General features: G+C 43.2%; 2 protein-coding genes across 2 annotated transcripts; one reads left to right on the top strand and one right to left on the bottom strand.

Annotated features, from left to right (window-relative positions):
- Positions 1–1,523: 1,523 nt before the first annotated feature.
- On the bottom strand, positions 1,524–2,233 carry LOC103629878 (uncharacterized). The gene is made up of 2 exons (XM_020539248.1): positions 2,052–2,233; positions 1,524–1,975 (listed from the first exon to the last, which is right to left on the bottom strand). The coding sequence occupies exons 1-2, from the start codon at positions 2,226–2,228 to the stop codon at positions 1,766–1,768; spliced, it is 387 nt and encodes a 128-aa protein (XP_020394837.1). The 5' UTR covers positions 2,229–2,233; the 3' UTR covers positions 1,524–1,765.
- Positions 2,234–35,751: 33,518 nt separating this feature from the next.
- On the top strand, positions 35,752–44,242 carry LOC103629877 (epidermal growth factor receptor substrate 15). Its single transcript, XM_008650981.4, has 13 exons — positions 35,752–36,332; positions 37,181–38,324; positions 38,998–39,216; positions 39,448–39,674; positions 40,023–40,097; positions 40,472–40,543; positions 41,256–41,354; positions 41,447–41,518; positions 41,607–41,721; positions 41,986–42,054; positions 42,156–42,477; positions 42,682–42,796; positions 42,885–44,242. Exons 1-13 carry the CDS (start codon positions 36,210–36,212, stop codon positions 43,845–43,847), a joined length of 3,615 nt encoding a protein of 1,204 aa, XP_008649203.1. The 5' UTR covers positions 35,752–36,209; the 3' UTR covers positions 43,848–44,242.
- Positions 44,243–72,089: the final 27,847 nt, after the last annotated feature.

Raw genomic sequence — 72,089 nt, 5'->3', positions numbered from 1 at the left:
TTCAACCCCTTGTGGAAAAAATCAATAAAAGGCTAGCTGGGTGGAAAGGCAGACTTCTGACAAAGGCATGTAGAGAAACCCTGGTTAAATCTGTGTTAACTGCCCATCCTATTTATCACCTGACGGTTTTCCGACTCAAAAATGGTTATTGCAAAAAATTGATAAGATAAGAAGAAACTTTCTCTGGAAAGGAAGCAACCTAGAATCAGGCAACGGAGGTCACTTCTTGATCAACTAGTCTACAACTCGTTTGCCAAAGAACAAGGGGATCTGGGTATTCTAGGCCTAGAGCATTTTACAAGGGAATTAAGAATCAGATGGTTGTGGATGCAGTGGAAGGACAGAGCTAAGGCATGGGCTGCTATGCAATTGCCATGTGACAAAGCCGACGAAGATCTTTTCAATGCATCCACATTAGTGAATGTCGGTAATGGAAGAACAACCAATTTCTTGAAATCGAGTTGGATACACGACCAAGCACCGAAGAATATCGCACCAAGTCTCTTCAAGAAAGCAAAGAAGAAGAACATTTTGGGTTTTCAAGCTCTTAGAAACAATAGCTGGACCCAGCTATGCCTCACATGCATAAGAGAAGAGGAAATAAAAGATTTTGTATCCCTTTGGCAGGCCATCGGTACCATGCAAGAGCTCAACAATTTGGAAGATACCATCTCATGGAGATGGACGACAGATGGTCAGTATAGTGCAAGTCGTGCCTATAAAATTCAGTTCTCAACAAATTTCTGCAAAATAAAAATATGTCCCATTTGAAAAGCAAAAACTGAACCAGAATGCCGCTTTTTCCCTTGGACTCTTTTACATAACAGAGTGTTGACGACGGACAATCTTCGGAAAAGGGGATGGCCTTGCAATCCTATTTGTTGTCTTCACAACTCGACATCTGAAATAGCAATTCACTTATGCAAGAATTGTCCCTTCAGCGGGGAGATGTGGGGCAAAATCCGCTCATGGGCCAACCTTTCGTTCCTAAATGGGAACTATGGTTCCGAGTCGTATGGTTGGTGGAGGATTTTAAGAAGGCTTTGCAGGAGGCAATCGTGGAGAATTTTTTACGGTCTTCTGATTTATTTTTGGTAGAGCTTATGGTTGGAAAGAAACAATAAAATCTTTTACAGGAAACAGAGGTTTGCAGAGCAGGTTGCTTTTGTGGTGAAGGAGCTCTATGTTCAGTAGGTTTTATTTCATCGTTTTGTTCTTCTCTTTTGCTTCTATCGTGTCTTCTGTAAACTTATTTCTCTTATAATATATTGGAGCGGCAAGTCTTTTGTCATTCCCTTTCAAAAAAAATCTGTACTTTAGGTGCGATTTAGTGATGATTTATTACGTTCCACGTTGAATCTATCTATGTGCTGAAATATTGTAATATGGGTTTGGTGTTCTATGCAATTAGTGACGTTTAATGGATTAGAGAAGATTTCAAGCAAAAATTGTGTAAAAAAATTCAAAAAAAATTTAATTTGACCCGATATTTATGATATATCCAATTTATAGACCTCCGGGTTTTTTTTTCGTATGCCAATAATGAAAACCTTGCGGCCATGGCGGAGGCGCGCACCGCGGCGTGTTCTTCTGTTGGGCACGAGCTCATCAGTTCAGAGTTCAGACCACCTCCCTGCAGGTTGGACACGTAGAGCTCACGCCGCCTTCGATCCATTTGCGGATGCAGACGGCGTGAAATCTGTGGCTGCAGGGAAGGAGGCCTACTCTATCACGGTCAGCGTACGGGTCCAGGCAGATGGAGCAGTCATCTCCAGGCTCGTCGTCGCTGTGAAACCTCACTACCGTGATCTTCCTCGCTGCCTGCCCTCGGTGTTGATGACGGTCCCTTCCACGCCATCGCTCGTACAGGAGAATCGCCACTAAGGGAAGCCATACTTAAGCTAGCGATGGCGACAACGAGAACAATGGGCAGAATGCTCTTCTTCTTGTCTTCATCGGCTGCATCATATTCCGTCTGCAGAAGCCAGAAGATGCATTCAAAGTTCATGACACAGAGTAAGCTAAGTAGGATTCTGCAATGAGATGACGACCTTAGATTTCGATGGCGCAGCGCCTCCGACTGGGAGTACCGGTGCAGCTGCAGCGGTGGGAAACTTGGAGGAGGGCACGGGGGCGGGCGCGGCGTTGTAGGAGTCATGGTCCGTCGCCGCTGCGGGCGGCACGAGCAGAGAGATAATGGCCACGATGGCCAGAATGGTTTTGGCCATCGCCACATTGTTCTTCACGAGGAACCCGAACGACGACGGCGACGGCGGAAGAACAGCCTGAACAAGTGAAGATGCTGAAGCATCAAGACCTGAAGCTGCATTGGGTACGTACGCACCTGATGAGAAGTTGGGTGTTGTCGACGGCCTCGTACCTGGCCGGCAAGGCCGGGGTACTGGAACACCTTGCCGCGCTCGGAGAAGACGCCGACGCCGACATCCACATCGCACAGCACGGCGAGGTTGAGCAGGCCCTTGCGGCGCTTGGAGAAGAAGGTCACATGTCGGCTCACCCGGTTCTCGATCCTCTTCGACTCCACCTTTGCACGCCCCATTGTCCTCAAACAGCCTGAACCCGATCGTCTGGCCATCAAAAACCCCAATTGATGAAAGAACGGAGGACGCCGGCGGCCAAGGGCTTTTCAAAAAGCGACCGAAAAGAGAGCGAGAGAGCAGAGCTGTTCTGTTCCTGGGAAGTCTGTTTGTTGAACTTGAAGAAGAGAACAATGACAAGAAGTTAACTGAACATCGTTCAAAAAAAATATGCAACTTCGATTTTGGTATTAAATACGGTATCACACGCCATCCAAAAATATACAACACATAGTAGAGCTAAATTTGTATACACGGAATTAGGTGATTGGATGCTACGGCACCTAATTAACCTGACCCACGTACACAGATGAAACGCCACACGCACACCTGATCACCACCATTTGGTTCAGGGCACTCGCCTCATGTTGCAGTGCACAGTGACCTTGGAGGATACCATCACGCAGAAGCTGCACACCGGATGTAGCTGTTGCCTGTTGGTGGAATTGCTGGTAGACAATCTGCTGCTGAGCACACATTTGGGATGTAAACCTGGCAGGTGCAACTGCGGAAGCAAAGGCTACTTTTGCCCTCATCAGGCACATAGGAAGGGGCCGGCAGGATACACCATCAGCAGCAACACGCATAGCAGCTTCAAGTTAAGAGGATCGTCGGTTGTTTGTCCTATGTTATGATCTCTATCCTTCGTTACATAAACTGCTCCAAGGCAACGGTGATACCTAAATTAGAACCCAATGCACCCGCCATTAGACATGACCAAGACATCACAAAACTATGGCCACATGAACATTAGATGTCCTAGTAATGAAACATTTAGCTAGGCCCTATGTATTGTATAGGTAAGCACGTGTAAATGGCAGTCGTAATGTTGTAACTAATATTTTGTTTTAAAGGATAACTTTATAATGTTAAGTTATGACAATCGATATGAAATAAGACCTCTCAATTGCAGGTAAAATATGAGGCAAGAACTTGAATATGAAGATAAAGGGAACTTTCTAGAACCAAGTGTCATAAGAAGATGAAGGACACTTATGGGGTGTTTGGTTTGAGCAATGAGGTGATCCATCTTCTTCCCGCTTCTCACTTTTTTGTTTGGTTTGTTAAATAAAATGAGTTGATTCATCACCACTTCATTCCTCATAAGTTAATAATTAGTATATACATGACGGATTGGTTGATTTCACTAAAATTTATGGAATGAGCTTATGATATATCACCTTATGAAGTATAGGTTGGCTCTTCAAACCAAACACTAATGTATAAGTTTTATAGTTCTTTAACCATACTAAGAGTGGTACTTGGACTGGAATATCCGATCGCATATCAAACCCTTCATCATCGGAGTATGGCCGGATGAATTCACCCAAGTTCTCACAGAGACGATGCAGAACGCTATGGATGCATAGGATCCGAATATCTGACCATGAATTGGATCAAACGATCCGCTCATCAACTAGTCGTTGAGCTCTTGGTGTCCAGGGCGCGTGATATGTCTTATTTGAATCTTCAAAGATTTGAAGCAACCATTGAGCAGCTGAATGTTGGGTATGTCATCTACAGCTGGTCATTAGTGACTGAATTGGGCTAAACCCAACTATACATCTCCTTAATTGGGTCCTTGATTGGGAGGACCCACGCTGACCTCGACGCTGTAAATATAGGACTAAGGGGTCGTAGGAAAAACTAACGCTACTACCTCGTCCCAAAACTCTAATCCCCATAGGCTCCCATCGCCTAAGCGTCTGAGTGTCTAGAAGCGCGACAACCCACAACGGCTCGGATCCCGATGCCTGCTGCTCCACTGTAGGGCAAACGGAATTACAACGACAACAGTGACAACTCTCCAACAACAACAACGAAGGTGTATTTCCCTATTCCTCTGAGTAGAACAGATCTACTCGTCATCGAGGTGTTCCAGTTTACGGATTGGTATTCTAGGGGCTTAGGGATCGATCCTAGGCACCATAGAATCTAACAATGGTATCAAAGCCATCCTAAGTACCCCTAGATCTCTTAATCCGTATTCGGTTTTGATATCACAGAAAGGTCTCAGATCAATGTGATTAAACTCATTTTTTAATCATCGTTCATCACCCAAGAACAGACATATTAGATCAAGAAAGAATAGGTAGAAAGAGGTCGTTGCTCTCGGTTAGGGTTTACCTAACCCTATGATTTAGGTTTGGTCATTGTAAGAGACACAGTGTGTCTCGGCCTCAAACCAGTGAGCACACATTCAATGAACTAGGGTTAGGGTTTTATGACCTAACCCTAATCGATTTTATCCGTCAACCGAGACGGCGCAACAAGGGCTCAGGATCTTGCATCCTCGGCCAAAGATTAAGAAAGAACGGAGAGTAAAGAACGCAAGAAAAGTGATTGGGCTTGGGAAATCGTAACGGACAGATCATATTAGGGTTAGAAAACCAAAACTTTCCCCAATCGCGATCGGAACAATTGCACAGGCACTGTCCAAAGAGCGCACAGGACGTATTTTGGATTGAATTCATCAAACAGAAAAACACACAGAGCTCGGGTTCATCAAATCCGAGGCTCGATCTGTGCGCTTGTATAAAAAGCATCAAAAGTCAATAGAAAAATGTGCAAGAGGTCTAGATCCACGCTTGTCAACTCCAAACTCGATCCCAAAATTTACATCAGATAAGATTTCATACATTCATTCATCACAAAGAGAGGGATTGAGTTAAAGAGGCATGATCTAGGCGTGCATAGTTCACAGGGCTAGAAAAGTGGCATTCGGTTTTCACATACATGCCAATCCGAGCAGGGAGCACCACTGACTAGGGATGAAAACGGTCGGAAACGGTCGGTAAACACTAAAATCATTACCGTTTTCATATTTTTATCGGAAACAAAATCGGAAACGATAACTCCAGAAACGGAAACGATATCGGTATTTCGGAAACATCGGAAACAAAGGTTTGGTGCGGAAAATACACCGGTAACGGTCAAAATCTAAAATACGGTCGGTAAACATATCAAACTTTATAATACAACAAAGTTGATAAAAGATCACAAAGACCACAAGTTAACAATTCATGATATAACAAGTTCACAATATAATAAGTCCACAAGGATCACAAATTTATAATATAAAAAGTTTACAAAAACCACAAGTTCACAATATAACAAGTTCACAGTATAACAAGTTCATAAAGATCACAAGTTCATAGAGTCAAAGTTCACAATTCACAATATCCACTCGATCTAGCTGACATGTCATGCTTACTTATGAAATATTTTTTCCTCACATAAAAAGTTTTTCACAACCTCACAGGAAAACCCTAAAACCTAGTGTGTGGAAAAGACCAAATCGTTAATCTCAACTGCCTTCCAACACCATCTATCCCAAAAAAAATCTTAAGGTGTCCAAAAAAAGACAAAAATAAGTAATCCTTATCTAGAGACGTACAGGCGATGCGAAAAATCACATGCTGGAAAATTCCAAAAAATTCCGAGACACAATTCCGGAAAATTCCGAGACGCAAATCCGGTAATTTCCGACAAAAACCGGTAACCGAAGGAAACGGTCGGTAAAACACCACGCCGATTTCGATACCGATTGCGATAGAAAATTCCGAAAACCGATTCCGTTTTCAAAAAATACCGTTACCGATGAATCCGATCGAAAAATTTCAAAATCGGTTTCCGGAATACCGAAAAATTCCGAAACCGTTTTCATCCCTACCGCTGACGGCTGGGAACCCACTCGGTTCTTACCTTGCCGACCATAGAGCCGACAGTGGTGCCCCGACCGATGGCGGCGCGCCCTCCCATGGGGACGCGCTCATCGGCAATAAGAGCTCGCGCGACTGGTCGACTTCGCTTGAACAGTGCACCAGCCATTACACAGATGGTGGCCGGAGCTAGAGAAGAGACAAGAGCAGAAAAGAAGAGAGAGGGAACCAGAGAAAAGGTGGGAGCCGACCACGGTCGGCTGCAACTGAGGAAGAGCCGTCGACCAGAGCGTCATCGGCCAGTGCGCTAGTGGCCAAAAACCGGAGCTAGCAGAGAGAAGCGTCGTCGGCCTGGTGATGCAGCTGATGGAGTTGAAATGAGTTAGGGTTTCAGCTTCTCCCGGTTTTCTCGCCTTAAATAGAGCCGCTACAGTACTAGGGGGTCTCGGCAGTCATTGGATTAGATCCTACGGTGATCGATAAGGTGGAGGGGGCTCCATCCGGCCACCTGAGTCGAATGAGAGGCCTAGGCCCAGGTTGCGGCCTAGGCACGTGACGCCTAAGTGGGCCGGTTCGGTCTGGGCCGCCAAACACTCCCTCCCCCTCCGTCCATGGACCACGCAAAGCTAGGTCGTAAGGCCAACTAGGCCATTTTGCCAATTTTAATTTACAGCGAATTAAGTTTTTTTATTCCTGGAAATAGTGAATAGTAAGGAAAATCAGTAAAATAGTATAGAAAATTCAAAAAATCATAGAAATATTTTTCTCAGTTGTAGAAAATTATAGAGAATTTTCGGACTATTTTATTCTGTTGCGTACTTTGGTACTTTTATTTATATTTTATGCAATTTTCAGTTGATTATGAAACCAACATGGATTAATTATTGTTTAAATTGTATAGAATTCAGAAAATTTGTAGTAATTGAATATTTTAACCAATGTTATATATTCTTACCACATTTTTAATAGAAGTATATATATTCTAGATCATCCAATGGTGGTTTAAAATTTTAGAACTAGATTATTATTTGTTTTTCTATGCATTACTATTTATTATAAAGCCTACGTAGATTAATTCTCATTAAGTGCATAGAAATTCAGAAATTTTTGTAGTGATTGAATATTTTTGACCAACGTTGAATATTGTTGCCACATTTTATACAAGAATTAAGTTTTCTAGATCATCCAACGATGGTTTAGAATTTTGTGACCAGAAATTTTCATAGATGTGGCATGGTTTTTATTTGACCAACATTGAATATTTAATTCATGTTCTATGATTCAGTATTTATTTTAGATGTCCTAAATATTTTCTATTTAAATTTTGCAAAGGTGCACATACTGCTATGCTGATTAGCTAGATTGCACAGATGAAACCACTAGATGGTAGTAATTACCATTCTTGGCGAGAGTATATTGACATGATAACCACAGTGGGTGAAATAAATTACTCACTGCGGTTTTAAAGACCAACAGAGCCCACAGTGGGCACTCCCAACTATGATCATAGGTGGATGCAATACAGCATCGACGAGGTCAAGTGGAAAAGGTCAAATGATAATTGTATGATTATTTTTAAGAGAAGCATCAAGGAGCCTCTTAAGAGTTCCATACTAGAGTGTCAGACTGCCAAGGAGTACCTTGAGAGGGTAGCCTCTCATCACAAAGGGTCCTCTAAGGCATATGCTTGCTCTCTAATGACCGAGTTTGTCAATGCGAAATACGATGGAAATGGTGTTAGACCATTTATCTAGAAAATGATATTCATCGTTGCTAAGATAAACAAATACCTCGGGTCTCCTTTACACGAGGAATTTGTAGTGTTTATGATAATGAAGTCTCTGCCTAAGGAGTTTGAGACTTCTCACATCCAGTATAACACTAGTGTCACTGATAAGTGGAACATAGATCAACTCTTGGCACAGTGTGTCCAGGAGGAAGAGAGGTTGAAGCAGACTGGACACTCTGTCAACTTCGTAAAAGATAATATCCCTAGACAGAACAAGAACTCAAAGAAGAGTGTTGGCACAGTATTGGCAGTGTAGGAAGAGCTCAACAACTTCATGAGAAATGAAGTATGGAGTTTTGTGCCACGTCCGAAGCAAAATGTTGTGGGAACCAAGTGAGTGTTCCGCAAAAAGCAAGATGAGCACGGTGTGGTGACAAGAAACAAGGCTCGACTTGTGGCAAAAGGTTATGCCCAAGTTGCAGGTTTGGATTTTGGGGAGACTTTTGCTCCTGTAGCTAGGCTCAAGTCAATTGGCATATTATTGGCCTATGCCGATCACCACTCTTTTAAGTTGTTTCAAATGGACGTGAAGAGTGCCTTTCTCAACGGACCAATCAAGGAGGAGGTGTATGTGGAACAACCCCCTGGCTTCGAGGATGACAGATATCCCGACCATGTTTATAATCTCTCTAAGGCGCTCTATGGACTTAAGCAAGCACCAAGAGCATGGTATGAATGCCTTAGAGATTTTCTCATTTCTAATTCTTTCAAGGTCGGGAAAGTGGATCCTACTCTATTTACTAAGACTTGTAATGGTGATTTGTTTGTGTGTCAAATATATGTCGATGACATAATATTTGGTTCTACTAATCAAAAGTCTTGTGAAGAGTTTAGCAGGGTAATGATGCAGAAATTCGAGATGTCGATGATGGGCGAGCTAAACTACTTCCTTGGATCTCAAGTAAAGAAAATCAAGGAAGGAACCTTTATCTCCCAAACAAAGTATACCCAAGACTTACTCAAAAGGTTTGGGATGAAGGACGCAAAACCCGCTAAGACGCCAATGGGGACTGACGAACACTTGGACCTCGACAAAGGAGGTAAGTCCATTGATCAAAAAGCATATCGGTCTATGATAGGTGCATTGCTTTATCTTTGTTCTAGTAGACCGGATATAATTCTTAGCGTATGCATGTGTGCTAGATTTCAATCCGACCCCAAGAAATGCCATCTTGTGGCCGTGAAGCGAATTCTTAGATATTTAGTTCATACGCCTTGCTTTGGGATCTGGTATCCAAAGGGGTCTACCTTTGACTTAATCGGATATTCAGATTCCTACTATGCCAGGTGCAAGGTTGATAGGAAGAGCACATCAGGGACTTTTCAATTTCTGGGATGGTCCCTGGTGTCTTGGAGCTCTAAGAAACAAACATTTGTTGCCCTATCCACCGGTGAGGCCGAGTATGTTATCATAGGACAGTGTTGCGTGCAACTACTTTAGATGAGGCAAACCCTCCAAAACTTTGGCTACGATCTGAGCAAGTCCCACTCCTATGTGATAATGAGAGTGCAATCCGCTTGGCGGATAATCCTGTTGAACACAACCGCACTAAGCACATAGACATCCAGCATCACCTTTTGAGAGACCACCAGCAAAGGGGACATATCGATATTTTCCACATTAGCACAGAGAACCAGCTAGATGATATCTTCACCAAGCCTTTAGATGAGAAAAGGTTTTGCAGGTTGCGTAGTGAGCTAAATGTCTTAGATTCGAGAAACTTGGATTGATCTATAGCATACATGTGTTTTATGTCTTTGATCAATGTTCTTTTAAGCATTTATGCCTTTACTTATTTTTGGTGCTCAAGTTGTACATGTCATCCCCGGACATCACAAGTCCTTATGCAAATGATGCACATGTTTAGGGGGAGGATATACTACAACTTGACCCTTTTAGACTAATGTGTTTGCTTGAGTGATTTGTGATATAGTCTCAAAGATGGATTGAAAGGGAAAAGATGGACTTGGACAAAGCAGAGGCTTCCACTGCATTCTGGTATCTATGTATCTTGGTCCAAGCCACTATCCGTGTTTTTCTCATTGCCTTTGGTTTACTTGCGACTTTTGTGAGGCAATGGGGTTTAACGGGCGAAATAGTTCTTCTGTTTTGGTGTTTAATGCCAAAGGGGGAGAATTTAAGGCCAAAGCAACTAGATCATCTAACCACTTGTTAATTTTTCAAAAGTTTTTGTGTAAGGATACTTTATTGCCACACTTGTGAATTTTTCAAAAGTTTTAGTGTAAGAATACTTTATTGCAAAAATCGCTCTCTTATGGGCCAGATATTTGATTATGGCAAAAAGGGGGAGTTTTTGGTATTTGATCAAAACTAGTCTTGAAAAATATTTTGATTTGCCAAAACAACTATTTTCGACATAGAGAAAGGAAAATGAATTTGCTTTGCGAAAATAAACCAAGTGGTGGCAAAAGTGATCCAAATATGCCAAATCTTAATGATCTTATTGGTTTTCAATTTGACATCAAATTGCTCTTCTTAGCTCTTTTGGATATGTTAGTTCAATTTGAGTTGCTTTTTGATGTGTTGGCATAAATCACCAAAAAGGGGGAGATTGAAAGGGAAATGTGCCCTTGGGCCATTTCTATATTGTTTTGGTGGTTAGATGCACAACACATTATGTTTGAACTAACATGATGTTGAGCAAAGGTATTTGAAGCAAATTGAGCTCGGAAGAGGACTTAGTGCAAATCTATATGGATCAAGCAAAAAGGTATGCTCTGGACACTTAGTCAATTGATTTGTGTGCTAATCATGTTTGTTTAAGTGGTAAAGACTTTGTAAAGTGAAGTCCAAAAAGAGCAAAAGAAAACAAAGGAAGATTAAGAGAAAGTGTACTGGACTGCAATGCACTGGACGGTCCGGTGCACGGTCCGGCCAACTGGGCACTCTCAAGAATTCTATCCTGCGTTGGCTATAATTCACTAGACCATCCACGCGAGGCGCTGGATAATCCGGTCTGCCAACTGCCAATCGCTAGCTGCCACGTCGGTCGGGGGCCAACGATCAAGTGGCGCACCGGACAGTCCTGTGCCCCCAGAACAGAAAATCAGCCAATCAGGGGATTCTCTACCGCGCCCAGCATGCACACTGTTCACTATTTGGTGTGCACCGAGCAGTCTGGTGCACCCACAGACAGAAGACAACCAGGGCCTTCCAAATGGAGCTCTAACATATCCTAGCTCCCTTGGGGCTATAAAAGGGACCCCTAGGCGCATGAAGTTCCACACCAAGCACCAATTGAACATTCTACAACACCGAGTCTTCACAAACATGCATTTGGTTCATTGTGATAGAGATTCGAGCACTTATTTGAGTTGTAACTCCGCTATGCTATTTCGTGTGCTCATTCTTGTCTTGTGTGTGTGTTGTTGCTGTAACTCTCGCTCTTGTGTGCATTTCTATTCCTCCCTTACTCCTGTTTTCATTTGAGATCACTTGTGTAAGGCGTGAGAGACTCCAACTTGTGGAGAGTCCTCACAACAGGATATTACCGAGAAAAGGAGAATCATGGTATTCAAGTTGATCTTTGGATCACTTGAAAGGGGTTGAGTGCAACCCTCATCCGCTGGGACGCCACAACGTGAAGTAGGCAAGTATTCTACTTGACCGAACCACGGGATAAAAATTGTTGTGTCACTTGTACTTATCTTACTACGATTTTCTCTCTACTCACTTCAGTTACCTTATTGCTCTAAGTTTAATACTCACTTAGTGTAGAGCAATTAAGTGAAGAAGTTTTACTCCGCTCATACTCCTTATTCGAACTTGGCTCTTGCTTCCACTAATTCAATATTAGCCCAAGTTTTTTTGTTGAGCTATTTTTTACAGGATCACCTAGAGACAGACAAAAAGGAGTATTAGAACTCTCACAAAAGTCATACATAGAGAAGTACTAAAGAAGTACAATATGCATTAGTGTAAGGCCACGCCTGCGCCAATAGTCAAGGGTGATAAGTTTGGCAATCATTAGTGTCCCCAGAATCAGTGTTAGAAAGATCAGATGAAGTCAGTACCATATGCTTCTACTATCGGAAGCATTATGTATGCTCAAATATATATTCGTCCTGACATAGAATTGACTACCGGGATGCTTGGGAGATATTAGATCAACCCAGGCATAGAACACTGTTAAGCAGTTAAGAAGGCTATAATGTACCTCCAAGGTAGTAAAATGGTCTCATGCTAACATACAGAAGATCTACTTCATGTTATGTATTTACACTCTCTAGGGGAGTTATTTCTTATAAGAGTTGCAAACAGACAGTGAGAGCATCATCGACAATGCACGCTGAGTTTGTAGCCATGCTGAGGCAAATGGGCAGGCAATATAGATGAATAAATTCGTACCCGGATTAAGATTGGTTGATAGCATAGTAAGACCACTAAGAATTTACTACGATAATTAGCCAGCGGTATTTTACTCCTGTAACAAGTCATGTGGCATACCAAGTTCATTGGCATTTAGTGTTATGTTGTTAAGGAGTAGATTCAAGATCAAACCATAACAGTTGAGCATAACAGAAGATAGCAGATGCTAGCGGATCCGCTCACAAAAAGGTCTTCCACCCAACGTGTTAAGACAACACATAGCTGACATAGGTTTAAGGGAGTGCCTATGATCTTGAATCACTGGGGCTACAGATTGCAACATAGTAATGTATCCTTTCGTTCTGAAGCAGGGGAGCATGTTGTAGTCAATGAGTGTGGTGATACTTAATCGGTCATTGTCACGCATTGGTCTCTATGTGCAAACTTGTCGAGGGATGGAATCTAGAAAAGTTGAGTAATATGGAATGTAGAGAACAAAGGGTCTATGTCCTCTATAGCTGGTCATCAGTGACCGGATTGGGCTAAACCCAACTATACATCTCCTTAATCGGTCCCTTGATTGGGAGGGCCCACGCTGACCTCGGTTGGAGCCCCCGGGCACACGACACTATAAATATAGGACTAAGGGGTCGCAGGAAAGACTAATGTTAGTACCTCGCCCCAAAACCCTAATCCCTAAAGGCCCCCATTGCCTAAGGGTTGGAGTGTCTGGAAACGCGACAACCCACAGCGGCTCAGATCCTGATGCCTGCTGCTGCCACTGTAGGGCAAATGGAATGACAACGACAATAGCGACAACTCTCCAACAACAACAACGAAGGTATGTTTCCCTATTCCTCTCAGTAGAACAGATCTACTCATCATCGAGGTTTTCCAGTTTACGGATTGGTATTCTAAGGGCTTAGGAATCGATCCTAGGCTGTGATACCCCAATTTTCTTAAAAGAAGTTAAATTTCTTTTTCTCTTTTCTTTCATGTTCTGTGGCATTGGGGTTTGGAGTTTCAGGAGGCATTCCTCAGGGAAACAGTAGATATTTTGGCATTTTTTTCGCTGGGGTCAGGAGCTCAGATGGGAGAGCGAGTTCGGGCCATTGATCTCGATCCGATGGATGGAAGCCCCCCTCTCCTCCCCAACCCTAGCCGACCCCCTCTCCCTCTCCTCAATTGTTGCAGCCGCCCCCTCCCTCTTCCTCTCCTCCCCATTTGCAGCCGCCCTCTACCCTCTCCACGACTTCCTCCTCCCTCTAGATCTCCCCCCACGCAGCAAAGATCGAGAAGAGGAGGAGCATGTTGAATTGAAGAGGAAGAGAGGATCAAGGAGATGTTCTACCCATCTCTTCTTACATTTTTTCTTGGGGAAACCCTAGGTAAGGATAAGATCCATGTTCCTCCCTGTAATTATGTGTTTTTGGAGGTTGTGAATCATGGGGATTGAAGGATTAGAGGTTGGATTAGATGGGGGGTTAGTTTTTGATCTCGAAATTAGTCTCTGCAGAATGGTAGATTCGACTGTTTCTGTTCGTACCAGTTTTCCATGCTCTTAGTGGCCTCAAAAAAATAAAAAGTCTATCTATGAGTCGTAGATAATTTGTAGATCTTTCTGTGGCTGCGAAGAACACCCCAATCGGACATCAGATCAGAAAGTTATTGCAGTTTGATTATAGCAGTTTTTCAGTCTCATAATTCTGTGCAGAATCTGTTCTCTTAAGGTTTAGGCAATTTTATCAACAGAATTAAACTTTAGGTTGGTAAAATAAGTTGTATATAATTTCATAAGGTTTTCATATTGTTAAAGAGTGCATTCATATGAATTTTGAAACTCCAGTTATGTTTTTTTACTGTGGTTGTTTCTGTTTGCCTGACAAAAATGAGTGGGTCTGTTCACTGGTAGGTTTCATCTAGTAAATGGCCGAATTGGCTCTTTCAACTATGGAGAATTTTGTATAGGGATAAAAGATCTTAATACCAGTAGAATTTCATAATTTTTGGTTGAGTATTTTGGGAGATAACGAATTTTGAATTTAACTATGCTGTTGTCTGAAACAGATTCAGTCGGTTATCTTGTCAGATGTTTTAGAACTTATAGATGACTGAATTTAATTATCCATTGAATACTGAAGTTGTAGAGTATTTCGTGTGGATACTCCTAGAGTATCTGTTTGATATCACCACTGTTATAATTTTAAAGATACAAAATTAACAAACAGCGCTGCTGCTGTATGGCATGTGGTTCAGGGTGGGAGTCTTTCCACCAGGTCTTGGTTTCCAGTGTAGGAGGGAATTGTTGATTGTTGGCAAATGTTTATGAAATATTTGTACTAAGTTTTATGCGCGCTAGCAGGTGGCTACACTCCAGATCATGCCCAGTACATTGAGTGATATTTGCAGGTATTGTTGACGCAGGGAAGTGTTATACAACCTATCGTGGTTGTTCGAGGAAATGAGATGATATTGGTTATATTGAGACTACTGAGTTCTATATCTACAAGTATTTCTGATCTTATTTGTGATTCTTTTAGAATGTTGATTAATTCAATTTGTGGTTTAAATATCTCGTCAAAACAATTTGCTTGCTGAGATGTTTCATCTCACTCTTGCATTACTCAATGCAGGTGTTTGTTACTCATCAAGGGGAGTGGGAAGTAGCAGCATATCCACCTTCACTCTCATAATAACGCTACCTAGGCGCAGTCATGATTTAATTAGAAACTTCTTGTCAAAGGATGTTTGTTTTTAACTAGTCGTGCGCACTGGTTAATTCAGTTCATGTCGTTATGGTTGTGTTCCCATTGCTACCAGATTATTAATGTCTGTTATGTTTTCTTATCATGATATCTATTTATACTTTTTTGCTTACCTGTTTATGCAATTTTCAAAGGAGATGCTGTCGAAATTTTATAAATGAATGTTAGATGTGTAGTTTAGTAGCATTCTAGGGTGTTTTTGGATCCCAGGGTGTTACAGTTGGTATCAAAGCATAGGCTTTAGATTCTTGGCAATTTGAAGATAAATTTGACACACTTGCACATATAGGAAGGGTATGGGTTCAAATATCTTTGATATATATTAATGCCTTTGAAGTGCAGATGACAATAATTTCACCCCTCCCTATTCCTTTATGGTGATGTGGTAAGTTGTTTATGACTTAATGCCTGATATAATTTATCTCTAAATCTTTATATTGTCTTATTAATGCGATTGATATCGCTGGTCTTTTGTGAGATTGAAGTTGTTATTATGCTTGTGATATACAAGTATGCTTATGTTGTTTTCACCATGTTTTTCATGGTTGAGTTTTATTACAACAATATTGTTATATATGCTTGATTGAGGATGTTTCTAAGAGGAGTGTGAATTGCGTGTTTTGGGTTACAAGGTAACCACCAATTTGAATTTAAGTTGTTGAGCGGTTGGTGGTTAGTTCCAACTATCTTTGCAAAGAATGATTGTTTATGTCGAGAAATCAGTTCTAAAAGAAATGAATATTGGTACTTTATATGGGTTTTTGGGGGAAGTCTTTACATAGCCAGAATGGCTTACATGTCTCACTTCTATTGTGTGTTTTAGTAGCCATAAAGCCTAGATGTGGTCTAAAGTGGTTGCCTGTTAGTCATGCTAATTGTAGAATAAATCTTTGATTTTCTTGATCCATTGATTATGTATTAATACGTTGAGGATCTGATGGTTCTCTCCCCGATGCATGCTTGTGGAGCCATTGTTGGACCACTTATCTATTGGTTTGAATGAAGTTATTGCCTAGTCTAGAGTTGGTTGTGTGTGGTTAGTCACCTATCCTAAATGATGTGGTTTTTACATCAGCTTGAGATGTTTGTCAAATGTGTGAAGGATTACGGGGTTATTATTGACCTTGCATGTCTGGTACTTTGAGTGTATCGTATGATAGAATGAAATGTAAGTTTCTGAACTACAGTAGATGAAGACTTATATTATGTGTAGGTTAACCTTACTAGTTTGGATATTTTTCTTAGTTGAGTTGTTGGATGAAGTATAGTGACATTGGTTAAGCAAGTATTGTGTTGTTGTTGTGTTGTCCATGCTCTTTGTGGAGTTTTTGGCATTTCTTCGATGAACTGTGCTGCGCAGAATGTTATTGGCTTCTTGTTGGCTTTATTGCTCCATTAGTTCTGTAGACTTACTCCCTTTTGCGCGGTGCAAAGAATGTGAGATTACATTATTATCTTTTCATGATGGCAAGAACAAGGTTTAGGAAGATTAGGAGTTTTGTTTTAGTAGAACTACTTGTTTTGGTGGTGCTTTGAGGTGAGGTGTTTGATCTTCTTATACATTCATCTGGTGTGGATGTTTCACTATTGAATTAAAATGAATTGTTGAAGCTGGTAAGGGTTGTGCTTAGTGCATATTACCCCTTCATAAAAGAGTGTTGTTTTAAGACATTGATGTTGATGTATAGTTGCATCCAAATTCGATGGTGTGAAATTGTAGTGTTGATTACATCTATGACTTGCTTTGAGCTTCATTGCATGTTGTTTCATGCTTGATATCAGGTTGTGTAGTTTCCATAGACAATTAGTCCGAGGTAGAGGTTCTTGTGTTAATTAAGACCAATAATGGACCCATGTTTTGAATGGTGGTGCTATATGGGGTACCTCGGATGCTTTGCTTGGAAGTGGTCGAATTCGAAGACGAATTCTTTTTAAGGGGGGGTAGAGTGTGATACCCCAATTTCTGAAAAGAACTTAAATTTCTTTTTCTCTTTTCTTTCATGTTCTGTGGCATTGGGGTTTGGAGTTTCAGGAGGCATTCCTCAGGGAAACAGTAGATCTTTTGGCATTTTTTCGCTGGGGTCAGGAGCTCAGATGGGAGAGCGAGTTTGGTCCATTGATCTCGATCCGATGGATGGAAGCCCCCCTCTCCTCCCCAACCCTAGCCGACCCCCTCTCCCTCTCCTCAATTGTTGCAGCCGCCCCCTCCCTCTTCCTCTCCTCCCCATTTGCAGCCGCCCTCTACCCTCTTCACGACTTCCTCCTCCCTCTAGATCTCCCCCCACGCAGCAAAGATCGAGAAGAGGAGGAGCACATTGAATTGAAGAGGAAGAGAGGATCAAGGAGATGTTCTACCCATCTCTTCTTGTAGTTTTTCTTGGGGAAACCCTAGGTAAGGATAAGATACATGTTCCTCCCTGTAATTATGTGTTTTTGGAGGTTGTGAATCATGGGTATTGAAGGATTAGAGGTTGGATTAGATGGGGGGTTAGTTTTTTATCTCGAAATTAGTTTCTGTAGAATGGCAGATTCGACTATTTATGTTCATACCAGTTTTCCGTGCTCTTAGTGGCCTCAAAAAAATAAAAAGTCTGTCTATGAGTCGTAGATAATCTGTAGATCTTTCTGTGGCCGTGAAGAACACCCCAATCGGACATCAGATTAGAAAGTTATTGCAGTTTGATTATAGCAGTTTTTCAGTCTCACAATTCTGTGCAGAATCTGTTCTCTTAAGGTTTAGGCGATTTTATCAATAAAATTAAAATTTAGGTTGGTAAAATAAGTTGTAGATAATTTCATAAGCTTTCCAGATTGTTAAAGAGTGCATTCATATGAATTTTAAAACTCCAGTTATGTTTGTTTTACTGTGACTGTTTCTGTTTGCCTGACAAAAATGAGCGGGTTTGTTCACTGGTAGGTTTCATCTAGTAAATGACCGAATTGGCTCTTTCAACTATAGAGAATGTTGTAGAGGGATAAAAGATCTTACTGCCAGCAGAATTCATAATTTTTGGTTGATTAGTTTGGGAGATAACAAATTTTTAAGTTAACTATGCTGCTGTCTGAAACAGATTCAGTCGGTTATCTTGTCAGATGTTTTAGAACTTATAGATGGCTAAATTTAATTATCCATTGAATACCGAAGTTGTAGAGTATTTTGTGTAGATACTCCTAGAGTATTTGTTTGATATCACCACTGTTATAATTTTAAAGATACAAAATTAACAAACAACGCTGCTGCTGTGTGGCATGTGGTTCAGGGTGGGAGTCTTTCCACCAGGTCTTGGTTTCCAGTGTAGGAGCGAATTGTTGATTGTTGGCAAATGTTTGTGAAATATTTGTACTAAGTTTTATGTGCGCTATCAGGTGGCTACACTCCAGATCATGCGTAGTATATTTTTCTTCTTCGATGAAGGCAAGTGAATGTAGCGATGGTTGCTACCGTTTTGACCTGTTACTTCTATCACCTACACTCTAATATTCAGAATTATTGGATTCTTTTATAATTGAACTATATGATGATGTTTTACTTGATTGTATTATATTGATGCTCTATCATATATTGATGATGATTAAGGTTCGAGTATGACCCATGAGATTAATTCACACCCCTGAAGGCAGGTGAAGCATTATTTGAGGTTGATATTGTGTCTGAAGGCAGATGAAGTATTTATTAAGGTTTGTATTGTAACTGAAGGAAGTGTAGTTTATTGATAAATGCAGCATGCCATATACATTGCATGACTCATTTGCATCTGAAGTTTTGTCGTGACCTATGGTCCGACCGTACCGGTACAACTTAGCATCGTACGTTGCCCGAGGAGGGGTACGATGCGGCTTCATATCCTTAGAGGTATGAAGGCAGAGGATATATGCATTGCATTCATATGAATTCATTGAAGTGATATTTGCAGATGATGTGGTTTTATACCCTCAGAGGTATGAAGACAGAGGACCTACAGATTGCATTCCTGTGCATACATTGAGTGATATTTGCAGGTATTGTTGACGCAGGGAAGTGTTATACAACCTATCGTGGTTGTTCGAGGAAATGAGATGATATTGGTTACATTGGGACTATTGAGTTCTATATCTACAAGTATTTCTGATCTTATTTGTGATTCTTTTAGAATGATATCTATTTCATGATATCTATTTATACTTTTTTGCTTACCCGTTTATGCAATTTTCAAAGGAGACGTTGTCAAAATTTTATAAATGAATGTTAGATGTGTAGTTTAGTAGCATTCTGGGGTGTTTTTGGATCCCGGGGTGTTACATAGGCAGCATAGAATCTAACACTGAAGAGCCAAAGATTTGAAGATTCAAGTTGGATTTCAACTTCTTAGTACTTTGAGAAAATAAGTGTGCATCATTCTCTTGATGAGACTTAATTACTGAGGTCAAGTGAGAGTGATATTGCTTGTTACTCTTGGTGTTTGACGGCACCTAGATAGTCTTGGTGACGTTGGAGTTCTTAGTGAGCTCTTAAAGATTGTGAGAACCCCATGAAAGACCTTTTGTAAATGGTGTGAAGCCCGCCATTTCGAAGATAGATTAGGGGTATTCTTAGTGAGCACTTGAGTCTATGTAAATTGAGGTGGTGCAAGACTCTTAGGTAGTGTTTGGTTCTGGAGTCAATTGGGATGGAACAGCTCCGTCCCCAAGAGTGGCTCCGTCCAAACAATTTTGGGGAGCCAAATGGTCAACATTTGAGCACAATTTTCTATTTTTGGAACCACTCCGTCCTCTATGGAATCAATCCAAACAAGAACAAATTGAGAGCGGAGCGGCTCCATCCTACCATACTCCTGTGTTATCCTAGCCCAAGGCTTAATAGAATTGATAGAATACTCATACCAACAAGGTGCATCTTCTTTTTCGGAAGTCTATCTTAAAAGAACCTCTGGGTTAAGCATGCTTGGCCCAGAGCAATCTTGGGATGGGTGACCGACCGAAAAGTCTTCTCAGGTGTGAACGAGTGAGGACAAAGTACGCACAAAAGACTCGTGTTGGTCTGTGGGGACGGTCTATGATCCTAGAGGGCTGCTAGGAGTAAGTATCATCGGTCCAAGACTGGACGGGGTGTTACAAATGGTATCAGAGCCGACCCTCATGGTTTCACGGGCATATGTGGGTTAGGGGTTCGGGCATATGGCGCATGTGGACCTGGAATGGTCACATGACATGGCATATAACGACACTAGACACACAAATGTGGCCAAAAGGGGGAGGTTCCTTGCTTGGGGTTGACCAACGAGGACGTCAATCTTCTAAGGGGGAGGATTGTGATATCCTGGCCCAAGGCTTAATAAAAATGATACTCAGCCATTAAGGCGTATCTTCTTTTTCAAAAGCATGTCTCAAAAGAAGCTCTGGGTTAAGTGTGCTTGGCGCAGAGCAATATTGGGATGGGTGACCGACCGGGAAGTCATCTTGGTGCGCATGAGTGAGAACAAAGTGCACACAAAAAACTCGTGTTGGTCTGTATGGATGGTCTATGATCCTAAAGGACTAACAAGAGTAAGTACCACCGGTTCGGGAATAGACGGGGTGTTACAACTCCAAAACCAAACACTACCTTAGTGAGTTCTCAAACGTGAATTAGGAGGGATGGGAAAAAATATGTTGTCTTCCTTGCCTTAACTTTGCTTCCCGCACTTATCTTGAGCATTTACTCTGTCTTCATCCTTCTTGTTCTTGTCTAGCTTTTGTTCCCTTCGATAGTGTGATCTGTTGGTCACTTGTTTTTTATTGCTGTGAACCAAGAAACAAGGCAACACATTTGTTAAATGTTAATGACCTTCGTCCTTCGAAGCATTATTCCCCTTTGGGTATAACGAATCTCGAACGAAGGTCATGAAGAATAGATCTTCATCATTCATAAATATAAAAACATAATTACAAATGTAATATCATGCCATTTATTCATTTTGTATTGAATGTACAAGCAATATCAAGATACACATTGCATTGATACCTTCGGCTTGTTTGAAGATAGAGGCGTGAATGAAATTACAATCCAGCGTCAACAGTACGGGGGTACTGTTCACCTATTTATAGGCAATCGTACAACTTTGTACGATATTACATTCATATCCTCGAAGATTACATACAAGGTTTACAAATGTCATAGGGACAATTTTGTCATTTGCACCTAGCAGTTTGAATCAAGACCTTCTTCCTACGTCACCTCCCCGCGTCATTGTAACGAAGCTTGCTTTGTCAGACTTCCATTGATTAAAACCGAAGCTTTTCTGGTACCAAAGCTCCTGTAACACTTAATAATATATAAAAAACAAGTAGTTAGCCGTGTTTTTGAGGACCTTCGAAAGACGAAGGCCCCCAACAGTAGCCCCTCACAGTATTAGTTTGTTTCTTTGTAACAAATTCAGACTGCGAAACGAACGAAGGCCTTTAGCCGAAGGTCTGAAAAAACACCTTTCCTTCGCTAGAATAGCGAAACCTTCTGTATCGTGGGGCCCATCGTGCAGTGGTGCTTTGCGTATATATATGAGGGTTGCAATGAAAATATTTTTCGTGCTATCAAGCTTGTGTTGATTTTTGTTGTTTAGCTTGCTGATTCTGTGACCACGATTTCTTTCGAGCTTTGGCTTTTTTCAACCAAGCTCGATATTTGGTTGTTATTTTTTCAACCAAGCTCGATATTTTTCAACAAAGGCAATTGGGAAGGAACAATATCATAACATATTTGGTTGTTATTCCTTCGTATACCGCTCTGATGGGAGACGCCCTGTCCGAACATTTCAGAAAAAGTGGCCAGGATCCTAGATGAGGCAATGGTTCTATGTTAAGAATGATTTGGTTGAGAGCGAGGATGTGAAAGATATAATTCAGCGCCCCATACAATCATGCTTTGGCATCAGAAGACCCTTGATCGTGAACAGTGATAAGGCTCAAGCATGCCTAGTGGCCTTCAACACTGTGTGCAGCTAGATTGGTACCAGAGACTTGATCCAGGAGCAGATAGCCTTCAAAGTGTGGCCCCTTGTTAATGATTGGGAAATGCCGAAGGAAACCACTAATAGTTCAAGCGAAGGTGGTCTAGTTTACTTGAAGTATACATACTGCTACATAAGTCAGTTCGGTGAGCCAGATGATGAATGGCTTGAGGCCATTGAGGCGACTAGTGACGATTTGCTGGGGGCTTATACGAAAGCTGAAGATGAAGCCATGAATATTGCCTTTGGTGCCCGTAGAAGGAAAAGGCTGAATAGAGTATTTGATGTTATTGGTTTTGTATATCCTGACTACAGCTTTCTGGCTCAGAAACAAGGGACAAAAAGGAAAATTGCATCAACGAACTCTTTTGTCGCGCCGAAGCCAAAGAGAACAAAAGTTGTAACTCACTGGCTGAAGTCGTATTTTTTAGAAAGGGCTATTATACTGCCTGCTGTAGGGGTTTCAAAGACAGAGGTTGTTGAATCTGCCAAAGATACCCTCTCAGCTTCGGAGGTAATGCCTTTTATTTTTCCTTGCTTTAAATCGAAGAAAATTTAATCTAATGCTGCTTTTAGAATTTTGAATAGATGATCAACATACCCGTTGCAGCAGTCGAAGTTCCCACTATTCAACTAGAGAAATAAAAAACAGAGAGTTCTAAGACCGAGCAGCAGCCGAAGCTGCAGAGTTCTCCGGTAGTGCTAGGGCTGTCAAGGATAACATCCGCTTCAGTAGCAACACCTAAGAAAGGGAGAAGGATGGCCAACGTTCTAGACGTTGTTCTGAGGCCTTCGAAAATGGCTACTCCTACTAAGATTTCCAAAGACAAAGGTGGAGAATTGGAAAAAGTTATCGATGTAAGTGCTGCTCCTGATTGCACTAAGGTTGAACCTTCAAAAGTTAGGCCAACAGAGCAAGTGAACGAGAGTCTGTTAGAGAAAATATCACTACGGATACCCAAAGCGGTATCGACCAGAGATCTTGAATTCATCACCGTCACGCTTCGAGAAAACAACTGACATAGAAGCAAATTGATGAAGCTCAGCATTATGCTAAGGATCTGGAGTATCCACGAGGATCCCTAGTGTACGAAGGTGATGAAGAAAATGATTTCCTATACTGCCTTCCTGATAGCAAGGAATTTGATGTCTGTCGAGAAATGATGGATAACATGGGTTACCCGAAGCTTGAGCTCGGGTTGTCCTTAATGCCGAGGACCATCTGGCAGACTGCTTGGCATACAATAGTTTGAAGGTTTGTGCTTACTCTTTCCCTCGATCTTTTGCTAATCATTTTGAATATATTATTTGCTTATTTTAATAAAAAAATCTTTTATTATTAGGGTCTTATTTTAAGTAAAGCTTTGAAGGCTCAAAAAGAATATGAGGATGAGAGCACTAAAATAGCCTTAGGGAATTTGCACACGGAGGTTATAACACTTCGGAATGAGGCCCTTGAGAAAGATGAAATTCTGCTTTCTTTAGTCAAAAAGTTAAAGACGAGCGAAGCTAATTTGGCCAGACTCTCTGAAGTGGACCAAAAGATTTCAAATTTTGAGAAGGAAAAAGAAGCGGATGCAAAACACATAGCTGACCTAGAATATGCTTTATCTATCCAAGTGGGATTGCACAAATCTGAAGTAGCAGGACTGTAAAAGAAACTTGATGAAGTTATTGAAAACTTCAATGTTGAGCAATTGAAGAGTGAGATATCCGACAATGAGCGGTCGAGGGTCCAAAATAATGTTGAAGAGCTTCGTCAAGCGAAGGAGGAATGCTACATCGTTGCTATGCATTGCTGTGACAAGCTAAAAAATGTTGTTACTAGTGTTGGTGCATTCTCGGCTGAGCGGATTTTTATTCGAGGTGATCCCAAGGGTGTGATCAAATGGATTAAGGGTGAAATCGAAGCATTTGACGAAATTCTAACTGGCAGGGGGATTTTTGTGCCTGCATAGGCGCTCGGGGGGGCTCGCTGCTTGAAAAAGCTGGCTGTGAACATGCGAAGGCTGTAATTCAACCAGAATTCTCAGTTTCAGTGAATGACATTAAAGAACCTTCAGTCGAAGCTACTGCCCTTGGTGGGAAATTTTATTCTAAAGTGTGAACGAACGACGGCGGAGAGATAGCAGACGAAGCTATCAGGCAAAGCGAAGACGAATCTCACCTTGCCTCATAAGAAGCGAGAAAAGCTGAAGAAGTTGCAGAGCGCAAAAGGCGTATAGGTATGTTTGTCATATTTTAGCTTCGTAAGTACTTTAGCTTCGTATCTGACAAAAACTTATATTTTGGTGTAGCTGAACTTTCTCCTCCTCCGGAGCCATACGATCCTGACACTGATCCAGCCCTAAAGGGTACCCTCGATGAAATCAGAATAGTGAATGCAACAATAGATGAAGTTGTAGAGAAACTTCTAAACGAAGCTGCTGAGAGAGTCCTGAAGGAGGATGATTAAACTATGTATAAAAAACATTTGCAAAATTTGTGTGTTGGCTTTATGTAAGAAACAATTGCAAACTATGTGATTCATTATGTAATATATTTTTTTATATAGCGTGAAAGTGTCATACATACCGTTTTTAAGCTGAAGACGAAAAACACATTCCCTTCTTTTTACGCTTCATAAAGAAAATCCCTTTTTTGCTGAAAGTGACAGTATTAGACCCGAGGTCTTGTCACAAGTCTTGTATAAGGAATACTGTTGCTGAAGTGACATTATTAGACCCGAAGGTCTTGCCGCAGGTCTTGTACAAGGAATTATGTATCGCTTAATAGCAACCGGTAGAGATGCAATATCCTTTCATAATTCCTTGACAAAAAACACACTTAGCTTCGTAGGTCAACCATATTTGTGGATGAAGGAGAAATTTCCCTTCTTTTCCCCTTTTTGAATGATGTGAAATGATGAATGATGCGATGTTATGATGCATAACGATGCGATGACATGATGCGAGAAATGTTAATAGAAAACACTTCATAATAATAAGACTCTGCATCCCCTTAGGAACGACTTTGAAGTCTCTTCACCTTTTACTTAGGTGGCATTTAAGCTCTGCATCCCCTTAGGAACGACTTTGGAGCTTCTTCGCCTTTTACTTAGGTGGTATTTTAGCTCTGCATCCCCGTAGGAACGATTTTGGAGCTAAGCTCTGTATCCCCTTGGGAACGACTTTGGAGCTTCTTCACCTTTTACTTAGGTGGCATTTTAGCTCTGCATCCCCGTAGGAACGACTCCAACTGTTTTACCTTTGATGTTACACTCGATGGTGTAACCACATATTTATTACAACACATCGAAGGTTGCACCTTCTCAAATTGTTTTTGAGGCAAGAACATGAAGCGAGAGAAATGAAAATTACAATAGGTGTATATGAAGTTCTTAGTTCAACCCCTCTATAGTTTCAGTAAATGTGCCTAGACTCTGGAATAGTATTGTTAACTATTCGAGCTTTAGACTCTTCTCTTGCATCGCGTTGCTGTTGAATTTGGCGCTGCCCTTCAGGCTGCTGGTTGTGGGACGAAGTTGGAGCCAGTACCGGTGGTTGTGGTAAGGCCCACTCAGATGGAGAGTGACTTGCCGAAGCCACTGAAACTGTAGGTTGTGAAAATGGGTGTTGATTGCCCACATACCCTGGAATGTATGGGGAATAACATGAAGTAGTATGTAGGACTTGCTTCGGTTGATTCTATCGTGCTTCGGCCTCAGCTATCTCCTTTTGCTTCTGTATTGTAACTTGGCAGGTTCTAGTTGTGTGCCCCTTATCCTCTCCACAGAACAAGCAAAATAACCTTCTTGGTTGTGAGTTGAATCTTCCTCCGAAGCTTCGTCTCCCTCTGCCTCTTAGGGCTGGCAGTCTGAAGGAGCTTTGTTGCGTCCCTGTGGACTGAGAACTGTGTTGGTGCCCTTGATTGTGATTGCCTCTATCTTCACTTTGACTGGGATTGTGTATTGTTCTGATAGGCCTTGGTGGAGCCTTCCTCCAAAGCCCCTAGTCATCTCAGAATGTCTGTAAGCTTCCTCCCTTCTTTGCCAGAAATCGTTGTCGGCTTTGATGTACTCATCCATCTTCTCTAGGGCTTGTGGGGGCTTTTTGGCAAAATATTGTGTTGTTGGTCCTGGACGAAGTCCCTTGATCATGGCTTCAATGACAATCTCATTTGGCACCGTTGGCGCCTAAGCTCTGAGACGTAGAAACCTTTGGACGTATGCCTGCAGATACTCCTCGTGGTCTTGTGTGCACTGAAATAAGGCTTGAGCGGTCACTGGCTTCGTCTGAAACCCCTAAAAGCTGGTGACTAACATATCCTTCAACTTCTGCTAGGATGTGATTGTTCCTGTCCTAAGAGAAGAATACCAGGTTTGAGCAACACTTCTGACTACCATGACGAAGGATTTTGCATGACAGCAGTGTTGCCACCATATGATGATATGGTTGCTTCGTAGCTCATAAGAAATTGCTTCGGGTCCGAGTGCCCATAATACATGGGAAGCTGGGGTGGTTTGTATGAAGGTGGCCATGGGGTATCCTGCAATTCCGTAGCTAGGGGGGAAGCATCATCAAAAGCAATGTTATCATGATGAAAGTCGTCATACCATATGTCATCATGGCTAGAGCTTTTCTGACGAAGCTCTCTCTGTTGTGGCTTATGCCCTTGTTCATTGTCTTGTGTGATGTGTCGCCTCTCTTCGGCTGCTTCATCAATCTTTTTCTATAGCTCAGCCAGCCGAAGCATCTTCTCCCTTCTTCTCTCCACTTGTTGACAAATAGCTTCTAGATCTCTGATCTCTTGATCCAACTCTTCGTCCTGTGGTGTTGGGCTAACAGCTTTCCACTTCTGGCTTCGGGCCTCCCTTAGAAGGAGCCCATCTTGATTGGTGTCCCAGGGAGCAAGGCAGCCCTTGGTGCCGCTATCTTCTTCGGCGGCATGACGAAGGTGGTCGTTCGAGTTCCTTGACGAAGATGGTCGTTTGAGTTCACCAGAGGTGGGCGCCAATGTTGGTCACTTGTTTTCGATTGTTGTGAACCAAAAACAAGACAACACATTTGTTAAACGTTAATGACATTTGTCCCTCGAAGCATTATTCCCCTTCGGGTATAACGAATCTCGGACGAAGGTCATGAAGAATAGATCTTCATCATTCACAAATATAAAAACATAATTACAAATGTAATATCATGTCATTTATTCATTTCGTATTGAATGTACAAACAATATCAAGATACACATTGCATTGATACTTTCGGCTTGCTTGAAGATAAAGGCGTGAATGCAATTACAATCCAGCGTGAATAGTACGGGGTACTGTTCACCTATTTATAGGCAATCGTACAGCTTTGTACAATATTACATTCATATCCTTGAAGATTACATACAAGGTTTACAAATGTCATAGGGACAATTTTGTCATTTGCACCTAGCGGTTTGAATCAACACCTTTCTACATCACCTTCCCGCGTCATCGTAACGAAGTTTGCTTCGTCGGACTTCCATTGATCAAAACCGAAGCTTTTCTGATACCAAAGCTCATGTAACACTTAATAATATATTAAAAACAAGTAGTCAGTCGTGTTTTTGAGAACCTTCGGAAGACGAAGGCCCCAACATGATCTTGACTAACGTTTATTGAAATGCTAGTGTAGTTTCCCTTCTAGTTTCGCCCTTTTAACTTCTTCCTTGAACTATAAGTTTGGGCAACACTAGATTCTAGGCTAATAAGATTGTTTTTATATTGATTTTGAAAATTGAAAAGCCACAATTCATCTGCCCACTTGCACCATGTATCCTGTACTAGCTAGCTACTTAGCCGAGATGTTTCCTTTCTCTAGTTTCCTCGTTTCAGAGGCCTACGACTATCGGGAAGAGGGACTGCCATCCCTGATCTCCGTCCGGTTAGTTGGCTATGGCTGAAACAGATAGATGGCCGTGGAGGCATGCCCATTTGTCCGGGAGAGGATGTTCCAAGCTTCAATAATTGAGATTCATGTGGGTGGGCGGTTGGCCTTTGTCCGGAGAATCGCCCCATGCATGCATGTGTGATCGCGCGCCAGACCTGCTGGGTCAGACCGTGGGTGTGGAAGCGGAGGACAGTTGCCGATGCTCTGCACGACAAACAGTGGATGTTGGAAATTAGATCGCTCACAGTAGAGGCCATCCGGCAGCATCTGCAACGGCGGTGGCCGGCCTGCCGCAGCAACCCTGGTGATCCTCATTGTAGTAACACAACTCATGTACCATTAGTAGAAGCTATTAAGAGCGTGTGTACATAGTTCATGGGACCATGGGCAAAAACGCTATTAAGAGCGTGTGAGACAGAGCTCCGGAGCGTACGATCACGGGAGGCTACGCCAGCGCAGATCAAAAATTTCAACTCCGTAAAAACAAGAATTGCTACTGTTATAGGTCACAGAATTACCATTAGACATGAAGATTCAACGGAATCGTCTCGATGTAGACAAACACGTCTAGCAATGATGTGCAGTTGCCAACACCCTTCACATCCTAGTACATCTTGTCAGATGCAGCACGAACGTCCTTGTGTCGTTCATCCCAGTGCTCCAGATGCAGCACCTGCAAGATATCCACATATATAGGGAGAAAGCGTCGCGCACCAGATTGCTAGGTCCACGAGTGCAACATGGCGAGAGCAAGGAGGGGTGCGGCGGCTGCAGGGCACGAATTAGGGTTATACAAGGTTGCGCCCCCTCTCCTTATTATATAGTCGTTCCTAATTGGTTACTGAATCCGAAGCTCATTAGAACTCCTATACCAGGTCTAATCAGAATCCTTATCCGACCTCGTCCAATTTGGATCCTTATCCAAGTTAGGCTTCTAGCCCCTTAAGTGTACGACTCTATAGGTTCACGTACACATAGACATGGCCCGAGTACTCATACTCGGCCCAATAGTTGACAACCGCCTCTAGCAAGACGTGTTAACTCCTATGCACGCGTAAAAATCATATCAGATGAACCGTCACGACATTATGTGCATGTTATTCCCTTTGTCTCGCGATATTTGGTCTAACTCTAAGTCGACCACTCTTTCTCGATGATGTGACTCAGAACCCTTTTATGGGTTAACACTTAACAATAGCACGACCATGCATTTCTTGATCCGATCACTCGAGGGGCCTAGAGATATCTCTCTCAAGTTGAGAGGGACAAATTCTATCTTGATTGACCATGCCTCACAGCATGCTTCCTGACAAACCCAAAATCATCTTTATGACTACCCAGTTACAGTAGCGTTTCCTAGTTCCAAAGTAGGTCAATTCACATCTTGAGCACATTCAACAATCTTAGGTATAAGGACATAGCATACATGTCGCAAGAGAGAACTATATTACAAAATCTCATGTTGGGTCAGTCCAGCCTCATGTCATACATGTGCCGACATTATTAGTTTGAAATCTCCATGTTCATGACTTATGAAACATAGTCATCAACTCTATCGACATCTTTTAAAATAAACATACAAGTAAAGAGTCTAACAAACAATTCACGTAATTGCCAATTAATACAAGATGCCTTTCATGGATATTCAATAAACAATATATTATGGATACAAAAAACATGGTCACCTCTATGCTTACCTCTAGGGCATATTTCTAACAGTCTCTCACTTGCACTAGAGTTAATCTAGAAGATATCTAATACCCATAGCTCTCGTGTGTGCCTCATGCTTAGGCTATGGAAGAGGTTCTGTCAAAGAATCGACAACATGCAAATCCTTATTTATCTTGCATATCTTGATCTCACCCCGTCTAACGAACTCTCGAATGAGGTGAAACTTCTGCAATACATGTTTGTTTTTCTGGTGATTTTGTTGCTCCTTTGCTTGTGCAATTGCCCCATTGTTGTCACAGTAGAGATTTAATGGGCTAAACGCATTTAGAAACACACCAAACTCAATGAGGAATTTCTTTATCCAAACACCTTCCTTCGCAGATTCAGAAGTTGCTATGTACTCGGCTTCTGTTATAGAGTCGAGCACAGTCTCTTGCTTGTAACTTTGAAATCCTAATTGCAATTTTGAATCGTCTAGATCAGTCTGGAAGCTAGCATTGGTGTAACCATTTACAACGAGCTCCTCCTCACCTCCATAGACTAGGAACATATATTTAGTCCTTCTAAAGTACTTAAGAACATTTTTCACCGTTGTCCAATGACTCTGACCTAAATCAGCTTGATGCCTGCTCATAGCACTTAGAGCGTATGAAACATCCGGGCGCGTACTTATCATAGCGTACATGATAGATCCAATTACCGAAGCATATGTTACCTTACTCATGCGCTCCCGCTCATCAGGTGTCAAAGGACACTGAGTCTTGCTGAGGTGTACACCATGTGATATAGGCAAGAACCCTTTTTTGGACTGCTCCATGTTGAACCGTTTCAACACCTTGTCAATGTAAGTATCTTGACTCAACCCTATAAGCCTCTTCGATCTATCTCTATAGATGCCCAGAATATATGTTGCTTTCCCTAAATTCTTCATAGAAAAACTGTTTTTCCAGTGAAGTCTTCACGGATTCCAGCAAACGAATGTCATTTCCAATCAATAATATGCCATCTACATACAAGATCAAAAAATAACAGCACTCCCACTTTCTTTCTTGTAAACACAAGCTTCTTCTTCATTACAAAGAAAATCAAACCTTTTGACTCATCAAAATGAATATTCCAACTCCGAGATCCTTGCTTCAACCCATAAATGGACTTATGAAGTTTCTAAACCTGAGGCCCATTAGAACTCCTATATCAGGTCTAATTCGGATCCTTATCTGACCTCGTCCAATTCGAATCCTTATCCAAGTTAGGTTTCCATCCCCCTAACTGTGCGACCCTATAGATTCACATTCACATAGACATGGCCTGAGTACTCCTACTCGGCCCAATAGTTGACAGCGGCCTCTAGCAAGACATGTTGATTTTTATGCACACGTAAATATCATATCAGACGAACCATCACAACATTATGTACATGTTATTCCCTTTGTCTCACGATATTTGGTCTAGCTCTAAGTTGACCTCTCTTTCTTGATGTTGTAATTCAGAATCCTTTTATGGGTTAACACTTAACCCTAGCACGACCATGCATTTCTTGATCCAATCACTCGAGGGGTCCAAAGATATCTCTCTCAAGTTGAGAGGGACAAATTCCATCTTGGCCGATCATGACTCGCAACATGCTTCCTGACAAACCTAGAACCATCTTTATGACTACCCAGTTACACAGTAGCGTTCAATAGTTCCAAAGTAGGTAAATTCACACCTTAACCGCATGCACTAATCTTAGGTCTAATAACATAGCATACATGTCGCAAGAGAGAACTATATAACAAAATCTCACGTTGGTCAGTCCAGCCTCATGTCATACATGCACCCACATTATTAGTTTGACATCTCCATGTCCATGACTTGTGAAACATAGTCATCAGCTAATACATGTGATAGTCATTGACTATGACTATGGAAATCTTTTAGAAAAAACATACAAGTAAATAGTCTCACAAATAATTCACGTAATTGTTAATTAATACAAGATGCCTATCATGGATATTCCATAAACAATATATTATGGATACAAAGAAATATGATCATCTCTATGATTATCTCTAGGGCATATTTTTAACACAAAGCACCTAAAACAACTTCACTTCACCAGCTCCACCAAATTTCATGCCAAACACATTCATTCCACCATCTCCATCTCCAGAAAAAAGTGGAGATGGGAGTCATCTCCATATTTTTGGAGTACCTCAAAATTTACTCTAAAACACTAATTTTGTATCTCCTCGGATGTGGGGTAATTAACCATCATGTCGCTGATTGCTGAGGTACCATTGTTTTATTTTTCTCTCATCTCCACTGACGCCCCATCCTCACTCTCTGTCATTGCTGGCCCACGCCCATGGCTGCCAGAGTCGCACCGGCGTGGCCGCGCAACCCCCAACCCTGTCCACTGCTGGCCCACGCCACAGCTAATGTAGTTGTGCAGCCACACCATCGCCGCCCCTGCCCGCAACCGGCCTAGGCTAATGACCACCGGTGCTGCGCCGTCGTGGCCTCGTCACCCCCACCACATCATCATTGGGTCCCCGGTGCGTGTCCGAGGCAGAGGGAAGGGCAGAAAGGATGGAGCATGCAGAGACATGGGAGGCTACTCGCCGATGCTCCATCCGCCATTGCTCCATCCCCTCCTGTAGATTTACGCAAATTGAGTTGCCCCTGTCCTCTATCCTCAGGTCACCGATAACGCCGTCTTGCTCCTCCTCTCTAGTAGGTGGCACAGGATTAGTGTTGGGAATTGGGCTAGGCATATGATTGGAAGATTAACAAATACGACAGGTCCTCAGACCCTGGCGTATGGTTGGAAGATTATCGTCTCGCATGTCGCATGGTGGGAATCAAAGACGACCACCTCATCATCCAATTCCTCTCCAACCATCTTGTGGAGGTTCTGAGGGGCTGGCTCAAGCATCTACCAACTGGCGGTACCATCCACGATTGGGTCGACCTCTGGAAGGCCTTCGTCGAAAACATCCAAGGCACCTACAAGCTCCCAGGAAGCTCTTGAGACCTCATAAGGTGCACCTAAAAGAGTGGAGAAGTCATTCGAGATTACATCTAGAGGTTTTCTCAAAAGAGAAACGAACTCCTCGATGCCACAGACGCTGACGTAGCAAGCGCCTTCACCTACGACACTACCAACGAGGCACTCGTCCACAAGCTTGGGCGAGGGAGACCAAGAACAACTGTCGACCTGCTCCACATAGCAACCAAGTTCACCGACGAGGAAGATGCAGTGGGGACAATTTTCTGCAATGGAAAAAACTTGCGTGACACCGGCAAGCCCAACGTTGAGAAGAGGGAGCATCAGAAGCACCCCAATAGGCACCGAAGGAACCATCGTCCTCGGCACGATGAAGAAGAAGTCACCACCGCAGATCGGCCACCCAGGCCACCTGTGAAAAATGGTAGCGACCATTTCTAGAAGTTGATGAACTCGTCGTGCCAGAATCACGGCTTCACCGTCTGCCACAAGCTCCGGGAGTGCGAACTCCTGAAGTGCTTCATTTCTAAGCCACCTGCCAAGAAGGCAAAACCGGAGGAGCCAGCAAAACCGGTGCAGCGGGAGACCCCCACCATGGATTTCCACAAAACAATGGGATGCCTCATGATCATCGGTGGGGCTGAAGTGTATGGCAACAAGCATCGCCTCAAGGTGGCCTGCCATGAGGTCCACGCAGTAGAACCCGTCGTCCCAAGATTCTCCGGTGGTCGAAGTTCTGCTGGTTAATCCGGCAGTGCCGGGGGCCAGCATTGTCGCGCACACGGGCGACAATGCTAGGTAGAGAAAACTGCCCAGAACAAGCTCAAAGTTTGCATATAGTTTCTGTGGGGGGAAAATATCCTTAGTTCAAGTAACAAACCGAGCAAATCAGAAAACAAAGCGCGGATCCAAAATCTCAAGAGTGGGTTTTGATGGGGTTTTCTCAAAACAAATTCTAAGGGGAAGCAACTCGAATCACGACTAAGAACTGCACCTTATGGGCATACACAGTGATCCAAAGAGTATATATTCTCACACATCAATCCCCAACAGCACCCATATCATAATAACTTGAAGGTTCTTCACAAATCCACAAGGGAAGGGAAGGGGAAAACTCAAGAACAAAAGACTTCAGAAAATCAGCAAGGGCACAAACTGAAATTGAAGCCAAGCAAAACCGGTGGGCTATACCAGCGACCCTTCCTCAGATTAAACTTTGCAGAGCAAGAACACTGTTGACGGTTACAAAATCATTGCGGATCCCTCGGCTCAAATGATGACTTCCTAGAGAGAAAACTAGGCGTTTTAAACAAGTGCTCTAAATAAAATGGCAGCCAAGAGATGCTGAACTAACCAGCCCTCCCCTCTATTTATAGATGGTTATTTATATCTCCTAAACTACACCTATTTAGAGTCTATCCACTTTGCGAGGGACAAAATAGAACAACTCTTAGGTTTTCGATCTGACGACCATGCGCTTCACATAAAGTTGCTTCGCCTTGATGCACCCTTCGCTGTGACACCACATGCCACCACCGGTTCCCTCTGGAACCGACGCCACTCTGCCATGTCCTCTCGCGAGTGCGTGTCCTAGGTGTCAGCCACCACGGCTGGTCACTAGGCTGCTCTGGTCCATCAACCAAGACCCATCATTGGACCTTCACCGCTTTCGGTCCATGAGCATGAGCCCGTATGACCTTCACCACAGCCATCGACCATCGTCCGTGTGCTCCACACTTGTACACCACAAGACGACCGACTACCCTAGAGTGCTACCAGTTGACAATCACTCATCATCAACCTAAACCATAAGGGACAAGTAAACCTTGTGTTCGCAAACATATAATATGAAGAAGCACTGAGAACATCTAAAGTCACATACATTTTCCCCTCTGGTCGAATCATCGGGCGTCGGTCACAACGTATCGATCGCTGGGGGAGACTCACGGGACCTCGCAAGTAAACTCGTGTCGAACCAAAGGCGCCAAAACTAGACGTGTCCCGCTACGCTGCATCGACGGTGGCTTGCTACGCCGCATCGTCCATCTGCTGGTGCACGTCCTCGTCTTGCTAGGGCATCTGTGCCTCCTCCTTCGTCCTACGGGTGGTCCTTCTCTCCCTCCTCAGCCTCGGCCTCATCACACCGTCCACAATCTTTGTCCAATCACCTGTAATTAAGAGTAAGCAAACAAACACACATAAAAATACGTATTTATGCAGAGAGCACCGCCGCCGGTTCTCAACACAGTGATTGACGTCCGGATCAACGCCACTGGTTATTTTATACTCACGTCTACCTTTCTCGTCTTCTCTGTGCCGCCATGGACAAGCAAAACAAGGATCGCCCGATCTCTGAAAAAACACCCACCGCCGGACGGGTGCCCCCGCGCCCTGTGCAGCTGTGCTGGCCAGAGACGCGCAGGTTGTCGAGCTGGCCCTCGCTGCGCCGTCCGACGAGCTGCGCGAGCAAGACAACTGCCCCCACTCCCCTAATCTCTTTCATCCGTTTGCTTGCTATGCGTCAGGAACAAAGATACTTTAGGCCCTGTTCGGTTTTTAGGGGTTGGAGCCCTGAATTGATTCCTAGCCGGATTACTTCTCTAATTTATATAGATTTTGATGAGCTGGAACGAATCATGGTTTATTCCTGTACAACCGAACGGACCCTTAATAGTTGCAGGTAGTTGGATTGCTGACGTTTTTGAAAGAGGTGGATCTTGCAGCTGAAGTTTCTGACCATGTTGCCCTACGAGGATTAGAAAGGAAACGTATATCTCAAAGGAAAACTTCACACAGCGAGTACGAGAGGAAGATGCGAAGTCATGGGACGCGGGGCTGCCTGCGTGTGACCGGAGAGCAAGTGGACGCGCCTTGCTGGGCGTGGCCGCGGCGGAAATACGTGACACAGGGTCACAGGGAAGCTTGACCGTGGTTCATGGCCGGTTCTCTCCAGTTCGACATGCAGTTCATGCTTCTTCGTTGCGTATAATTCTAGAAGAATAAATGTCTCCTTATTAGACATCAAATACATGAGAATACATTAGAAAAGGAAGAATATATGGTAAATGGCAGTACAATCAATTAGGTAATGTTTGTAGTCCTATTTTTATGGAAAAAATGTTATGAATACCATTATTACGAAGCACGATGTTTAGAGTCCTACATATGTAATTGTCTCCCCTTAATATGCTACTTCTCCTATGTTCCGCGCCGTGTACTTTGCTGGCGTATATGGTCCTCGGAATTTAACATTTCCAACCATCCCTTCTTCTTTTATGTTCTTTTCCAAAAGTAACCGCAAGTACTTAAACTCTAGCCAGAAATCTTAAGCCCCTTGATGTGATGAAAGTTTTTGTGTTGCACGGCTACTTTGCCCCCGGAGGATCCAGCGAAATGCAATGCAACTCATCTTCGTCGGGGCGGACAAACAGACGACACAAGGCGAAGGCACCGCCCGCACGCCGACACGCGCGGCTACACCTGCCACTCCTCCCGATCTCGCCGGCCGGCGACTGGTGCCTCCCGCCCCAGCCCTCCTCCGGGGGCGATGGAGGCGGCCTTCGACGCCTACTTCTGCGCCGCGGATCTGGACCGCGACGGCCGGATCAGCGGCCAGGAGGCCGTCGCCTTCTTCAAGGGCTCCGGCCTCCCGCAGCCCGTCCTAGCGCAGGTGAACCTTAGATCTCCCCTCCTCCGCGCCGCGCCGCGCGACTTGCTCCTCGATGATCTGCGACACTCGAGCCACCTTGCGGCTCCAATCGCGGGGGTGGCTGCTGTTGGCCGTTGCACCGCTCGGGATTCCGAGCTGTAGTGGGCTCGAGGCGCCGAGATTTGGAGCCTGCTCTGCTCTTCTTTGCTCACTGTGGATGTCGCTGTATTTTAGTCCTTTCCCACCGACCAAGCAGATCAACTTTAGTTGCTTTGTCAGTGCTTCATGCTTACAATTAGATGTGCGGTACTCCTGACTTATCTAGCTGCGTAATTTGATGCTCTAGCTCGCTCATTCTCTCTCTCTCTAGCGCTGTGAGCTCGCCAATTGAAGCTTGGAATACCATTTTAAGTTTCTGTGTTGTTCTCCCTAAAGTGTAGACAACTGAGGTTTAGGTCACGCATTGGGTTGGGGCTTTCCACTTGAGTCGGGCATCAACTTGTTATGCTGTTGGAATCCAAGTTGCGTACAAGACTACCTTAGCATGTGCCTTTGTAGTGTTCAGATTTGGATTCTGTACGAGAGAGTGACGGTTTTAGGAATGAACAACTTTTAGTGGAGTACTGCTTTGCCATTCCAAAATTTACCAACCTTTAGCTGTAAACATCTGCTGCATTTCAAGTTTTATTTGGAAGAAATACCCGTGCATCCCTTATTTGGAAGCACACCAAACTGCACATTGCACTCTCCAACCAATTGTAATATACTGGAATCTTGTTATTATTAGAAATTTAAACACAATTGAACTGCACATTGCAGTTAGATTTGCTTCTTTCTGATAGCTTTGTATTTCCTCTTCTGCGGTTCAGATTTGGACATATGCTGATAAAAATCGGACTGGTTTCCTTGGGCGCGAAGACTTCTGCAATTCGCTTAAACTTGTCACAGTAGCTCAGAGCGGTCGAGAATTGACACCTGATATTGTTAGGTCAGCATTATTTGGTCCAGCTGCTGCAAAGATACCTGCTCCTCGGATAAATGTTTCTACTGCTGGTCCTCAGACAAACAGTGTAGCTAGCCCCCCGAATGCCACTCGAGCACTAGGGTCTGGTCAACAGAATCCTGCTGTAAGAGGACCACAAGTGCTTCCTGGGGCATCATCAAATCCACAAGTGAGGCCGCCACAACCTCCAAATGCAAACACTGTGCCCCCTGTTCAGGGAGTTGCATCAAGGCCACCCGTGGGAGGTGGTCCTAGTGGGCTAAACCATACCAGCTCAACCACAACAAATCTCGCTACGGATTGGTTTAGTGGTAAGAGGAGTGCAAGTTCGTTGGGTGCAACTTCACAAGCTCCAACCAGAGGTATTTCTCCGCAGGGCAACCTTACTACTGCAGGAATTTCAGCACAGAATTCAACTCCTCTGCCAGTCTACAATTCTCATATGCCGGGTGCTACAACACCTGCCAATGCAAATTCAACAAACGTAAACATGATGCCTTCACAACCATCAGTTAGTGACTCCAAGACATTGGTACCCTTGGGTAATGGATTGCCATCTAACTCAACTTTTGGTGTTGACCCTTTTTCTGTGACTCTACAAGCGAAACAAGAGTCAGCTTTGACCCCCAATGTTCCAAATAATCTTCCCAGTTCTACAGCTCCTGCCTCAGCTGCTGGACCTCATCACCCTCCTAAGCCAATGCAGGCCGGTCCTTTGCAGGGTATATCGTCGCTTCCTTCTCATACTAGCCAGTTGCCACACAGTCAGCCAGCTCCTAGGCAACAACAATTTAATGCTATTCCAAGCACTCCAGGACCAGTGGGTGCAAATATTCCTGGTGGACAAATTCCTTCAAACCCATACCAATCTCAGGCCCCATGGCCAAAAATCACTCAAGTGGATGTCAGGAAATACATGATTGTATTTATCAAGGTAGACAGAGATCGTGATGGGAAGATCACCGGCGAAGAAGCAAGGAATCTATTTTTAAGTTGGAGGCTGCCAAGAGGTACATCAAATGCCTCTTTATGTTTACTCTGCTCTTTCTAGATCCTGTAATTTATAGCATTGTTTCTTTCTGCTATGATTCTACTAACTGCATTTTCAGTAATCCAAGTAAATAATTAGTTGATAACTATATGGACAGTATAACCTGCAGAGAACATCAATTTGCTGAGATGGCCATTTATATTTTATTGTCTGTAGTCTCCACCATACCGTTTTCCTTTTCCTTTTATTGCTATGGAACTTATATTTTAGGTGATTTATTAGATGTTTCCTTAGTTTTTGTGGTTACCAAGTTCATCCAGAAATCAGAACTAGTTGTGCATATATTTCGATACATCTCTTGCGTGTGTGCATACATTGGTGCTCAGTTATTTTTCAATTACTAGCTGCGCTGAATTCATATGTGCTTCTTCATGTCCTTGGAGCTGTGTTTTCTACTTGGGCTAGCATCATAATCATGGGAATTAAGTGTCCCAGTCCATTACCACAATGCTTTGATATTCCTTCAATTTACAATTTATTGCGTTATATCATTGTCAAAGGTGCATTGAAGAGTTCCTAATTTACTATCTTGTTTTCTTTCCATTGTGAATTACTTACGATGTACAAAGTTTCCTCTGAAATTGAGTTCCTATTCATATAAAGTTTCTAAAAATCTGCCCCTCCACCTACAGATATCTTAAGGAAGGTATGGGATTTGTCTGATCAGGATAAGGATGGGATGCTGTCTTTCAAGGAATTTTGTGTTGCCGTGTATTTAATGGAGAGACACCGAGAGCATCGTCCTCTTCCTGATGTACTACCAGATGGTATTTGGGCTGAGGGCACCTCGCTACCCTCTACCGGCCAGTTTGCAGGAAACCCTAGTGGACCGCCTTCTCATGCAAGTACAGGTATATATACAAAAGAAACTGCTAAGTTCATTTTTTCTATCACCGTCTTCTAAGGGCTTGTTTGGGAGCAAGTGGAATGAAGGGTATTGATAGGACTATAATCCCTTGCTATCTAAAATTGAATAGTGGAGGATTATATGCCCTCCAATCCACTCCATTACCTTTACTCCCAAACAAGCCCTAAGGGAATACATTGTCAATGATGCTGTTTTTACTGAACACTTGTTGAAGGATTCGCAAGTAGAGGAATGCAAGGACCACATCATGGGATGCTTCCCTCATCCATGAAGCCAACATCTCGAAGGCCTCTTCCTTTAGATGCTGACGATACTGTTAAGGCAGAGCAACAAAAGCCAAAGATCCCTGTATTGGAGGAACATCTAGTTGGCCAGTTGAGCAAGGAGGAACAAGGCACACTGGATGCAAAGTTTAAGGAAGCTTCAGATGCTGATAAGAAAGTATACTGTTCTGTTTCCTTATTTCAAGAGTCTTTGTCTTCATTTCGACAAAACAGAAGAAAACAAAATTATATTTTTGAAGTTATTTTTTCAGTACCTCTTTTGTTTGTTATTGTCAAAATGTGAAAAATATAAACAAGATCAAATTCTTTGGCACACAATTTAATGATTACAATATTGTTTCAGATGTTCCAATCATATTTCTTATGGTAATTTAAATGGCAGTGGCGCTTGATCTCTAGATAAATTATTTCCGTAAGCTAAACTCAAAATTGTGACTTCATTCAGTTCTACTCATTTAGGTTATCCTGATGTGTTATCATAACATTATTTTAATCCTCTGCGAAGGTCCAAGAATTGGAAAAGGAAATCCAGGATTCTAGAGAGAAGACCGAGTTTTATCGCACCAAGATGCAGGAGCTTGTAAGTATTCTGTAGCAACATGCCTTTCTGTAAATACAAACATGTATTTTGATTCAGGTTCTACTGCACTAGTTTCAATTGTCATGCTAGCATTTTCATTCAACCTCTAGTTACCCATCTAGCTGCATAACTATCTTCTGCTAACTTGGCATATCATCAACAACCCCCCAAATTCCCCAAAAGAACCTTGTGTCACAAATAAATTGGGGGATGTAGTATTGTAGCCCATAGATGAAACCCAACAAGAGCCACAGACAAAGATGATATAACATGTATATGAAGTGCTGAACAGTGAACAATACTACATAGTATAACATATTTGTGTGCTACTTTAATATATTCCTGTCTGACTTATTTTCATTGTATTGCCATAGATTCTTTACAAAAGTAGGTGTGAGAACAGGCTTAATGAAGTCTCAGAAAGTATGTCTGCCGATAAACGTGAGGTAATTTTCTCCACGATTCTATTTCCTGCCCTTTTGGGGCAAATGGTTGTAGAAATTGTTTGTGGGTTCTGAAGTGCAGCTGCTGTCTGGCTCTGAGGCATAAAGATTGATGAAAATCATATCTCCAGCATCTTACCCCTCACTTCATTTAACTCACGCAGAATGTTTGTTCAAGGTTCCTATTGTTACGTGCTCCCAAGATATTTACAAGCCTTAGATATCAAGAAGTTCAAGAGTTTTTAAACCTGTGGAATCATATCATATATTGCTTTAGAAGGAGCTAGGAATGTTTTGGGCATTATATTTTGTGCTACAATTTGATTATACCCTGTGGAGTCCCTTGTATGAGGACGTGTAAGAGTGGGCATTCTTTGTTCTAGTGATTTTTTTTTTCTTTTTCGAATTGAGGATTATCCCCATTTCCATTACATACGAAATGGAAATACTGGAATGTTTATGCTTAACAGCAGGAAGTAGCAGCGAATGAAGAACAAGGGGATAACTCCACAGGGACGCACACGGCCTGATTCAGGCTGTACATACCTCAGCTTACAGTCTTGTAGCACCCAGGGTTCCCAGGGCCAAACCAGACACCAAACTACTGCCTATATTTATCCCTACCCTTGGACCAAAAGATTTCATCCTGCGTAGTAAGCTAGTGATGTTCTAGTGATGTTTTGCACAAATCTCACAGTTATCAGTTCTATATCAGGTTCAATCCCTTGCAGCAAAATATGATGAAAGATGCAAGAAGGTTGGAGATGTGGCATCAAAATTAACAATGGATGAGGCCAGTTTCCGTGAGATCCAGGTATATTTCATTTTATCAATTTATTTAGAAAACCGTGAACATCATCCTTGAAATCCGGCTATGAGCATATTTTATTTTTCTTATGTTTTCAGGAGAAGAAACTTGAAATTTATAACGCCATAGTTAAGCTGCAAAAAGGGGATGAAAGTGATGAAAAGCTTCAGGTTTGTATTTTCGCTCTTCTAATATATTTTCTTGGTTACATTTATGCCATACATCTCTTTCCTGATCATATTTTTCCTCTGTTTATAGGAGCGGGCTAATAAGATACAGTCTGATCTTGAGGAGCTTGTGAAATCATTGAATGAACAATGCAAGAGATATGGGTTGAGAGCTAAGCCAACTACATTGGTGGAACTTCCTTTTGGTACTTGCTTCTATCCTGTCTCTTTATTAACTTCTATCCAGTATTGGCCTGTTCTGGTTTTATCTCTTGTTTAATGAAATACCATCCACTAATTTTCAGTTTATTAGGTATGAACTAATGCAAAATGAATCATAGATTATTTTATTGTGTATCATAACAATTCAAAATGCAGTATTCATTGCAAAATCTAATATGTTTCAGAGATTCATCTGATCCCACTTGCTAACAGGGATCATGCTCTTTGCTTTTATTTTTCTATTTTAGGTTGGCAAACTGGAATACAAGAGACAGCAGCTACATGGGATGAAGAATGGGACAGATTTGGAGATGAAGGTATGCCTTGAATCTTGATTCTGCCAGGATCTCAATTGTTTTTATGTGTTTTTGTTCAACATTGTATTTTAAACTATGTTGCTCCGCTTACACTTCCCCAGGATTCTCCATCATAAAGGAACTAACAGTTGAAGTAGAGCCTCCCGTTGTACCAAAGAGTCAACCTACTGTTGAAGATGTCAAAGTGTCTACAAATGGGGCATCAACAGAGAAAGAAGACAATAAGTTTGCTAAATCTACTGCTGCTGCTGCTGTGGAGCAGGCAGTTGAACCTGAAGCAATACCATCCAATAGCAAACTAGAGTCAACAAAAAGTCCTCCAGTTAGTCCTGTCAAGAACAGAGACGATGGTTCGACCGATGAGCTTGATACAAAGCAATCTGGACCAAATGACGTCTTACCACGTGCCACTGAGAGCGTCAGGTACATATTCTGTTTTTTTTTTTCATTTTACATGAAATATGCATATCTCTTGCTAGAAAAAAAGACCCTTCAATTGTTTGCAAATACATCTATTCTGAATACAACCATAAGCTCTTTGCCAATTTTCTTGGTGTTGACGACTCTCAATCATGTAGTATTTAATCAGTATTTGTTATCTTTTTATTGCACTGGTATATTTTACAGTAACCGTGGAATGGATTCCTCTGCCCATGGAGATAAAACTTATGATGGACATTCATGGGCCCCATCATTTGATCATGGCACTGACAATGACTCCCTATGGAACTTTGGTCATAAGGTTAGATTCCATTCACACTTTCTGACATCGTATCATGTTGTAGATATACTGCACTATCTGGTACTTACCTCCACGATCTGTTTCTCAGGATGGTGAGAATGGTGATTCAGATCTCTTCTTTGGGCCACAAGGTCTTCCACCGATAAGGACTGGAGGTTCCTCATCTAATAGTTTGTTTGTCAAGGAACAGAAACCATCTTTTGATTCTGTTCCTGGTACTCCAATGGAGAAACCTTTCTTTGATTCCATCCCAGGCACACCAGTTCAGAAGTCCGTCTTCGATTACTCCGTCCCTAGTACACCGATGCAAAACTCAGTCTTTGATTATTCCATCCCAAGCACACCGATGCAAAAGCCTCTCTTTGATTCCGTCCCTGGTACACCAGTGCAGAAATCAGTATTTGATTCTGTTCCGAGTACACCGATGCAGAAATCAGTATTTGATTCTGCTCCAAGTACGCCAACGCAGAAACCATTCTTTGACTCTTTTCCAAGCACCCCAATGCAGAGATCCATGTTTGATTCTGGCCCAAGCAGAGCAGAATCTCCTACTGCTGGCAGCGTGTACGGCAAAGAGCAAAAGGGATTCTTTGATTCTTCAGTTCCGAGTACACCAATGTACAACTCAAACCTCACGCCCAGATACAGTGAAGCAGGAGATGATTCATTTGACACAATGTCTCAATACAGCTCCTTCGGCATGCACGACAACAATTCTTTTGGACAGATAGACAGCTTCTCAAGATTTGATTCCTTCCGGAGCAATGCTGATAATGGCGGTAATGACGCCTTTGCGAGATTTGATTCTTTCCGCAGCACTTCAGATCAAGGCGGGGGCAACAGCTTCATGAGGTACGATTCCATGAACAGCAGCAGTGACCATGACAGAACGGATACATTTGCGAGGTTTGATTCCATGAAGAACAGTGACTTCAACAACCAGGGCTACTCATTTGATGATGACGACCCCTTTGGAACTGGGCCGTTCAAATCAACAGAGACATCGAACAGCCCGACGAGACATGGGACGGATGCGTGGAGTGCATTTTGACAGGTATTGTATTATAGAGGTCATGTTCTTGTGCACCTTACTGCAGATATACATACACGTACAAGGGCAAGACATTATTTTTTTTGCATGGGCCTCTGCTCCGCACCTTTTGGACGGGACGGGGCTTGCTTGTGTGTTTAATTTTGTACCTAGGCTGGGAACATGTGTTTGGAGGGATGGTGCTGCTTATAAACATTCTTTATACCTTGTATTGTACAAGTACACCTACAAGATGCTAGTCAACCCGTTGGGTTGAAGAACTCTCCGAGTGTTTTCTTCCATTGTGTAGGGTTTTTTTTCTCTCTCAGTTTCTTCTGTTTCTGCAAAAAGTTCTGAGCTCTGTACATACATTTTGGCTAAGTCAACCTAGTTATGAGGATATTGTGAGCAATTAAGTCGGTTCAGCGAGAAGCTAGGGATCAGTTTGTTCGTTGTTTTAACAAACCGTGAGGGTTGCCCTCCATAGGGGTGGTCATTCTAAGGCTGAAACTTGAACCCGAACTAAACTCGAATAGACCGAATTGTCGGTCTATTTGGGTTTTTTGGTTCAGGTTCGATTCTTATATGTGCTATATTTTGGGGTATGGGTTCTGTTGGGGGTCTGCTGCTCTGCTTCGTCGTCGAAGGTTCTTTAAAAAGAAATACCTTCGAAAGATCAGCGTATAATCAAGCACAATGTGAAGGTATACACGAAGCTGCTGTCTTCGAAAGATCAGTGTATAATCAAGCACGGTGCGAAGGTATACACGAAGCTGCTGTCTGAGGAGCTTCGGCATAATGATAGCTTGAGATGAAGGGCTGCACCGACTTAAAAAAGAAAAGACCGATCAGTCCATGATAATTTGTGTTAATTGTAACTAGTTATCAAGGTCATAAATGTAATTTTGACCGGGCTGCGTCCCGTGCCTATAAATAGGTGAACAGTACTCCCGTACTGTTCACGCTGACTGGTACTCACTCTTGCGTCACGCTTGGACTTTTGCTCTTTATCAAGCCGAAGGTACAAATGTAATTCAATATTATTTCTATTTATCCATTGTAATATAATAAAAATATATTAATAATGTCATGATTATTCATGTTGTCTCTTATATTTCATATGCTTCTTTCATTAACATATACTGTGACGATGAAGGTACATCCTTCACGACCTTTGTCTGAAGATCATTATATCCTAAGGGAGATAATACTTCGAAGGACGAAGGGTATTAACCTTTAACATCTTGTGTTGCCTTATTCTTAATTCATAGCATTGGAGAACAAGTCCCTAACATTGGCGTCTACCTCCGGTGAACTCACTTCCACTTTTGAGCTGATGGCTTCGTTCAACAACCAAGTCGTAGCACCTTCGGCTACGAAGCTGGTGCTCCCGATAATAGGCGGTTCAAGTTCAGAGCCGGCTAGCAAGAAACAGAAGAAAGAAACGCAGAGAAGGGTGCAACATTGTCACACCCGCTTTAAGGAACAAAGCCAGGTGCATCTCATACATGCGCTAAGAAGACAACATATATAATAACAGAGTGTATAGAGATAAATGTCATAATAATCAGAGTATTTATTACATAGCGGAAGTCTTATTACAAAATAAAATAATAAATATAAATTGAACTAAGGATCGTCGTTGGCGCCAATGTCAACCGAGAAACGCCACCTAGATCAGATCAAACTTCTCGCCTTGTGGCTCCTCCTGAATCACCTGCTCTTCTCCTATGAGGAGGGGGTGTGAGATAGCAAAGGTAAGCTCACACATGATCATAGCTCAACAAGTTGTGGGGAACCAGTGGACATAAACTCATAAAGGTGGGAGTTCATGTGATGTGTAAGACTAATCAATGACAGGGGTTAAAGCTGAGCATTGCTTTTAAGTAGTTGGTCAAAATTTTATTAGCAGTTACTAAGTGTAAGTGAATACCAAACCTTAAATAAAGTAATAGAACAAAATTAATAATAAACCATGCAATGCCAATGATAAATTGAATTTAAGTTCCATAATTTAATCATCAGAGAGTCCTGAGCTGCTCATGACTGTGAGCTCGGTTAGTATAGTTTTACACTCTGCAGAGGTTGTACCTTTTACCCACAAGTCATGTTACCCATCTGCCAAGGGATCGCGACTCCCATACACCTCTACCTAGGAGGCGAGGCAGGGCAACATTACGAGACCTTTACAAAGTTCTACTAGCTTCCGAAAACCCGCTACAGTTTATGGGAAGAGCACTTGCAAGAATCCCCCGTCTGACCGCCATCGCAGCTAAATCAAATCGAGAACCTCCTTGCATGCAACTCCCCTACTGCCCTTGCCCCTTTCAAGTAAGGTAGTCTTCCACTAGCTTTCCTAATTAGTCAGCCAAGGGGTCCCATTCCTCCCTTGTGGTGGCACGTGTTTCTCAAGTTAAGCTCTATGTTCCAATTAACATTAATGATCTTGACATGAACATAAATAAAATAACAAAAGAATTGGAACATAGATATAATAAGTGATTATCCCAAAACCATGTAAAGCAATAGCAAACTACCCAAGTGATTCAGGGGTAAACAAGGTAATGAGATAAACAATCTAGGGCGACCTATTGGGTCCCATCAAAATTAAACTATGCATGGATAAATGATATTAAAGAACATTATTGGGTAAAAAGTGGTCAAGGGAACAACTTGCCTTCAATGAGCTCCTGCTCAACTACTTCTATCTGCTGCTCACCAGGATCCTCAGTCACAGGCTCCTCTACTCGCCACAACACAAACAAGCATAGTATACAGAGAAAATTAACATCACACCAAACACGTAAACAAAATACACAGTAATAATCTACATATTAAAATAAAATCCTAGGAATAGGAATCATAATTTTTGGAGTTATAGATTTTAAGATATGAATTTTCCAAGTTTTATGTGCTTAAAATAGGATTAAATGAGAGATTATTTTTCTTACTGTTTTCATGACAAAAGAGAGGCTCTAAGTGATAGACAATAATATTACAAAATTTTAGAAACTGGAATGGATCAATTTGGACTTAATATGAATTTTCTATGAATTAAACAAGTTCTAGGAATTGTTTTTATATTAAAAATTCATTTTCTAAATGATTTTTGTCGGTTTTAACTGCGCATCAATTTCCGAAGAGTTCAGGGGCTGCTGTATAAAATTCCTAAGACTCAGAACTATCCCGCAGAGGACTGTGGGTTGGTTATTAAAAAGACCAGGGTCTCTTTAGTAAAATTCCAGAGCCGAACGGATATCATCTAATAGCATCCGTAGGATATAGATCTCGCGGCTCGGATTAAAATCATCCCGACACCAAACGGTTGTTACCTTCGGAGCCGTTGGATCCTCAATCCAACGTCGTGCACACGCCATGCCCCGCCCCGATCTACGGCTCACACCCATCGTCTTCCTCAGACAACAGTGAAGACGCCATGTTGGCCGCTACGACGGAGCAGCCACCAGACCAGCCATCGATGTGGAGCTTGGCTCACTTTTTTTCTCTCGGAAGGTAATATCCAAAGCGGAGAAAAGAAAAAAATAAGGGAAATGCCTGGCTGGAGGTTACCAGGATCCGTGTCGTCGTAGTCCTCAACCACGACACTCTAGGGACCCGCAGAGGTGCACGACTTTGGGGATGGAGCAATTTCCTTCGCTGATCTACTGACGCCGGTGGCCACCAGACACAGCACCAGAGGACCCCACGACTTCTGTCTTGGTTTGGCCTCAAACGCCCTCTCCCAAACACGATTTCTCACGACCAGCTCGATTTGGCAATGGCAGCAGTAGGGTGCGTTAGGGGACTAGAGGAGAGAGAAGGCGAGACAATTTATAGGCGACGACCAGATGGCGCCCAGCCGGAGTAGCTAAGAAGTAGGGCACGACGGTTACAGCCCAGGCACGATCGGCGCACAATCGCATTCTACGGCGAGGACGCAATTCTGTTTTGAGCTTTGGCAAGAAAAAAACTACTGGGAACCGGCCCCCACGGTCAGCGAGTGGAACAATACTGCAGGTGATGTCATTCCTAGCATCAGCGTGACATCATCCCGGCTAGAAATCATAAACAAATCTCACTATTCTGGCCACATCGTGCGTCGCAGGTGGAGTTTGTGGGCAGATTTCAGCAAGGGGAAGAATGGTTTTGGGCCAGCACCATGGGGGTTTAGGCCCATACGGCTTGCATTTTTCTTCTTTTTATTTTTTCTGTTTCCTATTTTATGTATTTATCATTTCTTTCCCATGTTTCAATTTTAATTTAAGTATCGTTTGACCACTAAATTAGGCGTGCAATCAAAGAATATCAGCATGAGAGGCATTTTTTCTGTATTTATTTATTTGTTATCTGACTAATTTATTTTCATTAATCGAATATGCAAAAATAAAAGGAAATAAATTAATCTCCAAAGGTTCTATAATTCTGAAACATCAACATATAAATATATATTTTTTCTCTTATACATTTTTTTGGGCTTTACAAACATGTTGGGGTGCACGGACCCTTCATCAAGTCCAAATGGTCTCACATCCCAATCACCTTCTCCTAGGAGGACCTTCAGCTTAAGGATTACCCTCACAATGATGCTATGATCATATCTTGTGTCATCAAGGGATTTCTGGTCCATAATGTTCTAGTTGACACAGACAGTGCAACCGATATCATATTTGCTAAGGACTTCAGACAGATGCAAGAGCCAGAAGACAAGATTCATGATGTTATACACCCTCTTTGTGGCTTCGGAGGAAGGCAGATTGTCGCACTTGGTAAAATCACAATGTCAGTTACCTTCGGCTATGTCCACAACACAAGGACTGAACAGGTTATCTTTAACATTGTTGACATGGAATACCCCTACAATGCAATCATTGATCGAGGGACACTTAATGCATTCGAAGCAATACTTCATCCAGCATATTTATGCATGAAGATACCTTCGGAACAAGGGCCTATTGCTGTCCATGGAAGTCAAGAAGCTGCCAGAAGGGTCGAAGGGAATTGGACAGATTCAAAGGCAATCCATAACATAGATGGAGCTAAAGCCTGTCAGCAGTATAAATACAAAAGAGAGAAGACTGCTTCAGTGGATCAACCGAAGCATATGCTTTTATGTCAAGACATAACAGAACAAAGGGTACTGCTGGGGTCTCAATTATCTGATGAGCAAGAGAAGACTTTGCTAAGATTTCTATTCAACAACAAAGATGTCTTTGCTTGGTCAGCCAATGATCTCTGTGGTGTCAACAGAGATGTTATTGAACATTCACTCAATGTGGATCCATCCTTTAGGCCAAGAAAACAAAGGCTTCGGAAGATGTCTGAAGACAAAGTTGAAGGTGCTCGGAACAAAGTAAAGAGACTTCTCAGTGCCGATGTCATCAGAGAGGTGAAATACCTAGAATGGCTAGCTAACACAATTATGGTAAAGAAGGCCAATGGTAAATGGAGAATGTGTATTGATTTCACAGATCTCAACAAGGCATGCCCAAAGGACGAGTTCCCATTGCCAAGAATAGAATCTCTAGTAGATGCAGCAACTTCTTCAGAGCTCATGAGTCTACTGGATTGTTACTCAGGCTATCATCAAATTTGGATGAAGAAGGAAGACGAGCTGAAGACTAGCTTCATAACTCCCAGTGGCACCTATTGCTACCTTCGGATGCAAGAGACATTTGCCAATTTCAAGCAAGCTGACCTGAAGTTAAATCTAGAAAAGTGTGTTTTTGGGGTGAAGAAGGGCAAGTTCCTTGGCTGTTTGGTATCAACGAAGGGAATTGAAGCCAACCCGAGCAAGATTGAAGCCATCCTTCGGATGGAGCCGCCAAACACAAAGAAGGGGGCCCAATGGCTGGCAGGAAGACTAGCTTCATTAAACAGATTCATATCCAGATCAGCAGAAAGAAATCTACCATTCTTTGAAATACTGAAGTCAGTCGAAGTTTTTCAATGGGGTCTGGCACAGCAAAAAGCTTTTGAAGAGCTGAAGCAGTACTTGATCGATCTAACAACACTAACTCCACCTTCGCCAGGGGCTCCATTACTCTTATATGTGGCAGCTTCGCACTTTGCAGTTAGTGCGGCTCTTGTACAGGAGAAGCTAGATGGCCAAATCAAAAAGCAGGCTCCAGTGTACTTCGTCTCTGAAGTTTTAAGTTTATCAAAGAAAAATTATACAGAACTAGAGAAGGTGTTGTATGCTGTGTTAATGGCCTTCAAGAAGCTTCGGCATTATTTTCAAGTATATCACATAATTGTTCCTTCGTCACAGCCTCTAAAGGACATAATGAGGAACAGAGAAGCTACTAGAAGGATTGGACAATGGGCTGCGGAGCTCAACGAGTTCAGTATTGATTATGTACATAGATCCTCAATTCAGTCACAGGCGTTAGCAGACTTCATTACTGATTGGACGCCAGGGGCTCAGGAAGAAGAAACCAATAAAGACGCCAAATCTTGGACAGTATTCTGCGATGGTTCATGGGGAACCTTCGACGCAGGAGCAACTGTGGTCCTAGTTGCGCCTTCCAAAATCAAAACATGTTATGCAACAAAGCTTGACTTCAGTTGTACAAATAATATTACTGAATACGAAGCACTTCTGTTGGGCCTTCGGAAGTTAAAGGCAATGGGTATAAAAAGGGCCATCCTTAAAACTGACCCTCAAGTCATTTCTGGTCATGTAGACAAAAGTAGTAAGGCGAGAGATCCGAAGCTCGAAAAATATCTGGATACAGTTCGAAGGTTGGAGGCTTCTTTTGAAGGTTTTTCTGTCAAGAATATTCCAAGAGGAGAAAATGAACATGCATATCTGTTGGCCAAATCAGCGACACAGGGGCTCCCTCTACCTTTGGAAGTATTCTTCGAAACTATAAAAGCACCTTCGGTTGAACTTATAGAGAGAGCAGTGCTTACAATTTCTCCTGTACATAGTGAAGATTGGAGAACTGAAATTATATCTTTTCTCCAAGGTAATTGTCTTTTGGATGACGAAGCTTATAATAAAAGAATGGAGGCAAGGACAAGACCGTATGTGATGATAGAAGGGGAATTATATAAGCATGGAGTCTGTTCTCCACTCCTCAAGTGTTTATCCAGAACCGAAGGTATAGAATTAATGAAGGAGATACATGTAGGTCTGTGTGGATCTCACATTGGTTCCAGGCCCTTGTTGGAAAAAGTGTTTAGACAAGGATTTTATTGGCCGAAGGCAGCTTCAGATGCAGCAGAGTTAGTTCAGAAGTGCGAGAATTGTCAAAAATGTGCAAGAGATCAGAAGCAACCTTCGTCTCTCACACAGCTGATACAGCCTACTTGGCCGTTGCAAAGATGGGGCCTAGATTTGTTAGGCCCACTTCCACCAGCGCAAGGTAATTTGAAATATGTTGTGGTGGCTGTAGAGTATTTTTCTAAGTGGATTGAAGCAAAGCCTTTGGCTACAATAACTTCGGTTACAGTCCAAAAATTCTTCTGGCAAAATATTGTTTGTCGCTTCGGCGTGCCAAAGGCTATAACTGTGGACAATGGAACACAGTTTGATGTTGAAACGTTCAAAGATTTCTATGACCAAATTGGCACGAAGATTCATTTTACATCAGTAAGGCACCCAGAATCAAATGAACTGGTAGAAAGAGCAAATGGCATTATAATGACAGGAATAATGAAGCTAATCTTCAATCAGCCCAGAGGAAAGTGTCAGATGAGTTGATCAAAGTGGTGTGGAGCCACAACATAACCATGCCAAGATCAACAGGTTTTACACCTTTCAAACTATTATTTGGCGACGAAGCTGTAACTCTAGAAGAAGCTAAAGCAGGATCAATAAGAACAGTAGCTTCGGCAGGAGACAAAGATGATTATCATGTAGCAAAAGATACTATGGAGGAGACCAGACTTCAGGCTGTAGAGAACATCAACAAATATCAAGCCGAAACAATAAAATGGAGTGACAGAAAAGTTCGGTTGAAAAATATTAAGCTAGGGCATTTGGTGCTTCAGAGAGTGGCTAATCCGGACACAGTAGGCAAATTGCAGCTGAAGTGGGAAGGACCTTTTCTGGTGGTATCTTCGTCGAGGCCCGGTTCTTACAGATTGAAGGATATGGACGACAACGACATACCCAGATCTTGGAATGCGGATGAGCTTCGGCGATATTATGTGTAATTTGATATAATCTTTTTTCATTTTTTCTATGACACCCTTTTCCTTTTCAAACGGGGAGAAAGGTTTTTAATGGGGCCATAGCTTGTAATTTTTCCTTTCTTATTTAGTTCCACGAGAGCCAAATCCCCCAAAAGGATGTAAAATGTAAAATCTGAGCATGCACCATCGAGTGCAGAGAGAGAGAAAAAAGAAGAAAAGCAGGGAGAAGCTCAAAAGTCGTCCCCAAGAGGATGCAGAGCATGACGAAGCTACAAAAAGTCATTCCTAAGGGAGCACAGCGTAAGTTTTCTACTCAAAAGTCGTTCCTAAAGGAATGCAGAGCCAAATACCGCCGAAATATAAGGCAAAGAAGTTCAAAAGTCGTTCCTAAGGGGATGCAGAACTTATACCGCCGAAATATAAGGCGAAGAAGTTCAAAAGACGTTCCTAAGGGGATGCAGAACTTATACCACCGAAATAAAAGGTGAAGAAGCTCAAAAGACGTTCCTAAGGGGATGCAGAGCTTAAGACTCAAAAGACGTTCCTAAAGGGATGCAGAGTCTGGGTGTGGCTTCGTTTGCGTGTGTTTGGACATTCATTTGCACATTACATCACATCATTCATTGTATTCATACACATTCATGTAGACATTCGTAGGATCATCATCTTCATAACATAGAGTACAAACAGATGCTTCGGATTTGATGACAATGCTTCGATAAGAAGCAAATATATGCTTCGTTGTGTACGAAAAGAAGGGAAGGTGTTTTTCGCCTTCGGCTCAAAAGATACAAGTTTCGTCCACATCAAAGCAATTCACACACGGATGAAAAGGTAAAAATATATTACAAGGTATGGACAAATTTATAGAGTAATGCTTGATTTCTAAAATACAAAATCTTTTACAAGGATAATTCAAATGTCTCTAAAGCTTTGTACAGCAACTTCATCAGTCTCCGTCAAGCTTCGATTTATTGACCTTCAGCATCGTCATCCTGTACACAACAAAGCGGTATAAGGTAAAAAGTAATCTCAGGGGAAGGTAAGAAACAGGTACAAGCTTAATACCGGCTTAAGATGACTTCGAGCGTCGTCACTAGCTAAATCCCGCCCACCCTTCGTCCAAATTTGTGTTATAAATCTATTTCCAATGCTTCGGGCTAGGTTGGGGATATCAGTCAAGTCCGCTGGTGATAAGCTGAAGTTTGGTCTGTTAACAATCTTTTCGTGCGTGCAACCAGCCTTCATAAAAGCTACAGCTGTGCCGTGAGAAGCTAGCAGGGCATAGAAGTCGTCGTGCCCAGTTATTACTTCGTCAAGCGCCTCAACTTCGCTCTCAATATGTTCGAAGGTGCTTGACAGGTCTTCAACCGAAGGTTCAAATTTTTTAGAGCTGGCTCCCACTGAGTTGAAGACCTGTTTTAGTCGCTGCACGCACCGGTTGCCGAAGTTCAAGCATATGTTCTGAAGCTCTTTTAAGGATTTTTGCATATTCAAACTTTTCTCGACTTCGGCTTCGAGCTTCGCATCGAAATTATTCTTTTCTTGCTCGAAGCTTTTCGATCTTCGGAGGAGTTCATCGTTTAATCTGACAACTTCGGCTTGAGCTTCAACCAATGAACCCTCCATTGTCTGAAGAAGGAAGTCTTTCCTTTCTAGAGAAGCTTCATGATCTTTGATTTTATTTTCCAAGCCCTCGATTATAACCTCATTCTTCTTATCTTCGAGGTCTTGTTGCATTCTCAAGGCTTTGCTTAGCAGCATGCTCTGTGCAAAATAATCTTCGTTAGAAATCTTTGCTTCATCACAAAACAATAAAAATTGAGGAAAAAAGATTCACCTTAAAGTTGGAGTAGAATAAGCTACCGATGATATGCTGTCGTCGGTAGCTGCTGATGTCAGCTTCAAGCTTTGGAAAACCAACACTCTTCGACAAAGTGTTGATAACCTTCGCACCGGTGCAGTCTTGAATGCATCCTAAGGCTTCTTCGTTGATTCCACCAAAGAGCATGGCTCCTAGTTGGTATCCACAGGATATAGCATACTCCTGTAGCTCCTCCTTCTCGGCCTTGGATAATTCTTGACCAATTAGATTTTGAAAGTTGAAGCTTTTTTCTTTCGAAGTATCTTCGGCAATTTCTTTCCCTTTTCTAGGCACTGTGGCTAGGGCTTCTTCTATAACCGCAGCAGTCTCCTCTGCAGCCAGGACTCCCTCTGTAGCCACGGTAGTCTCCTCCGCGACCAAATCAAAGAGCACTTTATCAATAGTAGATAATGTACTCTCCAAATTGGTAGCTTCGGCAGTCGCAACTTCGGTAGAAGTAGCAACTTCAGCAGCTGGTGTCATTTTTGATGCTGAGGCTGGCAGTGGAGTTTCCTCAATAGCTTGCATAACAGTAACAATTCTTCGCTTTTTTGGCCCAACCGCCTATTTCGCTGCCGGAGACTCGTCCTTCTTCTGTAAAAGCTTCATCAGATGTGGCCCCAGAGGACTTAGCAGCTTGATAGGTAAGGATTTGGTCATTACCTTTAAAATTTCTTCTACTTCGCCAGCAGAAGGCGTCGAATGAGCTTCCCCCTCTATCTCAACCATCTTCGGCTCTGGAGTTGTAGTTTTTCTCTTCTTCGAGGTCGCCACCTTCGGCTCAGGACTGGATTTTCTCTTTTTAGAGCTTTTTCATCCTCTTTCACCATCCTAGCAGCCTGTCTGCTCATAACACTGACAACCCTTTTTCTCTTTGGTCCTTCGACACCCTTGCTTAGTCGTTCATAGTCGGGTATTCAAAATTTAAAGTGTCCATTACCCGATTCAACCTTCGTTTTGGTCGGGTGCCGAAGGCTGCAGTCATCAGTTGATCTTCCTTTTTGGTATAATTGCCCAAAATTTCGTTGCACATAGCCTCAATCATCTCTAGCCACTCTTGGCAAGGCTCTTTAAATTGTTTCTCAAACTTAAAGCGATAGGGCAATCGAACAAGTTCACCCTTATTCTTTTTTCCTTTCAGCTTCGGCATACTCCATTCACTCAATGTTGGAGAGACCCTGTTCGCCAAGTATTTTTGTACTAGATCCCTGGTGCTGATATGTTCAGCCACCACTCTGAATTTTGCTACGGCTAGCTGGCATGGTAACCCTGGCTTCATGTTGCACAAGGGTCTGGTCATCCCGAAGCTTAGACTCAGTGGGCTCATGACCATCGTCTTCAACTTCTCCCTTTTCTTCTCATCGGCCTTGATATAAAACCACTCACTCTTCCAGCCAGTTGGCCACTTGGTGCAATAACTGAGGACTGGAGCCTTCGTATCCTTGCGATACGCGAAGTTATAACAACCAAAATTTTCATGCAGCCCGTCTTCTCTGGCCTTTGTTTGGTAATGCAGCTCATGCACTCGGCAGAAAGCTTCAGCATTTGAGTCCACTCCTTGCCTTCGGAGGGCCCAGATGAAGATGCTGAGCCTAACGATAGCGTTAGGGGTCAGCTGATGAAGATAGATTTCATAATTATCTAAAACTTTTCCAATCATCTCGTTCAGCGGAAACCGTAATCCTGCTCTGGAAAAGCTTTTAAAAACTACTACTTTGTCATCCTTCGGTGTTGGAGTGGTTTCTTCCCTGGCAAAGCGAATAAACTTCTTCTCAGCTTCTCCGAAGTAGCCCAGTTTTATCATCATGGGCATATCGGTTTCAGACATAGTAGATTTTTCAAAATCCAAGTGGCTGGGTTTTGATGGCATCAGAATGCTATAATCTTCTTCTTCTTCATCAGCATTTTCTTCCTCAACATCAGCTTGTTCAGTTTCGACAGCAGGTGCACCTTCTTCAATGGCTCCCTCTGTCACAACTAACCCCGATTGTCTCATGACTTCGGAAATCAGAGCTGTCTCGGTAGCCTCAGTCTCTTCTCCTTCACGGGTCACCCTCGCAGTTGAGCGTACTCTGGCCATCTGGTGGACCGTTTTGTAGTTTTTACGAAGCTGACGTTTTTTACAGTTTTGACGAAGCTAATTCAAAGTGACGGTTCGCTCGAGAATGCGGTGAAAAAGCTTCGGCTATGGTCAAATTTTTCAACAGCACAACAGTGCAATGACAATGAATGTTGTGGTAACTTCACACCCTACCCGTCTGTTTATATAGTGCTGCAGGTGGAAAGGTGAATCGCCAAGTCGCCCGCACCCGCCGAACAGTCACTCGGACCCGCTGAAAGGTGGACCACTACCCGCTGTGTGGTGGGCCACCTTGCGCCTTGAGTACTTTAATCGTTTCTAGGCAACAAGCTCAGGGAAGGTGTTTTTCGGACCTTCGGCATTCTAAAGTCTTGAAGATTTTTCACGGATCAAGCTCATTATGAAAAATGATCTAGCACCGCGAAGGGGCTACTGTTGGGGCCTGCTTCATCGCCGAAGGTCCTTTAAGAAGAAGTACCTTCGAAAGATCAGCGTATAATCAAGCACAGCGCGAAGGTACACACGAAGCTGCTGTCCGAGGAGCTTCGGCATAATTGTATGCCTTGTGACGAAGGGCTGCACCGACTTAAAGAAGAAAAGACCGATCAGTCCATGATAATTTGTGTCGTGATTGTAACTAGTTATCAAGGTCATAAATGTAATTTTGACCGAACTGTGTCCCGTGCCTATAAATAGGTGAACAGTACCCCGTACTGTTCACGCTGACTGGTACTCACTCATGCGTCACACTTGGACTTTTGCTCTTTATCAAGCCGAAGGTATAAATGTAATTCAATATTATTTCTGTTTATCCATTGTAATATAATAAAAATATATTAATAATGTCATGATTATTCATGTTGTCTCTTATATTTCATATGCTTCTTCTTTCATTAACATATACTGCGATGATGAAGGTACATCCTTCATGACCTTCGTCTGAAGATTATTATATCCTAAAGGAGATAATGTTTCGAAGGACGAAGGGCATTAACCTTTAACATCTTGTGTTGCCTTGTTCTTAATTCATAGCATTTGAGAACAAGTCCCCAACAGGTTCGGGTACGGTTCCTAACTTTTCAAACCCAAGTAGACCGAATAACCTGAAATATAAAAAGCTCTTAATATGTGATGGTATTAATATATGATTTATAAACTTATTAGCTAAACATTATGATATCATCTTAACGATAATATATATGTCTCTGTATGCTATTTTTTATAGTCATTTATTGTAAATAATAGTAATTACAATTAATTATTCATTGTACATATTTTAACAAAAGTTACTAGTCTTTCTAATATTCGGGTCTATTCGCCGAATAGACTAAACTGAAATTATGATTTATTCGGGTTCGGTTTCTAAAATTATTTAAAAAAATTTCGGTTCTATTTTTTAGAATCTGAAATTTTACAAACCTGAATAGATCGAACCGAATTACTCTAATAGCCGTATCCATGAGTTGAAGACCTGTGCTTATCAGAGCTTGCACTTGCGGTTATGATTCAGTTCATACGAAGCATGGCGGAGCAAGAATGGATTGCAGACTTGGGTATTCCCATATATATAAAAAAAAGAGGCGGTGAACAGTAAAAACGTTCAATATTGTTGTGCCCTCTGGTTCTGTTACCGGCTCCCTTGCTATCGCATTGCCTGTACAGTAGTACTACTTCGATTTTGATTCAAAACATTGTGACTTTCAGTTTTGACCGTCTCAACAGCATCTGCATTCGGAGCTTCGCTCTAGATTTTTAGCCAGTGATCCATTCACAGCGTAAATAGATGACGTTCTTTTCTGTTTGATGTCGCTCCCACACACCTCCATTCACAGCGTAAACATATTCCTGATATTCCTACTAGCGTCGCTCGGAGGACGTTCTCCACCTGCTGATGCTGCTGCTGGGGATGGACACACCTTCCTGCCTTGACCGAATGACCGCCGACCACCACTCTTTTAGTTCGGAGTCTAAATAGAGGAGGGGATTGGAGGACTAAAATCTCCTCCTTATTCAAAATTGAATAAAGAGGAGATTTTAGCCCTTCCAATCCCATCCGGTATTTAGACTCCCAAACTAACCCTTGTTGTAGCCTGTAGCTAGCCAAGGCCAAGCCATCCCAGCCTACCGGCCTGTGATGTAAACCATAATAATGCACGTCTTTAGGTAGTGTTTGATAGATAGACGAGAAAGGATAAAGAGGGATGTGATAGGATCATTCTAACTTGACCCACGTTTGGTTTGTAGGTCTAGAGTTAGAGTAAAATAATATTCTTCAAAAATGGTAGATAAGGTCATCCCTTAAAAAAATAAGGGACGGGGTCAGCCCAGGGTTGATCTGTCCCATCTCTCGTTGACAGCGAATAGGGTTGGACGAAATGCTCGTTGGCTCGCTCGGTTCATGGTTAGCTCGGCTCGGCTCGGATCGGCTCATTTGAATTTTTTCACGAGCTGAGCTGATATCCTAGCTCGGTTCGTTAACGAGCCAGCTCGCGAGCTAAACGAGCTACCACATTCCAGCAAAACGAAACTATATGTATATATTTACAGAATAATTGATGAACATGTTATATATATATATATGAGGTGTCTATGGCCTATGCGTTAAACTAATGATTAAGGAACTATGTCTATGTGTTAATTTGGTCTATGTAAATATAATTGTGGGTTAAACTGATGAACATGTATGTAAATTGTGAATTGATGTGATGAATTGTGCTAATTTGGTATTACATTCACGTGGTTTGTGAAACTATGAGTATAATTAATATTTTTATTGTTAAATTAGTTTGAAATTAACAAAAAATTATTATTATGTGTATATGAAATACACAATTTGTAATTTGTTAGAAATAATATAAATAGAGAAACAATTTCTCCTTATGTGAGTTTGACCTTTAGACATCATCACATGTGAACACCATATTCAAAAACAAATAATTAATAAAAAGATATACTATTAAATTGTGCATCATGTTGGATTTTAGTTGGTGTGCATTCTATGACAAAATAAAAATGATGTTACAAGAATTGGAATAAAGTCCAAAGTAGAATTGGACTATCTAAAAGAAACCCTAGAAAAGGAAAGAAAGAAAATTTTATGTGAGTAAAAATAATACAAAATAAATAAATAAAATATTATTTCTATACTATTATTTTAATGTGACACCTGACTCAAGGGAGAAACTCATATGCAAAATCAAATTTGGAGATTCAAATGAAAAAGGGAAAATTCAAATAGGAGTAAAAGAAAAGAAAAAAAGGGGAAATACCTCGGGTGGGCCAGCTACCTCACGCGAGCCCAACTCCTATCACACACGTCGGCCCACCCCGGCCCATTGGGATGCCGCGCGCCCTGGTCTTCCTTTGTTGAGTAGGACCCACTTTGTCAGCCATTCTCGCTACACACTGTCAGGTGGGGCCTGCACTGTCGGTTACCATAGCGCGTGCCTGGGTTCCTTTCCTATCGCTGCCCCGCGGCCCCACAGTGCAGTCGTCGTGCCCTGCTCGTCTTCTTCGCCAGATTGGGCGGGCGCGCACTGGCCGTCGCGGAATTCGCACGGGGACCGGGTCCCTCGCTCGCGTAACGGCTGCCCAAGCTCGTGGGCCTCGGTGTTAGCCTCCCCTTCGTCCTCCTCAAAGACCGACCGTTTTCCCTGCTCCCAGCGTAGCCGAGTCAACCGGAAGCAATCCTCACCGGCCGCTAAAATCGGGGGTGCGTGCATCATGTCTCTGGCCGTAAATACCTAGGTCGCGCCCGCATTTGCCCCTGCGTCCCAGCCAGGTTTGCCCACCCGTACTGATGCCGCGACCTCATTTGCCGCCGCAAAAGCGCCGACGCGATGGACCTTCGCGGGCATCGCCACTCAGCCTCGTTTTGGGTCTCAGCGGGCTGCCGGTCGGGTCACCTGCGCAGGTTGAAGTCTCCGGTACCGTTGATTGGGTGCGGGATCGATCGCTGGCTGAGCAATTTCTCACTGGACCCGCTACGCCGCCGTGTTTCCGCCTGATTTCGTGGGCAGAGCTCCTGCACGTGCGATTACCGATAAGTTTTCCCCCATCGTTTTGCTTTCACCTCTGCATAGTGTAGCGGCGTTCGCTTCGAGGATTGGATCGGCGGGTAAGGTACTGGTTGCGGGCCGGCCATGTCGCCGCCGCAGGGGCAGGCGCGCGGCTGTCTGGGAGCTTGCTGGGGGAAGAACGTAGGTGACCGTCGGATGTTGAGTGGACGGTCTGGATTAGAAGCCACCACACCGTTTCGCTGCGATTTGTCGCGGCCCTTGATCCGTGGATGGGCGCTTAGGATCTGGTGTATACGTGGCTAGATCTCGAGCGATGAACCCGGATCCAAGGGCCTGGGTTGCGTGCAGGTTTAGGCGCGGGCGGATCTAATCGTGACCGTAGGTTTTAATCCAACGGCCATGATCAGTCGATACCCTTCCGGTTGGCCCTTTTTACTAAAGAGACCCTGGAAAAACAACAAATCAACCCGCCATCCTATCTGACTGTGCACTGGGTCTTGTATCTCTTGCGCTGAGGCCCTTGTGCTTACCAGAAATGGAGGCCTAGTCCAGACAGCGAGAAAAACTTATAAAATAATTTAGAGAAGGGATTTTTAAGGTGAAAATAATTATTAAAACATGCTTAATCCCTAGAAAATTCATATGAAGTCCAAATTAGTTCATTCCAATTCCTATAATTCTATAATATTATTGTTTATCACATAGTACCATTGTTTTGACATGAATGTTGCAATAAAATGTATATCCTATTTAATCTTGTACAAAACACATAAAACCTTCAGAAATTCATAACTTAAAATAGATAACTCCAAATTGATTCATTCCAGTGGCATTTATTTTGTTTAAGTATTGTTTATCACCTGGTATCTTTCACTACAGGAAACGCCTAAATTTTCGTGGGCCGGACTATTTTCGTCGGCCGGCCCACAAAAATACAATGTTATTTTCGTCGGCCAGAGTGACCGACGAAAATGTGTCCTATTTTCGTGGGCCAGCGAATATTTTCGTCGGTAGGCCCACGAAAATACGAAAGGTATTTTCGTCGGCCTCGGGACCGACGAAACTGTGGGATATTTTCGTCGGCCGCAGCTAGGCCGACGAAAATAAGTGGGGTATTTTCGTCGGCCGCAGCCAGGCCGACGAAAATAAGTCATTAACCGGCCTCTATTTTCGTCGGCCTTAATGAGGCCGACGAAAATAGAGGCCCGTTAATCCTCCATCCGGCTTCAGCGCGCATCTTCTCTCTCGCTCGTCTCTAGAAGCGCCGCCGTCCGCCCGCCGTCGCCGCGCTCGCCCCGCCGTCACCACGCTCGCCTCGCCGCGCCGCGCCCGCCTTCCCTCGTCGCGCTCGCCTCGCCGCGCTCGCCGCGCCGCCTGAGCGCCCGCGCTCGCCGTGCCGCCTGAGCGCGCCCGCCCGCACGCCACCCGAGCGCGCCAGCCCGCCCTCGTCGAGCCGCCCGTGCCCCGCCTGCGCGCGCCCTTGCCCGAGCCGCCCGCCCGCCCTCGCCGAGCCGCCCGTGCCCCGCCTGAGCGCGCCTGCCCGCCCTCGCCGAGCCGCCCGCCCGCGAAGAAGGGAGCATGCCGCCGCACGCAGCCCGCGCGCCCTCGCCGCGCTCGCCGCGCCGCCCGCCCGCGAAGAAGGGAGCCCGTGGCCGCCGTCGCGAAGAAGGGAGTCTGCCGTCCGTCCATGCCGCGCTCGCCATCCGTCGACGCCGCCCTCGTTCCCCGCGGTGAGCCTCCCCGTCTCCCTTCTTAATTTGATGCACATGGCGGCCGTGGCGTGCCGTGCGCGCGGCCGTGGCGGTCGTGGCGGCCGTTAACCGTTATACAGATTGTTAAGGCGGTGGTGAATTGGTTTTGTATAGTGAAGAGTGCATGCTAGATCGGTGGTGATCAGTGATCATCAGTGATCAGTGCCTCATTATCCTCAATGTCTCATTCTATTATCTTAATTTTAGAGTTTAGTTTAATGTTTAGAGTTTAGTTTTAATCGTTAACCGTAGCGAACCGTATGCGTCACCCGTTCGGGAACGGCGAACGTCACATTGGCTTGTGAGGTTCGCCGTTCCAGAATTGTCCACGTATTTTGGACAGCCTGAGAGTGTAGGCCGATGCTTGTGATTTGTGACATGTGCCTTACGATTGACGCGGAATTTCGGTTGTGTAACCCAGTTGTTCTCCAACGCACCATGTTCAGGCGTGTGCTTGGAGAGCAGCGGGGTTATGCTGCCGAAATTTCGCGGCAATCGTAGGCTACACGTCACAAATCACAAGCATCGGCCTACACTCTTGGGTGGGTTTAGGGCCTTTACCTAATAGGGAGTTCACCTAAGCCACGGACGATCGTTGATGTTCTTTGTCTTTTGTTTAGCCTTTGAAATGGACGGTGATCGGAGGGTGATGTATGACGGGTGGAGAAAGGATGGGGCACATTTGAATGAATGGATGGGTGTAACAAAGGCTTTTCTTGAGCACGCTTTCAAAGATGCAACTGGTCGTCTAGTGAAGTGTCCTTGCAATCGCTGCGAGAACAAGTGGCCTCAGAAGATAGAAGAAATGGAGAAACACCTTTGCAAAAGTGGGTTTATGCCGAACTACCTTGTATGGTACCGGCATGGAGAGTCTATTAGACACGTTGACACGGAGGTGGAACTTGATGACGATCATGATAGGATGGATGACATGTTGCATGATCTTAGTAGGGATGTTGAAATGAACGCTGAGGAGCCGGGGCAGCTTCCACGCGATGCTCAGGAATTCTTCCGGCTACTCGCCGCAGGAGAAGAGAGACTGCACGAGCACACTCAGATGTCAGTTCTTGGGACTCTCACAAGACTAATGGCGATAAAGTCGAAGCACAACATTTCAAACAGTGCTTACAACGACATCGTCCAACTGATGGGCGAGGTTCTCCTGGAGAATCATAAGTTGCCAAAGAATATGTACTTCGCAAAGAAGATGTTGGCTGGTCTTGGGATGACATATGAGAAGATCGACGTGTGTCCCAACAGTTGCATGCTATTCTTTGAGGAGGATGACAAGCTGGACCGTTGTAAGCATTGCGAAGCTTCTAGATATGTCGAGGTGACAAATGATGAGGGTGAATTGGTAGTTACGAAGGTCGCAGCTAAGCAACTTCGTCAGTTGCCCATCATTCCTCGGCTTTCAAGGTTGTTCCTCAACAAGGAAATAGCTCTGCATATGACGTGGCCAAAGAATGGTGTACGTCTCGTCACTGATCCAGACATAATGGTCCATCCGTCGGACGGTGATGCGTGGAAGGCATTTGACGAGTTTGATCCCGAATTTGCAAACGACCCTAGGAGTGTACGGCTTGGTCTATCGACGGACGAATTCACACCTTTCAATACCAGTGCAAGCCCTTACTCGTGTTGGCCTGTCTTCATTGTGCCATATAATCTTCCTCCTGAGTTGGTCAATAAAGAAGAGTTCATGTTCCTTGCACTAGTCATCCCAGGCCCCGAGCATCCAGGGCCAAAGCTGAATATGTTTGTTCGCCCTTTAATTGAAGAGCTGAAACAATTGTGGAGAGGTGTGAAGGCTTATGACAGTCATACTGAAAAGGAGTTTACCATGCGCGCTGCTTATTTGTGGTCAGTGCATGATCTGCTAGCGTATGGAGATTGGTCTGGATGGTGTGTTCATGGTCGGTTGTGCTGTCCCATATGTATGAATGATACGGATGCATTCAGATTGAAGCATGGTGGGAAAGTGTCATTCTTTGATGCTCATCGACGTTGGACTCCATTCAAGCATGATTTCAGGAATTCGCTTACTGCATTCAGAAGTGGAGCCAAAATCAGAAATGGGCCACCAAAGAGGCAAACTGCACTGCAGATAATGGCATGGCATGCTTGTCTGAAGCAAGGAGAAAATGATAGGTTTCAAGGCTACGGGGAGGACCACAACTGGACCCATATTTCATCAATATGGGAGCTTCCGTATGCAAAAGCCTTGATCATGCCGCACAACATAGACTTGATGCACCAAGAGCGTAACGTTGCTGAAAGCATCATAAGCACATGTTTCGATGTGACTGATAAAACGAAAGATAATATGAAGGCAAGAAAAGACATGGCTGAAATTTGTAAGAGACCGATGCTCGAGTTGAAAGTAAGCGATAAAGGGCATGAGAGTAGGCCGCGAGCTGATTACTGCCTCAAGCCAGATGAAAGGAAAGAAATATTTAAGTGGTTGAAGAATCTGAAATTTCCAGATCGATATGCGGCAAATCTGAAACGGACAGTCAATCTGAAGACCGGTAAATTGATCGGTTTGAAAAGCCATGACTACCATATTATTATGGAGAGGCTGATGCCCGTGATGTTTCGAGGCTATTTTAAGGATGAGCTTTGGAGCATATTTGTAGAGCTGAGTTACTTCTATAGGGAAGTATGCGCAAAGACGGTATCGAAGAGGTTGATGCAGAAATTTGAGAAAGAAATTCCAATTCTTATTTGTAAATTTGAAAAGGTTTTCCCGCCAGGATTCTTCAATGTGATGCAACATCTAATTGTGCATTTGCCTTGGGAAGCTTTGGTAGGCGGACCAGTGCAATTCAGGTGGATTTATCCTATAGAAAGGGCGTTGAAAAAGCTCAGGGCGTCTGTTCGCAATAAGGCTAGAGTCGAAGGGTGTATTGCGGAGGCTTTTGCCCTTAAGGAGATATCTCAATTCTCAACCAGGTATTTCGCTCGAGCCAACAATGTGTTTGCTCCTTCAGTGCGACTTCATGTCGAAAATGAATCGCCCCAAAGCACCCTTCAAATTTTTGCGAATTCGGGTAAAGCAGTTGGAAAAGGGAGTGTACGTCACATTGAAGGATCAGATTTGAACACGCTAATGCTATATATGTATAGCAATATTGACAGCACACAGGAGGCGTTCGAGTAAGTTTTCCTCATAGTTACTTCCATTTTCTCATCTCATAATTTCTATAGTGTGTAATGTCCATGTTTCTAATATGTCCAGCATGTTTGATGAAGAATGTTGGAAATCTACTAGTAAACCTACGGCCATCCAATTAGAAAATCTTCGACGTGATGGGTTGAAAGGTGGACCAAACTTCGTGCAGTGGTTTCGTAATTATGTTAGTAATTGTCGTTCTCTCATTGTCCATACTTAATCTTTGAATTTTGGACTTGGAAGATATAATGCATATACTAATTCCTTGTATAGGTTTCCAAAAACTCTGTGCACCTAGACTTGCAGCAAATGGCACATACCTCTGTGTCCGTCCGGAACTATACTCGCTATGATGTAAATGGATATCGCTTCCGAACCACGAAATTGGAGAAGAGTCGACTATTGGCAGCCACCACCAATAGTGGTGTGTTGGCAAGTTCATATGTTGACGATGACAAAGTAGTGGACTATTACGGTGTTCTTCAAAACATTGTAGAGTTGATTTTCGATGGCCCCAAAGAACTTAAAGTCGTGTTTTTCGAGTGCGACTGGTTTGATGCTCATAGTGGGACTCATGTCGACAAGTATGGTAATGTCGAGGTGAAGCATAGCTCTAGGATTCCGAGCAGTATGAGCGATGTTGTCCTTGCAAATCAGGCAAAACAGGTGTACTACCTGCCATATCCTCACCCAAGCCTTAGGGCTTGGTGGGTTGCAATCAAAGTCAACCCACAAGTCGTCGCTCCAGAGAATGCTGACTACGTGAGTACGAGCAGGGACAACGATGATGCTGTTTTTCAACCAGAAGCGGCGTCGAATCAAGACATAGCTCACCGATTCCATGTGACCAATGGAGAAGGACTTGAAAATCTCTGTTGCAATTCAAGCGACTTAATTGAAGAACCTAGGTCAAAGCGCAAACGACCTGTCGTCGTTAGAAGATCAGTAAGGATCCAACGAAATCAAGAGCGTATGAATAAACAACGAGCCGAAGAAGCATCATCGGATGCAGATGACTTTTGATTAGTATGTTACTTTTAGTTAATCAATTAAGCTATGTATTCCAATTTCCACATTATTAATTTTCATATTATTTGTTTCATATACTATGGTTTGACATTAATTTATCTACAGTTGAACATGTTCAAGCATAGGAGATCGAGGAGGAGTGGGGGCAGCGCGGCCAGCGAGGACAGCTCAGGCAGTGGGCTTTTTCAGGGCACCTCACAGAGCCGACAGAGGCAGCAGCAACTTCTCGACTGTCTAGACGAAGTGCAGGGTGAGGAGGGTGAGCAGGAGACTCCTCAGCAGGATGCTCATGTGCAGGGTGAGGAGGGTGAGCAGGATGAGGAGGTTGACCCAATGGGGGCAGGCAGCGCGGGCGACACGTCAGATGGTTCTACGTCCTTCAGGTATTATTATGCATATTAGTTTAATTGATATTAGTTTCTAATCATTTCATCATATTGAATTTACTTGTATACTTAGGTATAAGAAGAGCAATGCGCTTGGTCCGAGACCTGCCGAGAGGAGGCTCATCCGGCCGCATGGAGAATGGTGGGGCTTATTTCTGTTGTGTTAATTTTTTAATGTGAACGTGATTGCACTAGTTTACTTGTTTTATTAATTTTTGTAGGTCATGGGAAGACTTGACTTGGGACGGTACAGGCAGACGTCCCAAGGTGAACGCGGTGTTGGGTAGCCTCTGTCGCTTCTACTACCCTGGCATGGTGGAGCTGAATGGCGAGAGGTTCGCGGCTATGCAGTGGGCTGACTGGGGTCTAAAGGACTATGTCGAGCCAGGGGAGTCAGGGGAAAGCAGTAGCGGAGGGGGAAGTTCGGAAAAAAATGATGGACTTGTCAGGTGGCTGTGTGGGACGAGTTCTGGGTGAGTTTACTTTCGTATATAAGCAATTCATTGAATTATTGCTTCTCCTAATCTTACTTTAACTTAACTTCTACATTGATATGTAGGGGAGGTTCCAATTGCCGGATGACATCGAGGAGGATCAGGCTCAGTGGACACGTGTGAAGAGGCACTTTCGGAAGTGCGCTGATAAGATAATCAAGGATGCCATGTACAATGCTCGCATCGCGGCCATCAACTACTACTACAAGAAGATAAAGGGGCAGAAAATGAGCAAAGCATTAGGGGCCAATGAGATCTACCTCACAGAGGAGCAATACCTGGAGAGCGTTGTGGATTGGCTGGCGAAGGACATGGAAGCCTGGAGGTGGTTGGCTAAGAGATGGGCGTCGCCTGAGTGGATTGCAGAGTCCAACAAGCACCGTGCCAACCGTGGCACTGAAGGACCGGGGCACAGGTACGGCGCCGATGGACACCTTGGTACCGCACGCCGCATGGTAAGTATATAAATCAAACTTGTATGTTACATCTATGAAAATTATATGGTTTAACTCTTCTTTTTCATGCAGGAAGCTGAAAGTGGAGTTGCTCCAAGTTTTATGGAGGTTTACGTCCGTGGTCACCGTGGCCCTGATCCGGCGAACCCTGATGTGCTATGCAGCGAGGCGGCAAGGGAGAAAATGGTAAACAAGTTTGTATTTACGAATTAAATTGCATGTTTTGTGTCTAACTCCAACTTTCTTTGCAGAATGCATATGGGGAGGAAATGACTCAACGCCATGGGCCTGACTTCGACTGGATGCATTCAGACTTAGATGCCTCGGCGTTGTACCACAGTGGTGGGGGTAGAAAGCATGGTAGGTGAGGTGTTTGTGTTTGATTCGACGATTTCATTAACAAGAATGTGTCCACTTAATGGCTCAACTATGTGTATCATGCAGGTTTGCCTTTGGCACCGGCGTTGTGGAATATAACAGGACAATAGGTCAAGGGAAGGCATCGTCTTCGGGAGGGAGTTCTCGCTCCTCCAGGTCTGCTCGAGAGGCTCAGCTGGAGGAGGAGACTCGGGCAGCACAGGAGCAGGCTCGAGCAGCACAGGAGCAGGCTCGAGCAGCGCAGGAGCAGGTTGGACAGCTGACGCAATATATGGCTTCTTATTTTCAGGTAATCCGTCTATCTCATCACGTGTCGTCATTGAATTCAAAGTATAATGTTGTGATTCTAACGTTGCATCCATTTGCAGGAAATGACTACTCGACTCGGCCCTGATATGAACTTGCCCGCTTTTCGCCCTCCCCAGGTAACACTATCTGAACACTTCAATTCCATAGCAACTCTTTTTTTATTATAAAAAATGGCTCGCAGGCACAAGGATGGGGACAGTGGCCAGGACAAGCTCCAGCGTCGCAGCCACAGTGGACCGGTGTTGGGTGGACGCAGGCACCTCCAGGCACTTGGACGCCTCCACCCCAAGGATCGCAGCCAGTCCCGGGATGGGTGCCACCGGTCTCCCAGCCACCGGCGGGCTCTCAGCCATTTCAAGCGTGGATGGCACCGCCACCGACGGGGTGGGTGCCACCACCTCTGGGGTGGCCAACACAATAGTACCCGTGGATGCATGCACAACCTCCTCCTCACCATGGATCACAGGTGACGTTCCATGTTTAGTTTTATGCAAATATTGACCAAACACAACAATGTATAGGTATAGTGATAGCAAAATACAACCTTATTTGAATGATTGATGAATTGCAGGGTTCAGCGTCACATGCTCATGGATCGGAGGGTGGTGTCAACGTCCAAGACTTCCTCGTCCATGGTGCTGGAGGGAGTGGCCACCTTCCTGGTGGCGGAGGAGGGAGTGGCCAAAACTCCCACAGCCCGCCGGAGTGAGGAGTGAGGAGTGAGTAGTGAGTAGTGAGTAGCTTATGGACTTATGGACTCTAGACTTATGGACTAGAGTTTTGTGAATTGTGTATTTGAATGGACAATGGACTTATGGACTCTAGACTTATTTGAATGGACTATGGACTATTTATGTATATGTGAATGTGTTTTGTGAATTATGTATTAGGCTTGTGAATCTGTATATGTGAATTGTGATATTGTGTATATTGCTGTGAATTATTAATAGGTGCAGAAAAATCTGTTTGGGGGGGGGGGAACCATCAATTTTCGTCGGCCTCGGTGGTGGCCGACGAAAATATGTTCCCAGGCTATTTTCGTCGGCCACCACCGAGGCCGACGAAAATAGCCTGGGAACATATTTTCGTCGGCCCTCACCGAGGCCGACGAAAATAGCCTGGCACGTATTTTCGTCGGCCATCACCGGGCCGACGAAAATAGTCAGCCGACCATTGATTTTCGTCGGCCTTAGAAAAGCCGACGAAAACAGGTTATTTTCGTCGGTACCGACGAAAATAGGTGCCTATTTTCGTCGAACTTATTTTCTGCGGCTATTTTCGTCGGCCTGCCGACGAAAATACTCTATTTTCGTCGGTTTAGGCTTATTTTCGTGGGTTTTTGGCCCACGAAAATTTAGGCGTTTCCTGTAGTTTTTATCTAACCATGAAACTTAATTTAAAAATTATCCACATGAATAACTCTATTCTAGGCATTAAATAACTTCAGAAAATCATAACTTAATAACCCTAACTCCGATTGTAGTGGTTTTCGAACTCACGATCTCGTAGCGACGTGTAGATCATTATTATACAGTATGTTCTTATGTTTGGTGTGATGTTAATTTTGTCTATACCATGTTTGTTTGTATTGCTACGACTAGCAGTGCGGTCACGAGGATCTGAAGAATCACCTTGGTAACTGGAATCTCAAGTGCCAGGCAAGTTGTGCCCTTGATCACTCTTGTTTACCCAATAATGTTCTTTATAATCATTTACCATGCATAGGTTTAATTTTGATGGGACCCGATAGGTCACCCTAGATTGTTTATCTCATTACCTTGTTTAACCCTGTATCACTTGGGTAGTTTTTGCTATTGCTCTATACGGTTTTGGGATAATCATTTATTATATCCATGTTCCAGTTATTATGTTATTTTATTTGTGTTCATATCAAGTTCATTATATTATTGTTAAATGGAACATGGAGCTTAACTTGAGAAACACGTGCCACCACAAGGGAGGATTGGGACCCCTTGGCTAACTAATTAGGAAAGCTAGTGGAAGACTACCTTACCCGAAAGAGGCAAGGGCAGTAGGGGAGTTGCATGCAAGGAGGTTCTCGGGTTGATTTTGCTGCGTTGGCGGTCAGACGGGGGATTCTTGCAAGTGCTCTTCCCATAAACTGTAGCGGGTTTTTGGAAGCTAGTGGAACTTTGTAAAGGCCTTGTAGTGGATCCCTAGCCATTCACCTTGGTAGTGTCTAAGGGCCTAGCTAACCCTGGCGACATGGGAAACACGACTTGTGGGTAAAGGGTACAACCTCTGCAGAGTGTAAAACTGGTATACTAGCCGAGCTCACGGTCATGAGCAGCTCAGGACTCTCCGATGATTAAATTATGGAACCTAAACTCAATTTGCCATTTGCATTTGCATGGGTTTATTATTAATTTTTTTCTATTATTTTTATTATGGTTTGGTATTCACTTACACTTAGTAACTGCTAATAAAATTTTGACCAACTTATAAAAGCAATGCTCAGCTTTAACCATTCTTTTTGGTAAGCCTTACACTTCACATGATCTCCCACCTTTGGTGAGTTCATGTCACAATATTCCCCACAACTTGTTGAGCGATGAACATGTGTGAGCTCACTCTTGCTGTCTCACACCCCCACAGGTCAAGAACAGGTACCACTGGATGGCGCATGGTGGATGTTGCGCTGTGTTCGTGAGAGGTCTAGGTCTCGTCTCCCAGTTGACTTCCTGGCGCCAATGATAGATTTTAGATCCTGCTATATTTATCCTTTATTTTCGTAAGTCTTCCGCTATGTAATAAATACTCTGATTATTGTGACATTTATCTCTATACACTCTGTTATTATATATGTTGTCTTCTTTGGCGCATGTATGAGATGCACCCGGCTTTGTTCCTTAAAGCCCGGGTGTGACAGAAGTGGTATCAGAGGAAATGTTGACTGTAGGACGAAACCTAGATAGAAATGGACAACTCTTACCTACTTACCTTACTCTGATTCATTCTATACTTACCTTATCTTGATCCTGTCTCACCTTTTGCTGTCATACTCTGATTTCTCTTATCTTTTCTACTCTAAGACAAGATGGATTTCACACCTTGGAATCCTACAATTACGAACTTTTTAAGAGATAGGAGACCGAAGACAAAAATTAAAACTATTTTCTCTATTAAAAAATGTTGGTTGATTGTTCTGATGATAAATGCTTGATTTGCTTCTTTGATTGATTGAAACATTATAGTTGGGCATCTTAGCATGTACCACCATAAGGTAATGTATTAGCTTTAGTGGAGAACACACTAATCTACTTAGCTAATAAATCCCCCGCAGTAACATTTCTCGTAATTACTCGCCTTGTCTACAATTCTTCCTTTCTTACCCTGTATTTCTAACCCAGATGGGCTACCCCTATAGTGTTAGAAGAGAGCACTATAGACGTGATCCTTGGTATGTCATTGTTAAGAAAGGCAAAGGCAGTATATACACTGTGCTAAGGGAACCATAGAACTCACTAGTTCCAAAGGAGAAAGATTTGAAGTTGGAATTGCAGTAACTACCGCCACCAGAATAGCGGCATCCCTAGTAGATGAGAAGTTTGTGGGTGACAACATCCATGCAGTTAGGGATTTTCCGGATGTCTTTCCAGAGGAGTTATTAGGGATGCCACCAGATAGGGAAGTTGAGTTGGTCATTGATCTCTTATCTGGGACTGCTCCTATTTCTAAACAACCATACAAGATGTCCGTAGAAGAACTAAAGGAACTTAAGAAGCAATTAACAGAGTTACAAGAGGCTGGGTACATTCGTTCGAATTCTTCACCTTGTGGAGCGCCAGTTCTATTTGTACAGAAGAAAGATGGATCGCAAGGGATGTGCGTGGATTATAGGACCCTTAATGATGTCACTGTGAAGAACAAGTATCCATTACCTTGCATTGAAGATTTATTTGATCAGATGAGAGGTGCAAGGGTATTCTCGAAGGTTGATCTCCGATCGGGTTACCATCAAATGAAGATTAGGCCATCGGATATTCCCAAGACGGCTTGCTCGACTCGATATGGATTATATGAGTTCACCGTTAGGTCATGTGGACTAACTAATGCACCAGCATATTTTATGGATCGGAAGAATAATGTGTTCATGATCTGGACAGATTTGTCATGGTTTCATCGATGATATTTTTATTTATTCCAAGAGTGATAGTGATCAT

This window comes from Zea mays, chromosome 6 (genome assembly GCF_902167145.1).
Source record: "Zea mays cultivar B73 chromosome 6, Zm-B73-REFERENCE-NAM-5.0, whole genome shotgun sequence".
In the NCBI taxonomy this organism is placed as follows: Eukaryota; Viridiplantae; Streptophyta; class Magnoliopsida; order Poales; family Poaceae; genus Zea; species Zea mays.
This window is presented reverse-complemented; position numbering and strand designations above follow the sequence as displayed.

Coding starts and splice junctions, on each gene's coding strand:
- LOC103629878 (XM_020539248.1), bottom strand. CDS start 2,228: ATGGCCAAAACCATTCTGGCCATCGTGGCCATTATCTCTCTGCTCGTG. Junction 1,976..2,051: donor CTGCGCCATCGAAATCTAAG/GTCGTCATCTCA, acceptor TGGCTTCTGCAG/ACGGAATATGATGCAGCCGA.
- LOC103629877 (XM_008650981.4), top strand. CDS start 36,210: ATGGAGGCGGCCTTCGACGCCTACTTCTGCGCCGCGGATCTGGACCGC. Junction 36,333..37,180: donor CGCAGCCCGTCCTAGCGCAG/GTGAACCTTAGA, acceptor TCTGCGGTTCAG/ATTTGGACATATGCTGATAA. Junction 39,217..39,447: donor GCCTTCTCATGCAAGTACAG/GTATATATACAA, acceptor CACTTGTTGAAG/GATTCGCAAGTAGAGGAATG.